The sequence below is a fragment of the Triticum aestivum genome, chromosome 2B (genome assembly GCF_018294505.1).
Source record: "Triticum aestivum cultivar Chinese Spring chromosome 2B, IWGSC CS RefSeq v2.1, whole genome shotgun sequence".
NCBI lineage: Eukaryota > Viridiplantae > Streptophyta > Magnoliopsida > Poales > Poaceae > Triticum > Triticum aestivum.
The window spans coordinates 672,289,097-672,361,185 of record NC_057798.1 but is presented as its reverse complement, the minus strand read 5'-3'; the positions used below and the strand labels follow the sequence as shown (position 1 = coordinate 672,361,185).

At 47.9% G+C, this 72,089-nt stretch overlaps 1 protein-coding gene across 1 annotated transcript; it reads left to right on the top strand.

Annotated features, from left to right (window-relative positions):
- Positions 1–28,100: 28,100 nt before the first annotated feature.
- Positions 28,101–29,020, top strand: LOC123042002 (uncharacterized). The gene has a single exon (XM_044464534.1). It carries the CDS (start codon positions 28,321–28,323, stop codon positions 28,849–28,851), a length of 531 nt encoding a protein of 176 aa, XP_044320469.1. The 5' UTR covers positions 28,101–28,320; the 3' UTR covers positions 28,852–29,020.
- Positions 29,021–72,089: the final 43,069 nt, after the last annotated feature.

The window sequence follows — 72,089 nt, the reverse complement described above, 5'->3', positions numbered from 1 at the left end:
AATCCCTTAAGATTTTTTCTGCTTAAGGCGAGGAATCGGCTTTGTCCGATTTAGGCGTGTATAACGCCCCAGTTCGGCTTTCGGATACTAGGGGCTTCGCCGAAATTTAAAATTGTAGACTTCTATGGTCAAGTGAGAGTTATAAAGCCGAATAGTCTGATTGCCTTGTTCGCTGCGCCAAACACCTCCTTAAAGGACCAAAACTTTGGATAAAGAGTGTTTGGGTCTCCACGAACACCCCAGTACTAGTTACAAGGGGGCGGAAGCCGACGACTGGCCTACTTTCAGATTTTGATAAACGACCGCAGAGAAGGTAATATTTTAAATCAAAAAAAGTGTTGCATAGCACAAATAAACCCGTTCTCATATTACACGGAAGACATGAGTACATTCACTCAAAAATTATGTTCTTAGGACATTCATTCGCCACAAGACAAGCGCCTTTCATAACGCCATCATAATATTTCTCGGGGCAGCAATGCTCCTTGCCCTCTGGGGGTCCATCCTTCACGAGCTTCTTAGCGTCCAGCTTGCCCCAATGCACCTTCGCGCAGGCAAAGGCCCGTCGGGCACCCTCAATGCATGCGAACTGCTTGATGACTTCTAGCCATGGACAGGCATGCACCATCCGCTTCACCAGGCCAAAGTAGCTGCCGGGCAGGGGCTCGCCAGGTGACATCCGGACTATAAGGTCCCCCATGGCCTGTTTGGCCGCATTGTGGAGTTCGACCAGCTGCTTCAGTTGGTCACTCAGAGGCATCGGGTGTTCGGCTCCAGTATATTGGGACTAGAATAGCTTCTCCGTAGAGCTCCCTTCTTCAGCGCGATAGAACTCCGCAGCATCCGAAATGCTGCGTGGCAGATCTGCAAATGCCCCTGGAGAGCTCCGGATTCGTGTAAGTAAAAGAAATGACTCCTCCACATGCTTGCTTTGCATAAAGAATCCCTTACCCTCCGCTATCTTCTTGGCCGCCCGGATTTCCTGAAGGGCCTTTTGGGCTTCATCCTTGGTGTCGGCCGCACTCTGGAGGGCCTTTGCAAGCTCAGACGCTTGCGTCTTGTAGTCATGCTCCAGGGAGCCGAACTTCTGGCTGAGCTCATGGAGCTCTTGCTGTACCTCTCCCACCCGAGCATCTTGCTTCTCTCGCTCGGTACACTCAGTATCCGCCTTGGCTTCGGCCGCGGACATCACTTCCTTCAGGGCCGCCACTTCGGTCGCGGTCCCTATAAAAAGCCATGATGCTTTTTCTTAGCATCACCAACTTTTTATCCTCTATACGACATATGGATGGGGTTTTCTCTTACCTTTGTTCGCCTCGAGCTGCTTCTTCACGAGGCCGAGCTCTTCTTCGGCCTGCCCCAGTTCGCGCTTGAGTCTGGCAACCTCGGCCGTGCACGCAGCGGCGGTCAGCAGCAGTGCCTGTTTGATTCACGCAAACAAATACTATTAGCCTCCTGCTGTTTTTAAGTTGACCCTCTGTTTGGCTTTTCTTTCCGAACACCAACTAGAGCATCAGGGGCTACTATCTATCGGATGATATTTCCTCACACTTTCTTTACCTCAAAGCCTGTTAGCAGGCTGGTGCAGGCTTCGGTCAATCCGCTCTTGGCGGACCGAACCTTCTCAATCACCGTACCCATAAGTGTACGGTGTTCATCCTCGATGGAAGCACCTCGAAGCACTTCCAACAAACTATCCGATGCCTCCGGCTGGGCGGAGGTCATCGGCACAGCTAGCTCGCCCTCCTTCGCGAGGGACTGCTTACCAGAATCCGGAACCTTTGTAGGCTCCGGTGTGGAAACAGGCCGAGAGCCAGACTTACTGTGGCTCCCGTCAGCATAATCCATGGGGTTCCCATCCCCCATGTGTTCGGCGCCCGAGATTTTACCTTGGGGCGTCTCCGGAACCGTCGCCTCCTCCTCTGGCATCCTCCGGGACAACACCTCGGTGTCATCCACGGGTCGTGGAGAGGTCGTCGTCGAGAGCGAATTCATCTCCGACTCATTCAGAGACTCCTCCGAAGAGGACTCCTCGAGATCGGACCCGGCCGGACTACATATGCGTGTTTGGCGTCATTACAAACTATGAGGTCGAAAGTCGTACGAAAAATATTATGGGATGCGGATACTTACGACCTCGCCCGGGGTTTTCCCCTGGGCAGCCACTCCTCGTTAATAAAAGCGGCGGTAGTGGATTGATCTGGAAGGAACGCCTTGCCCTTCTTCGGCGTCCCGGCCTCCCCCGATGGGGCGGCCTTCCTCTTCTTCTCCTCCCTAGCGCGGGGAGGAAGCATTTCTTCATGTTCTCCCCCGACTTCGGGGGGAGAATCTTCCGCATTGTCTTCAGATGACGACTCTATCATGGCCCTGCGCCGGTGACCTTTTCTGGTCCCCGTGGCCACCTTCTTGGACCCTTCGGGCCCTTTAGTTGAGGCGGCCTTCTTCTTCTTCCTCTCCTCCCCTTCATGGGAGGAGTGCGCCTCGTCCTCTTCTAGCGAGGCGTCGGGTGCAGCCTCGTGCCGAAGACCCCTTCAGGTCCCCGTGGCCTTCTTTTCGGCATTTTTCTCTGGCACCTTGTAAGGTTCCAGAACCAACATCTCCGCCAGGAGTGCGCTTACTGGGTCCTCTGGCAATGGAGTTGGACAGTCGATCTGCTCTGCCGTCTCCACCCACTCCTGTTCGGTCAGCAAGGTGACTTAAAAATCCTCCCCCGAAAGTACTAAGGGAACGTCTCGTAAATAGTCAAGGGACTTACCGGACTAGCGAGGCATGTTGCGCTGAGCCCCCGGTCCTCGGAAAGGGGAGGAGGGACTTCACCGGTCTTGAACAGAACCTTCCAGATTTCTTTGTGCGTTGTGCCAAAGAGCTCTAGCAGCATCTGGTGTTCGGTCGGGTCGAACTCCCACATATCAAAAGCCCGTCTTTGACACGGGAGAATCCGACGAATGAGCATGACCTGGACCACATTGACAAGCTTGATCTTCTTGTCCCTCATACTTCTGAGGCAGGTCTCGAGTCCGGTCAGCTCCGTGGGTTCGCCCCAGGCCAGGCCCTTCTTCTCCCAGGAGGTGAGCCGCGTGGGGATTCTGGATCTGAATTTGGGGGCCGCCACCCAGTTGGCGTCGCGTGGCTCGGTGATGTAGAACCACCCTGATTGCCACCCCTTTATGGACTCCACGAAGGAGCCCTCAAGCCATTTAACATTGGGCATTTTGGCTACCATGGCGCCTCCGCACTCCGCCTGTTGGTCACTCACGATCTTCGGCTTCACGCAGAAGATTTTCAGCCACGGGCCGAAGTGAGGCTTGATGCGGAGGAAGGTCTCGCACATGACGATGAACGCCGAGATGTTGAGGACGAAATTCGGGGCCAGATCGTGAAAATATAGCCCGTAGTAGTACATAAGCCCGCGAACGAAAGGGTGGAGTGGAAACCCTAGTCCACGGACGAAGTGAGGGAGAAATACCACTCTCTCCAGAGACTTCGGTGTAGGGGTTATCTGTCCCTCTGTTGGAAGCCTGTGCGCGATGTTTGCGGCCAAGTATCCGGCTTCCCGAAGCTTGGTAATATTCTCCTCTGTGACAGAGGAGGCCATCCACTTGCCTCCCGCTGCGGACATGTTGCGGTCTTACGAAGAAGGTGAGAACTTGGGCACTAGAGCTCGAGGGTGCGAGAACGAATGAGCAAAGGAAGAAGAAGGCGTGGGTGAAATGGGAGGATTCTGCCCCTTTATAAAGGCGATGCGAATGTGCGCCTCCCCACTTGCCTCTCAAAATCTCTTATTTTTTCAGGCGCCTCGATTACTGGCGCTGGTTGGGTTACCCATACCCGCATTGATGGAGATCCCGTGATAAGGGGACACGACCTCTGCTTTGACAAGACGTGCCAAAGAAACCGCCTCGCGATGTGTGCGGAAGCATGTTGTAGAAAACGGTTCGAATAAAAACCGGACCGTGGCGTGATGTCACTTTTTGAAGAATTGTCAGCAGATTAGATTCGTGGATTATTATTATTCTCTCTACGGTGGTATATGGAATGTTATCTTGCAGAGCCGGACACGGTCCTTGTGTTCGGAATTTATCTTGGAGTATTCGGAGATGGAACCCGCCTCGCAATGCCGAAGACAATCTACACGCCGGACTCATCGTCATTGAAGCCTGGTTCAAGGGCTACCGAGGGAGTCCTGGATAAGGGGGTATCCGGACAGCCGGACTATATACTTTGGCCGGACTGTTGGACTATGAAGATACAAGACAGAAGACTTTGTCCCATGTCCGGATGGGACTCTTCTTGGCGTGCAAGGCAAGCTTGGCGATTCAGATGTAGATCTCCTTCTCTGTAAACCGACTCTGTGTAACCCTAGCCCCCTTCGGTGTCTATATAAACCGGAGGGTTTAGTCCGTAGGACCCACGATCATACATCAACAATCATACCATAGGCTAGCTTCTAGGGTTTAGCCTCTCTGATCTCATGGTAGATCAACTCTTGTAATACTCATATCATCAAGATCAATCAAACATGAAGTAGGGTATTACCTCCATCGAGAGGGCCCGAACCTGGGTAAACATCGTGTCCCCAGTTTCCTGTTACCATTAGCCTTAGACGCACAGTTCGGGACCCCCTACCCGAGATCCGCCGGTTTTGACACCGACAATATGCTTACGGAGTGGGGGGATCAGGGTGGTCACTTTGTAATGTGGCATTGGAATTCTCCAGTTCTCTGCGTCATAACCCGCCTGGTACCTGTTGAGATCCACTTCATCGGCTATCAGGGTGGCCACGGGGCGTACCTCCTTCACACAAGTGGCAAAGTCTTTCTGTTCAAAGGGAGTTCCAGCCTCCTTCAGGCTTGGATAGCCAATAGAGATGTCGGTCGGGTCTAACTCCGGTAGCCAAGCTTTGGCCCGGCTTAAAGCATTCACCGCTCTAGCTCTTGTAGGTGACCACCTTAGCTCTTTGAACCGTTGGGGTAGCACAGAAAGCTTCCTTAGTACATTCGCCAGGAGGGCAGGCACTTCATTTGACAAAGCCACCATGGCCAAGGCACGCTGAGACTCGGTGTACAGTTGCTCCACCAGTGTATAAACCGCCTTCAGTTTGATCAGCATATCTTGGTTCAGATTTGAACTCCTAGGGCCTGTATAAACAATGTCAGGTGAGTTAACTACAATTTATATGATCAATTGAAAGGTTCAAATATTTAACACTTGCAGGGCGACTTACCAAAGATTGCAGAGACCATCTGAGAGACATGGCGTTTTGAGCCGTATAATTCATCGGTTGCTTCTTCAATAGCCACCTCTGCCTTCTCAGCTTGATTAGTCAATGCAATTTTTTCATTAGCCCAGGCCTTTTTCTCTGTTTCAAAGTTTTTCTTCAGCTTTTCTTGTTCAGAAACACTGAATTTAAACTTGGAGTCAGCTCTTTGGATTTCTGTCTCTTGGGCTTCAAGCCGGTTCTTCAGATCAGTCACTTCTGATTCAAGCTGACTAGTGGTGGCCTATACAGATACCGGGTCAAAATCAGGACAATCATGATGCAATATTAAGTCCCAAACCTTTTGCAAACAACAACACTTGGCACTTGGGGGCTAATGTCTGCTGAAGAATTTTACTTAAAGTGGCGGTTCATGATATTAAAGTCCCAAGCACTTTGCAAGCAAGAGTACTTGGCACTTGGGGGCTAATGCATATTGTTGTTCAAGGTTTTTAAGCACTTTATTCAATACAATCATATGAAGAACCGGTTCAACCATACTGGTTAAGCCGACCCTTGGGGACTATGGAGTAAGCCGGATTTCTTATATATGTTATCTAAATATGTTACTAATGTCACTAATTTTGTTTCTAAGTCTACAGCATATTGATCATAAGCAATAAACTTGGGGCCTGGCATAGTAAAGATGAATGAGTATAGCGAAAGGAGTGTGCCTCAAATTTTTGGTGCATCTGCTTCACCATGCCAATCTCGATGTCACGACTGTTGTGCACTTGGCTCATGTAGCCAGAAAAGACTTCTCCAATACTCATATGAATATAATTGGTGACATCAAGTTTGACCCGGAGGCGTTCCAGAAGATCCTCCTTAGCGGAACACTTAGCCAGTGCGGTTGGCCTCCCCGGTTCCACAAAGCCGGTTCTGGTGATCTCGACATCTCTGTCTTGAGGATCATCCGTCCTCACTGGGCTAGGAACTTCCGGGTTTTTTGAGCCATCACCATCTCGTTCTGTAGGCGGGTCAGCAGTTGGAGTTGGTGTGTCTTGAGCTGGTTTAGGTGGCGGCTCATGAGTTGAAGATTCCGGCACGGCTGTTCCAAGTTCCGGTTCTGTTAAGACCGTTTCTTTGGCCAGCTTGTTCTTCTTGACCCATTTACTGGGCTTTGCTTTTCCACTGCATAAAATCAAAAAGTTAAGGGCAAATACAACGAATTGAAATGAATACAGGATAAACAGGTTATCATTACCCTGGCACGGTCTTGAAAGCCGGCAGATTTGACTGCATTGAGTCGCCGGAGGAAGGGAAAGTTTCCTGATAATCCGAGTCAGAAGAATTGAGTGGTTGACGAGTGAGACCCGCCAAAGGATAAAAGAGATTTATATCAGAGGTGACCTTGTTCTGGCGCTTCCTTGGGGTGTTTGGCAAGCTGGAGGAGAGCTCCACATCCTTGCTGGTCCAGGTCTGCCTCCAACTTTCATGAATCTGTTGCTTCAAAAGAAAATGAGGATCATGATGAGCTAAAGGATGAAAAAAATCTCACTTTCCGGGTTACTCTTTGGATTCTCTGCCTTGGCAAGGGCTCGGAGTCGGATGAAATGATAGTTACCTCTTCAGTTCTTCCGTGGCTCGTTCTCGTGTCCTCCTGCTGATAATTAGTGTCAATAAGGTGGTTAAAAAAGGAGCCAAGAGAGTCAAGAACTACCTCCGACTCAGAAGAATCTTCTAGCCAAAGTAAGTTAGAGGCGGTGGCCTTCTTGCCCTTTTTCTTCGCAGCCTCTTTCCTCGTGGCTCTCTTGGCCTTCCTGGCCCTTTTCGCAACTTCGTGGTCATATTTTGCCTTCCAGAATTTTTCATTAGCCTATGAAAACTGGCAAAGGAATTAAGTACAGACGAAAATGTTAGTGACAGGGATGATTTATTTAGTATTAGTGACTTACCGCCGGAGGCGGGTTAGCTTCGCAGAAGGGGGCTAAGCCCACCTTACCGCAATCTACTAGGCTCTTGTTTAGAGCGACTTCGTCATGTCATTGATGATGTGATCGGGAAAATCATTAGCACTGTGTCGCAAAGGATCATCCTTCTTGCCTGTATAGGTGCACATCAAGCTGGGGCGACGGCTCAATGGGATGACCCGCCAGGCGAGCCAAACCCGAACTAAATCAATACCATTTAGCCCGTTCCCCAGAAGAGCTTTGATCTTGGCCAGAGTAGGGGCGAGCGTTTTGTGTTTGGCGACTGTTATCTTGTCCGGAAGTGGATGAGTGGACTCCAGGCGCAAAGCACGCAAGCCGGGCAGAGGGTTTTCGTCAGCCGGAGAAGTGTCTTGACAATAAAACCAGGTTTGGTTCTAGTCTTTGGGATGACTTGACGGGTTGGTGTAAGGAAAAATTACGTCTCTTCGACGTTGGATTGAGACGCCGCCAAGTTCCAAGCTCTGTCCGTTGGCACACTCATTCTGGCGGTTCAAGTAGAATAACTCTCTGAAGAGTAACAAGTTGGGTTCTTCTCCAAGGTATACTTCACTAAATACTTGAAAATTGCAAATATTTGACACAGAATTGGGTCCGATGTCTTGCGGACGGAGATCAAAGAAGTGCAGGATATCCCTAAAGAATTTTGAACCAGGTGGTGAGAAACCCGTATCATATGATCAGTGAAAACGATGACCCCCCCCCCTCTTTGGGGTGAGGCTTTTCCTCTTCCGGGTTTGGAGCACGATAGGACATGACTTCTTTCTTCGGTAGATAGCCGATCTTCACAAAGTCGTCAAGTGTGTTGTCCGTGACAATCCCCAGTTGCAGGAAGTAGGTGCTTTTGGTGCCATTGTGACAAAAGCCTAAGAAAGAGTAAAAATTTCTGGTTCAAATTTAAGCCAGACAGAAACGTTACAGTACATATTCAAGATGGCAGCTTACAAAGGGGCCTAATGGTATGTGGATAACTACGTCAGGTTCTGGTAAACGATGTGGGTTACACAGATTATTTAAGCCGCCATGAGTAATTGACGTTATCGATTAATCATTGCCTTTTAAGCTAGTGATGAGAGTCACCGTGGCTAGGTGGATTTAACAGATACATGTTTTTTGCCTAAGTGTTGCATAAACAGTTTTCACAAACTGCAGCTACTATTTTGGATCAAATGGTTGTTCAGAAAAGAAAAATTTCTAGACCTAAAAACATGGTATAGAGGAGTTCATGCATTCTAATGAGGCTTCTCTGCAAGGAAAAGGGATCTGCTAGTGCTAAAAATGGATGCGAAACAGCAACCGCATCAGTTCTATGCTACTGTTGGATCAAACCAGGTTACGACAGAAGAATCACGAAGAAACCTAGATGAACTATAGAGTGTACAGAGGAACTCGCAAACCCTAGCATGGATCTAAGATGCAGAAAGGGGAAAACTTACAGCGGCAGATCTGTTATGGAGGGGCGCCGCCGTTCTCTGGACGGATTCAGGTCGATGCAGCGGCCAAGGTCGACGGAGATGGGGTGTGCTGCGGTGGCGGCAGAGCTCGACCGACAGTTGGGGTGCGAGAGGAAGAAGAAGGAGAGAATGAAGAAACGACCTGGTCGGGTCTATTTATAAGGAAAGACCGCTAAAAGGGCATGAAAAACAAGGAGGCCGAAAACATAAGTTATCCAACTATAAGGACGCCTCGATTTTCAGGAAGGTCATTAAAGATAAAGATCCATTGAGATACATTGGACAAAACATGCATTTATAGCAGGTGATGTCATGGCGGGTTACCACAAATTTGAAGGATGATGTCATGGTGGGTTACAAAAATTTCATAAGGCAAAGACCAGAAGATTTTTTCTTAAGTATCAAAGATTGACATGAACTAGTACAAATCAATCTGGGGCCTAATGTTGGGGATATAACTATTTGGTATGACCCGCCCAGGAGGGGCCGGGTTATACTTATGAACATTCTTTAAAGCCCAAGACCGAGGTTGAAGATGGCGGTTCAGTAAGGGCCCAAAGCCCAAAGGCGACTTAAGGCGCGTAGAAGATAAACCGCCATATGTACATGACTTGTATTGTAAGGCAGGGATAGTTAAAGACCGAGCCGGACATTGTTTATGAGCCGGCCGGGACTCTGAGAGCCGCTTGGCGTCGACCTCTGTATATAAAGGAACGACCCGGCGGCGGTTCAGGGCAAGTAACATCAAATCAAGAGCTAGGTCAAGCAATTCGCTCCCTAGTTATCGAGATATAAGCAATCCCACTCAAAATTAGATCGAATGCTTTTACCTTCACCGTAAGGGGCCGAACCAGTATAAACCTCGTGTCCTTTGTCCCGCTTAACCCCTTTAAGCTTCCTAGTTGCGATGGCTCCATGACTAAGTCCTTTCACGAGGACATCTGCCGTGACAATTCCATGACAGTTAGTGTTGATCAGCACAAGGTTGAGCACAAGCGTGGCCACCATGAAATCAAAGGAGATCGATTGTGGGACAAGCTCGCCAAGTTCCTCGCTGAGTCAGAGTCCGAGCAGGAGGAGGAGGAGGTGCCATGACAATCCACCGCCTATGACAATGAGGCCTCCCCCTCACGCGCTCTGTGGATGATCACCCTGTCCACCTCATCCGACTCGGGCTCAGATGACGACTTCGACAACTTTTGTGCGCGCAACGACTAGCTATATTTATGTAGTTTCATATGTTTAATATCGATCTTTGGACTAGTTCACAATTATGCTATGTATGATGAAAATTTAGTAGGCATGAGCTGTTTAACTATGTTATGTATGGTGCTAATGTGGAAGTGTTGTCTAATTATGCAATTAAGTAGTTTGAATTAATGTTTGAAATGAGTTTGTGCACAAAAATGTCTGTTTGATTTTTTAGGGGGTTAAGTTTAGGGGATCTGCTGAAGGAAATATGCCCTAGAGGCAACAATAAAGTTATTATTTATTTCCTTATTTCATGATAAATGTTTATTATTCATGCTAGAATTGTATTAACCAAAAACTTAGTACATGTGTGAATACATAGACAAAACATAGTGTCCCTAGTATGCCTCTACTTGACTAGCTCGTTAATCAAAGATGGTTATGTTTCCTAACCATAGACATGTGTTGTCATTTGATGAACGGGATCACATCATTAGGAGAATGATGTGATGGACATGACCCATCCGTTAGCTTAGCATTATGATCGTTACGGTTTCATTGCTACTGCTTTCTTCATGACTTATACATGTTCCTCAGACTATGAGATTATGCAACTCCCGCATACTAGAGGAACACCTTCTGTGCTATCAAACGTCACAACATAAATGGGTGATTATAAAGATGCTCTACAGGTGTCTCCAAAGGTGTTATTTGGGTTGGCATAGATCGAGTTTAGGATTTGTCACTCCGAGTTGCGGAGAGGTATCTCTGGGCCCTCTCAATAATGATCATCACTATAAGCCTTGCAAGCAATGTGATTAATGAGTTAGTTGCGGGATGAAGCTTTACAAAACGAGTAAAGAGACTTGACGGTAACGAGATTGAACTAGGTATGATGATACCAATGATCGAATCTCGGGCAAGTAACATACCGATGACAAAGGGAACAACGTATGTTGTTATGCGGTTTGACCGATAAAGATCTTCATAGAATATATAGGAGCCAATATGAGCATCCAGGTTCTGCTATTGGTTATTGATTGGAGATGTGTCTCGATCATGTCTATATAGTTCTCGAACCCATAGGGTCCGCACGCTTAACGTTCGATGACGATTTGTTTTATGAGTTATGTGTTTTGATGACCGAAGTTTGTTTGGAGTCCCGGATGAGATCACGGACGTGACGAGGAGTCTCGAAATGGTTGAGACATAAAAATTGATATATTGGAAGGCTATATTCGGACATCGGAATGGTTTCGGAGAAGTTTGGGTGTTTTCCGGAGTACCAGAAGGTTAGTGGAACCCCCCGGGGAGTTGTTGGGCCTTAGTGGGCCTTAGTGGGAAGAGGAGGCAGCGACCAAGAGGTGCCCCCCCCCCCCCAAGCCCGGTCCAAATTGGACAAGGGATTGAGGGCGCGGGCCCCCTCTCCCTTCCTTTCCCCCTCTCCTCTAGGTGGAATCCTACTAGGACTTGGAGTCCTAGTAGGACTCCCCTCTCCCGGCGCGCCTAGCCTAGGCCGGTCGGCCTCCCCCTCGTTCCTTTATATACGGGGGCAGTGGGCACCCTAGAACACACCAAGTTTTTCCTTATCCGTGTGCGGTGCCCCCTCCACAGTTACACACCTCGATCATATTGTCATAGTGCTTACGCGAAGCCCTGCGCCGGTAAAATCATCATCACCGTCGCCATGCCGTCGTGCTGATGGAACTCACCCTCGTCCTCAACTGGATCAAGAGCACGAGGGACGTCATCAAGATGAACATGTGCGGAACGCGGAGGTACCATACATTCGGTACTTGGATCGGTTGAATCACGAAAACGTTCGACTACATCAACCGCGTTACTAAACGCTTCCGCTTTCGGTCTACGAGGGTACGTGGACACACTCTACCCTCTCGTTGATATGCATCTCCTAGATAGATCTTGCATGATTGTAGGAAAATTTTGAAATTACTATGTTCCCCAACATCTGCTAGTCAAAGAAAAGTTTCGTCCCTCAACTTTTTGGACTTTTTGAGATAGGGAGAAGTTTTTAGGGATTAAGTTGAGGGCATCAGCTAGAAATGCTTTAAGAGGGGGTGAGTGGATATTATCCCTAAATGGGCTGGATGAAATTTGTCCCTTCACCCAGTCCCCTCAACCCCGAAAAAATGCTAGGTCGGAATAGTGGATTGGACCACATAAGTTTTTCATGGTTTTGTGGGGATTATCAGGGTTCAACCACTCCAATGTTGGTCTGCCAAACAATCCATTTGGACTTTCTGGGACATTCGGGATTAGTCAGTATTAGCCCCCATAATCCCCGCCGACAGCTCTCTACGTAACGAGTCCTTAGTAAGTTTTGGGTCATTCTATGAAGGCAAGGTCCGATAACCCAAGATGACATGTTTGGATGTGCATTTCCTAGTTGGACGTTACGTGTTAAACAGAACTAGATTTCTTCGATGTTGACAAGCCAATGCTCAATTTTTGTGCAACCATGCAATACATGCACTGTAAAGATGTGAAACCATATATTTGATTGCCATTGAATGTACGATGACAATCTACGGTCAAGATGTACGACCTCACTCTGTTGTGCCACATGGAGCATCCTACACATCATTGTCTTCCCCTATCACGGTTGTTGGTAAGACGAATAATACACCCAAAATCGATGCGGTGCCCCTTGGATCTTCGACAACCGCACCAAAACCAAGGCACGACCAAGGCCACCGTTTCAGCTAGTGTTGGTTGGCTCGGGGATAGATTTGGTGTAGCTACTTATTGATGGAATGATTCGGCTTTTCATGCTGGTGGTTTGCCGTAGCTGCCATTCGAGCTCCATCTTGTGATCTTCTGAGTTTCCCCATGTCGTCTCCAGGCATTGCATTTGCCTTGGCAACATCCATCATTTGCTAGTGTTGTCTTCTATGTGCTTATCACATAACCGGTTTTGCATCATCCAACCATGTGCTTTATGTTTTGTGTTTTATGTGTTTCTTGCTTCCATGAGATGTATTGCCCCTCAAGTTGTTAATGATTTTAATCCGACTTCCCATATAAACTGGATCATGATTTTCAATAAGATTTCCGGCATAAGCCAACTCAATTTCGTCTGAATTGAGATCAATATACAGGTGCGGACCCCCTCGGGTGAGTGACTGAAAGAGTGAGTGAAGATGCGAAACCATATATCTGATCACCAACATTCGCACCAACTCCTATGAAGCAAAAGTCCATCCCGTGTGTGACGGTAGGTATCCTGCAGCGACGCCTGGGCGACTTGGTTTGCGCCGCCGTCTCGCTGCCATTTGGCTACCCTAGATTCGGTTCCCACCTGTCTCCCCCAGCGCGAGTGCGGCCAGCCTCAGCAGCCGCTTCTTGGGTGGGACGGGGGCTTTGTTTTGGCCGCGAGTAGTGAGGTTTGGGTGGAGTAGAGAGAGGGAGCCGCCCAGATCTGGTCAGGACCGGCAGTCCACCGATGAGAGGAAAGGTGAGAGCTTCTCCTACCACCAAAAGCCTTCCCTGGGACCCCAGGGCCCGGGGTCGTAATACACCCAACCGGAATGGCGTCGGCGTCAAGGAAGGGGAAGGGGAAGGAGGCGGGGGCGGAAGGAGTGGAAGCCCTGCTCAAGAACTTGAGGATTGCTAAGAAGAAGAAGTGTGTGGTGCTAGGGACGGCAAGCGCAAGGGCGAAGGTAAATCCAAACCAAGCTATTGGGAAAGTGTTGTCCGAAAAAGCGGTGTATGCGGATGGCATTGCTCAGACTCTGGGAAGGATTTGGTGCCCAAGGGAAGGTACCTTGTGCAAGGAGCTGAGGAGGAATTTGTTCCTGCTCACTTTCGGCCAGGCGTCGGGGAAGAGGAAAGCGCTCGAAGGGGGGCCATGGCTAGTGGGCAAAGATCTGCTGGTGCTGGAGGACTTCATTGCAAGCAAAACGTTGGATGATTATGAGTTCTGGTACTTCTCGATTTGGGTTAGGGTGTCAAACATCCCCCTGGGAATGATGAATAAAGAGACTGGAGAGCTGATTGGACAAGCAATGGGGGAATTCATGGAAGCGGAGGTAGATGCAGAGGACATGGCAGTGGGGGAGTTCATGAGAATAAAGGTCAAACTTGATGTCCATGAGCCACTCATGCGTGGTATTAAAATTCAAGTGATCCCTGGAGATGGGAAAGGGGAGGAGGAGGAGGAGGAGGAGGAGGAGGAGGAAGGGGACGAGAGTGAGGAGGAAAGCGATGAGGATCAGGGGAGCGAGCGAATGGATGTGGTCGGAAAGAAGAGAAAGAATAAAAAGTGGTGCCCTTTTGCTTGTGAGTTTTTACCTAATTTCTGCTGCACCTGTGGGATCATTGGCCATACGGATAAAGAGTGTGCCTATAAATTGAAAAGGGGGGAGGTGCAATTGTACAACAAAGAGCTGAAGGTGAACATGCTGGTCAGTTCAAGGAGGTTGGGTGGTGAGGAGGACACAGGACAGTGGAGTGGCGGAAGGGGGGGTTCTCTGCTAGAAGTAATAGCTCTGGGGGTAGGGGTAGTTGGACTAGGAGTGACTCGGAGTCATGGCGAAGGAAGGAGGTTGGGCAGGCCGGGGACATGAGGAAGAAGATAGGGGAGGAGAAGGAAGTCACCAGTCCTTTAAAGCTCCCTGACCCAAGAGTGACTTTGACAAACAACAAAAAGAAGCTTGAGCTCCCAGATGGGGAGATGGTGAGTGCTGACCACACAAAGGAAAGTACAGGAGAGGGTGAGGAGTTCAAGGAAGGAGGAAGGGAGGGAAAGAAGGATGACATGGGAGGAGTGGCGCAGGAGAAGGGAGTGGTGGGTGTCCTAGGAGACCCTGCCTCAAGCGAGCTGGGGGCTGGAAGTGCAGAGATATGTATGAAAAACAAAAAGGGGAACATCAAGAATGTAGGGGAAGGGACACATGCAAAAGGAAGAACATACAGAAGGGTGAACAGAAGCGGCAAGGGAGAGCGGTGTGAAGGGGGAGTGTTGGAAATATGCCCTAGAGGCAATAATAAAAGCATTATTATTATATTTCCTTGTTCATGATAATTGTCTTTTATTCATGCTATGATTGTATTATCCGGAAATCGTAATACACGTGTGAATACATAGACCAAAATACGTCCCTAGTAAGCCTCTAGTTGACTAGCTCGTTGGTCAACGGATAGTCATGGTTTCCTGACTATGGACATTAGATGTCATTGACAACGGGATCACGTCATTAGGAGAATGACGTGATGGACAATACCCAATCCTAAGCATAGCACAAGATCGTGTAGTTCGTTTTGCTAGAGCTTTTTCCAATGTCAAGTATCTCTTCCTTAGACCATGAGATCGTGTAACTCCCGGATACCGTAGGAGTGCTTTGGGTGTACCAAACGTCACAACATAACTGGGTGACTATAAAGGTGCACTACAGGTATCTCCGAAAGTGTCTGTTGGGTTGACACAGATCGAGACTGGGATTTGTCACTCCGTATGACGGAGAGGTATCACTGGGCCCACTCGGTAGTGCATCATCATAATGAGCTCAAAGTGACCAAGTGTTTGATCACGGGATCATGCATTACGGTACGAGTAAGTGACTTGCCGGTAACGAGACTGAATGAGGTATTGGGATACCGACTATCGAGTCTCGGGCAAGTAACATACCGATAGACAAAGGGAATTGCATACGGGGTTGATTGAATCCTCGACATCATGGTTCATCCGATGACATCATCGAGGAGCATGTGGGAGCCAACATGGGTATCCAGATCCCGCTGTTGGTTATTGACCGGAGAGCCGTCTCGGTCATGTCTGCGTGTCTCCCGAACCCGTAGGGTCTACACACTTAAGGTTCGGCGACGCTAGGGTTATTAGGAAGACTTGTATGTGATTACCGAAAGTTGTTCGGAGTCCTGGATGAGATCCCGGACGTCACGAGGAGTTCCGGAATTGTCCGGAGGTAAAGATTTATATATGGGAAGTTGTCATACGGACACCGGAAGGTTTCGGGGGCATATCGGTATTGTACCGGGGCCACTGGAAGGGTTCCGGGGGTCCACCGGGAGGGGCCACCCCTCCCGGGGGGGCCACATGGGCCGCATGGGGCAGGAGCCAGCCCCTGGAGGGCTGGGCGCCCCCCCCCCTTGGGCCCATGCGCCTAGAGTTGGGGGGGAACCCTAGAGGGGGCGCCCCCCTTGCTTGGGGGGCAAGCCCCCCTCCTTGGCCGCCACCCCCCTCTAGATCTCATCTAGAGGGGCCGGCCCCCTTCCTCCTTCCCCTATAAATAGAGGGGTGAGGGGAGGGCTGAACACCCAAGCCAAGGCGCAGCCCCTCCCCTCCCCAACACCTCTCCTCCTCCGTACGTGCTTGGCGAAGCCCTGTCGGAGTACTGCTGCACCAACAACATCACGCCGTCGTGATGCCGTTGGAGCTATCTTCCTCAACCTCTCCTTCTTCCTTGCTGGATCAAGACGGAGGAGACGTCGTCCATTCCGTACGTGTGTTGAACGCGGAGGTGCTGTCCTTTCGGCACTTGGTCATCGGTGATCTGAATCACGTCGAGTACGACTCCATCATCACCGTTCCCTCGAACGCTTCCGCACGCGATCTACAAGTGGTATGTAGATGCAAACTCACTCCCTTTGACTCGTTGCTTAGATGAACTCATAGATGGATCTTGGTGAAACCGTAGAAAAATTATAATTTTCTGCAACGTTCCCCAACAGTGGCATCATGAGCTAGGTCTATGTGTAGTTCTCTATTGCACGAGTAGAACACAATTTTGTTGTGGGCGTAGATCTTGTTAACTTGCTTGCCGCTACTAGTCTTATCTTGCTTCAGCGGTATTGTGGGATGAAGCGGCCCGGACCAACCTTACACGTACGCTTACGTGAGACCGGTTCCACCGACTAACATGCACTAGTTGCATAAGGTGGCTGGCGGGTGTCTGTCTCTCCCACTTTAGTTGAAGCGGATTCGATGAAAAGGGTCCTTACAAAGGGTAAATAGAGGTTGACAAAATCACGTTGTGGTTATTCGTAGGTAAGAAAACGTTCTTGCTAGAACCCAATTGCAGCCACGTAAAAGATGCAACAACAATTAGAGGACGTCTAACTTGTTTTTGCAGCAATTGTCATGTGATGTGATATGGCCAGAAGTTGTGATGAATGATGAATGATATATTGTGATGTATGAGATCATGTTCTTGTAATAGGAATCACGACTTGCATGTCGATGAGTATGACAACCGGCAGGAGCCATAGGAGTTGTCTTTATTTTTGTATGACCTGCGTGTCATTGAAGAACGCCATGTAAATTACTTTACTTTATTGCTAAACGCGTTAGCCATAGAAGTAGAAGTAGTCGTTGGCGTGACAACTTCATGAAGACACGATGATGGAGATCATGATGATGGAGATCATGGTGTCATGCCGGTGACAAGATGATCATGGAGCCCCGAAGATGAAGATCAAAGGAGCTATATGATATTGGCCATATCATGTCACTACTTTATATAATTGCATGTGATGTTTATTATGTTTATGCATCTTGTTTACTTAGAACGACAGTAGTAAATAAGATGATCCCTTATAATAATTTCAAGAAAGTGTTCCCCCTAACTGTGCACCATTGCTAAAGTTCGTCGTTTCGAAGCACCACGTGATGATCGGGTGTGATAGATTCTTACGTTCACATACAACGGGTGTAAGCCAGATTTACACACGCGAAACACTTAGGGTAAACTTGACGAGCCTAGCATGTACAGACATGGCCTCGGAACACAAGAGACCGAAAGGTCAAACATGAGTCGTATGGGAGATACGATCAACATAGAGATTTTCACCGATGGTGGCTAGTCCGTCTCACGTGATGATCGGACACGGCCTAGTCGACTCGGATCGTGTAACACTTAGATGACTAGAGGGATGTCTAATCTGAGTGGGAGTTCATTAAAATAATTTGATTAGATGAACTTAATTATCATGAACTTAGTCTAAAACTTTTTGCAAAATATGTCTTGTAGATCAAATGGCCAACGCTCATGTCAACATGAACTTCAACGCGTTCCTAGAGAAAACCAAGCTGAAAGATGATGGCAGCAACTATACGGACTGGGTCCGGAACCTGAGGATCATCCTCATAGCTGCCAAGAAAGCGTATGTCCTTGAAGCACCGTTAGGTGACCCACCTACTCTCCCAGCACTGCAAGACAATTTGAACGTTTGGCAGACACGTGCTGATGATTATTCCCTCGTTCAGTGCGGCATGCTTTATAGCTTAGAACCGGGGCTCCAAAAGCGTTTTGAGCAACACGGAGCATATGAGATGTTCGAGGAGCTGAAACTAGTTTTCCAAGCTCATGCCCGGGTCGAGAGATATGAAGTCTCCGACAAGTTCTATGGTTGTAAGATGGAGGAAAATAGTTCTGTCAGTGAGCATATACTCAAAATGTCTGGGTTGCACAACCGCCTATCCCAGCTGGACATTAACCTCCCGGACGAGGCGGTCATTGACAGAATCCTTCAGTCGCTCCCACCAAGCTACAAGAGCTTTGTGATGAACTACAATATGCAGGGGATGGTGAAGACCATTCCTGAAGTATTTTCAATGCTGAAGTCAGCAGAGGTTGAAATCAAGAAAGAACATCAAGTGTTGATGGTCAATAAGACCACTAAGTTCAAGAAGGGCAATGGTAAGAAGAACTTCAAGAAGGACGGCAAAGATGTTGCCGCGCCCGGTAAGCCAGTTGCCGGGAAGAAGTCAAAGAATGGACCCAAGCCTGAAACTGAGTGCTTTTATTGCAAAGGGAAGGGTCACTGGAAGCGGAATTGCCCCAAATACTTAGCGGACAAGAAGGCCGGCAACACTAAAGGTATATTTGTTATACATGTAATTGATGTGTACCTTACCAGTACTCGTAGTAACTCCTGGGTATTTGATACCGGTGTCGTTGCTCACATTTGTAACTCGCAGCAGGAGCTGCGGAATAAGCGAAGACTAGCGAAGGACGAGGTGACGATGCGCGTCGGGAATGGTTCCAAGGTCGATGTGATCGCCGTCGGCACGCTACCTCTACATTTAACTACGGGATTAGTTTTAAACCTCAATAATTGTTATTTAGTGCCAAGTTTGAGCATGAACATTGTATCTGGATCTCGTTTAATACGAGATGGCTACTCATTTAAATCCGAGAATAATGGTTGTTCTATTTATATGAGAGATATGTTTTATGGTCATGCCCCGATGGTCAATGGTTTATTCTTGATGAATCTCGAACGTAATGTTACACATATTCATAGCGTGAATACCAAAAGATGTAAAGTTGATAACGATAGTTCCACATACTTGTGGCACTGCCGCCTTGGTCACATTGGTGTCAAGCGCATGAAGAAGCTCCATGCCGATGGACTTTTAGAGTCTCTCGATTATGAATCATTTGACACATGCGAACCATGCCTCATGGGCAAAATGACCAAGACTCCGTTCTCCGGAACAATGGAGCGAGCAACCAACTTGTTGGAAATCATACATACCGATGTGTGCGGTCCAATGAGTGTTGAGGCTCGCGGAGGATATCGTTATGTTCTCACTCTCACTGGTGACTTGAGTAGATATGGGTATGTCTACTTGATGAAACACAAGTCTGAGACCTTTGAAAAGTTCAAGGAATTTCATAATGAAGTAGAGAATCAACGTGACCGAAAGATAAAATTCTTACGATTGGATCGTGGAGGAGAATATTTAAGTCACGAATTTGGTACACACTTAAGAAAATGTGGAATCGTTTCACAACTCACGCCGCCTGGAACACCTCAGCGAAACGGTGTATCCGAACGTTGTAATCGCACTATATTGGATATGGTGCGGTCTATGATGTCTCTTACCGATTTACCGCTATCATTTTGGGGATACGCTCTAGAGACAGCTACATTCACTTTCAATAGGGTACCGTCTAAATCCGTTGAGATGACACCGTATGAATTATGGTTTGGGAAGAAACCTAAGCTGTCGTTTCTAAAAGTTTGGGGATGCGATGCTTATGTCAAGAAACTTCAACCTGAAAAGCTCGAACCCAAGTCGGAAAAATGCGTCTTCATAGGATACCCTAAAGAAACCATTGGGTATACCTTCTACTTAAGATCCAAGGGCAAGATCTTTGTTGCCAAGAACGGATCCTTTCTGGAAAAAGAGTTTCTCTCGAAAGAACTAAGTGAGAGGAAAGTAGAACTCGATGAAGTACTACCTCTTGAACAAGATAGTAGTGCAGCTCAGGAAAATGTTCCTGTGATGCCTACACCAACTGAGGAGGAAAATAATGATGATGATCAAGGTACTTCGGATCAAGTTGCTACTGAACTTCATAGGTCCACAAGGACACGTTCCGCACCAGAGTGGTACGGCAACCCTGTCCTGGAAATCATGTTGTTGGACAACGGTGAACCTTCGAACTATGAAGAAGCAATGGCGGGCCCAGATTCCAACAAATGGCTAGAAGCCATGAAATCCGAGATAGAATCCATGTATGAAAACAAAGTATGGACTTTGACTGACTTGCCCGATGATCGGCGAGCGATAGAAAACAAATGGATCTTTAAGAAGAAGACGGACGCGGATGGTAATGTCACCATCTATAAAGCTCGACTTGTCGCTAAGGGTTATCGGCAAGTTCAAGGGATTGACTACGATGAGACTTTCTCTCCCGTAGCGAAGCTTAAGTCCGCCCGAATCATGTTAGCAATTGCCGCATACTATGATTATGAGATATGGCAGATGGACGTCAAAACGGCATTCCCTAACGGTTATCTTAAGGAAGAGCTGTATATGATGCAGCCGGAAGGTTTTGTCGATCCTGAGAACGCTAACAAAGTATGCAAGCTCCAGCGATCCATTTATGGGCTGGTGCAAGCATCTCGGAGTTGGAACATTCGCTTTGATGAGATGATCAAAGCGTTTGGGTTTATGCAGACTTATGGAGAAGCCTGCGTTTACAAGAAAGTGAGTGGGAGCTCTGTAGCATTTCTCATATTATATGTAGATGACATACTTTTGATGGGAAATGATATAGAATTCTTGGACAGCATTAAGGCCTACTTGAATAAGTGTTTTTCAATGAAGGACCTTGGAGAAGCTGCATATATATTAGGCATCAAGATCTATAGGGATAGATCGAGACGCCTCATAGGTCTTTCACAAAGCACATACCTTGATAAGATTTTGAAGAAGTTCAAAATGGATCAGTCCAAGAAAGGGTTCTTGCCTGTACTGCAAGGTGTGAGATTGAGCTCGGCTCAATGCCCGACCACGGCAAAAGATAAAGAAGAGATGAGTGTCATCCCCTATGCCTCAGCCATAGGATCTATTATGTATGCCATGCTGTGTACCAGACCTGATGTAAACCTTGCCGTAAGTTTGGTAGGAAGGTACCAAAGTAATCCCGGCAAGGAACACTGGACAGCGGTCAAGAATATCCTAAAGTACCTGAAAAGGACGAAGGACATGTTTCTCATTTATGGAGGTGACGAAGAGCTCGTCGTAAAGGGTTACGTCGATGCTAGCTTCGACACAGATCTGGATGACTCTAAGTCACAAACCGGATACGTTATATGTTGAATGGTGGAGCAGTAAGCTGGTGCAGCTGCAAGCACAGCGTCGTGGCGGGATCTACATGTGAAGCGGAGTACATGGCAGCCTCGGAGGCAGCGCATGAAGCTATTTGGGTGAAGGAGTTCATCACCGACCTAGGAGTCATACCCAATGCGCCGGGGCCGATCAAACTCTTCTGTGACAACACTGGAGCTATTGCCCTTGCCAAGGAGCCCAGGTTTCACAAGAAGACCAGGCACATCAAGCGTCGTTTCAACTCCATCCGTGAAAATGTTCAAGATGGAGACATAGATATTTGCAAAGTACATACGGATCTGAATGTCGCAGATCCATTGACTAAACATCTCTCGCGAGCAAAACATGATCAACACCAGAACTCTATGGGTGTTCGATTCATCACAATGTAACTAGATTATTGACTCTAGTGCAAATGGGAGACTGTTGGAAATATGCCCTAGAGGCAATAATAAAAGCATTATTATTATATTTCCTTGTTCATTATAATTGTCTTTTATTCATGCTATAATTGTATTATCCGGAAATCGTAATACACGTGTGAATACATAGACCAAAATACGTCCCTAGTAAGCCTCTAGTTGACTAGCTCGTTGGTCAACAGATAGTCATGGTTTCCTGACTATGGACATTAGATGTCATTGACAACGGGATCACGTCATTAGGAGAATGACGTGATGGACAAGACCCAATCCTAAGCATAGCACAAGATCGTGTAGTTCGTTTTGCTAGAGCTTTTTCCAATGTCAAGTATCTCTTGCTTAGACCATGAGATCGTGTAACTCCCGGATACCGTAGGAGTGCTTTGGGTGTACCAAACGTCACAACGTAACTGGGTGACTATAAAGGTGCACTACAGGTATCTCTGAAAGTGTCTGTTGGGTTGACACAGATCGAGACTGGGATTTGTCACTCTGTATGACGGAGAGGTATCACTGGGCCCACTCGGTAGTGCATCATCATAATGAGCTCAAAGTGACCAAGTGTTTGATCACGGGATCATGCATTACGGTATGAGTAAAGTGACTTGCCGGTAACGAGACTGAACAAGGTATTGGGATACCGACGATCGAGTCTCGGGCAAGTAACATACCGATAGACAAAGGGAATTGCATACGGGGTTGATTGAATCCTCGACATCGTGGTTCATCCGATGACATCATCGAGGAGCATGTGGGAGCCAACATGGGTATCCAGATCCCGCTGTTGGTTATTGACCGGAGAGCCGTCTCAGTCATGTCTGCGTGTCTCCCGAACCCGTAGGGTCTACACACTTAAGGTTCGGCGACGCTAGGGTTATTAGGAAGACTTGTATGTGATTACCGAAAGTTGTTCGGAGTCCTGGATGAGATCCCGGACGTCACGAGGAGTTTCAGAATGGTTCGGAGGTAAAGATTTATATATGGGAAGTTGTCATACGGACACCGGAAGGTTTCGGGGGCATATCGGTATTGTACCGGGGCCACCGGAAGGGTTCCGGAGGTCCACCGGGAGGGGCCACCCCTCCCGGGGGGGCTACATGGGCCGCATGGGGCAGGAGCCAGCCCTTGGAGGGCTGGGCGCCCCCCCCCCTTGGGCCCATGCGCCTAGGGTTGGGGAGGGAACCCTAGAGGGGGCGCCCCCTTGCTTGGGGGGCAAGCCCCCCTCCCTGGCCGCCGCCCCCCTCTAGATCTCATCTAGAGGGGCCGGCCCCTTCCCCCTTCCTCTATAAATAGAGGGGTGAGGGAATGGCTGAACACCCAAGCCAAGGCGCAGCCCCTCCCCTCCCCAACACCTCTCCTCCTCCGTACGTGCTTGGCGAAGCCCTGTCGGAGTACTGCTGCACCAACAACACCACGCCGTTGTGCTGCCGTTGGAGTTGTCTTCCTCAACCTCTCCTTCCTCCTTGCTGGATCAAGACGGAGGAGACATCGTCCGTTCCGTACGTGTGTTGAACACGGAGGTGCTGTCCATTCGGCACTTGGTCATCGGTGATCTGAATCACGTCGAGTACGACTCCATCATCACCATTCCCTCGAACGCTTCCGCACGCGATCTACAAGTGGTATGTAGATGCAAACTCACTCCCTTTGACTCGTTGCTTAGATGAACTCATAGATGGATCTTGGTGAAACCGTAGAAAAATTATAATTTTCTGCAACGTTCCCCAACAGGGAGTGCAGAGTTTGGTGGGCACAAAACGAGACCCAACAGCAATGGAGATCGAGACTGAACTGGAGGAGGAGATACAGGCGAAAAGGCAGAGGGGGTTGGAGATCAATGTGGAAACGGCTAGTGAACTACCAACAGAAGCGGGGCTGCAGTCACAGCCCTGCAAGAGCCAATGAAGATCGTGGCGTGGAACTGTCGGGGGTTGGGAAACGCCCCGACAGTTCATGGACTCATGGACTTCTGGATGTCCAGAGGTCCGAGCACCCAAACATTTTGTTCTTGTCTGAAACAAAGCTCAAGGTGAAGAAAATGGAGAGATTTAAGTGGTTTCTCGGGCTGCCATGCATGGTGTCACGAGATAGTGAGGGCAAAGGAGGTGGGGTGGCAGCTTTCTGGAGAAGAGGATTAAATGTGGAGTTGCGAAATTTCTCTAGGTTCCATATGGACCTGGAGATCAAGGAAGAGGACGGTTTCAAATGGAGGTTCACAGGCATGTATGGGGAGCCGAGGGCGGAGAAGAAGCATCTCACATGGAAGCTGATGAGGATCCTTCATAACCAAGTCTCACTCCCTTGGCTGTGCGCGGGAGACTTCAACGAGGTGTTGTTTGCTAACGAGAAGGAGGGCAGGAATGAAAAAACCCAGGCATGCATGGGCAGATTCAGGGAGGCCTTGGAGGTATGTGGTTTAGAGGACCTGGGGTTTGAGGGGGACAAATTTACCTGGCGGAATAACAACCACCGATGGGAGAACTACATCTAGCAAAGATTGGATAGGGCGGTCGCAAATGAGGGATGGAGGAAGCAGTTTGAGGGTTTCAAGGTAGTGAATGGTGATCCTAGACACTCGGACCATAGACCCATTGCCATCACAACAAAGAAAACTAAGGGGGAGGGAGCAACAAGAGAGGTAGGGAGAGGAGGTGGGAGTCACAAGTTTAAATTTGAGGCGTGTTGGCTGGAGGAGCAGCAGTGTGATCAACTAGTGAAGGAGGCATGGTGTCACACAATGGCAGAGGGTGGTCGGTGTGTGAGGGAGGGACTGAAGCAGGTGGCGGGGAAGCTTCAGACTTGGAGTGGAAACGTTTTGGGTGGACTGGAGAAAAGGCTGAAGAAAGCAAGGAAAGAAGTGGAGAGATGGAGACGTATGCCGGTGAGTAAGGAGAAGGTGGCAGGGGAGGAAGTGGCACGGTATAGAGTGGAGAGGCTAGAGGAGCAACTAAACACCTACTATGAGCAGCGTGCACACATGACCTGGTTGAGGAAGGGGGACAGAAACACCTCGTTTTTTCATGCGAGTGTTAAAGAGCGAAGGAGAACTAATAGGATAGGGAAGCTGAGGCGTGAAGATGGGAGCTGAGCGGTGAAGGAGGAGGAAAAGAAGGAGGTTATCACTAAATATTTTGCGCAGCTGTTCAGGTCAGAGGGCATAACACATCATGATGAGGTTCTGAATTCAGTTGAGAGCAGGGTAACGAGGGACATGAACTCGGGCCTAATGGCAGAGTTTAGTGCTGAGGAGGTCAAGGCGGCCCTGGGGGACATTAGGGATTTAAAGGCGCCTGGGGAGGATGGTATGCTAGCCATTTTTTACAAGCACTACTGGGTGGATGTGGGTGACAAAATCACACAGGAAGTGCTAGCTTTTTTAAATGGGGGGCCTATGCCAACTGACTGGAACAACACGTCCATCACGCTGATCCCCAAGGTGAAGAACCCGGACTGTATCAAGAATCTGAGACCAATAAGTCTTTGTAATGTGGTCTATAAGATCATATCAAAGATTCTCTCAAAAAGGTTGAAAGTGATATTGCCCGAGATCATCTCTCTGACTCAGAGTGCCTTTGTGCCAAGTAGGCTCCTAATTGACAATGTACTGCTCGCTTATGAGGTCATCCACTATATGCGCAACAAAAGAAGTGGGAAGGCCTATGCTGCGGTGAAATTGGATATGAGCAAGGCATATGACCGGGTTGAATGGCATTTCTTGGAAGCTATGATGGTCAAAATGGGTTTCCACCGGAGGTTTGTGGAGCTGATTATGAAGTGTGTGAGGACAGTAAAGTATCGCATCAAGATTAATGGTGATCTCACCGAGGAAGTGTTACCGGAGAGGGGGCTGAGACAGGGGGACCCGTTGTCCCCTTATCTCTTTTTGTTGTGCGCGGAAGCTTTTTCGTGTCTACTAACAAAAGCTGAGCAGAACAACTTGATCCAGGGGATTAAGGTGTGCCCGAATGCCCCTAGCATTTCCCATCTGCTGTTTGCAGATGATTCCCTCATCCTTTTCAAGGCAAATAAAGAGAGTTGGAGCAGATCCAACGTATTCTGTAGGTTTATGAGGCAAGCTCGGGCCAAACCGTAAACAAAGATAAATCTGCCGCTTTCTTTAGTGCCAATGTGCAGGCAAAGGATAAGAAGGATGTGATGTGCATTCTGGGGATTGAGAAGGAGGCACTGAATGAAAGATACCTGGGAATGCCAATTCATGTGGGCAAATCAAGAACCAAGACTTTCAGGCACATAGTTGAGAGGATTCTGCAAAGAATTAGTGGATGGCAGGAGAAGCTACTCTCTCGGATGGGAAAAGAACTCCTGATTAAGGCTGTGGCGCAGGCGATACCCACGTTTACTATGTCATGTTTTGACTTGATGAAGACCATCTGTGAGGAAATCAGCACCTTGGTGTGTAAATACTGGTGGAGCCAGCAGGATAAATCCAATAAGATTCATTGGCTGAGTTGGGAGAAGATGGTAAAGCCAAAGAGTGAGGGGGGCCTGGGGTTCTGCGACATCCACAGCTTCAACATGGCTATGCTTGCGAGACAAGGATGGAGAATGCTGCAACGGCCAGAGTCTTTATGCGCACGGGTCTTGGGGGCTAAATATTTCCCCGATGGGAATCTGCTGAGTGTGGAGGAAACGAACAATATGTCCTACACCTGGAGGAGTATTTTGCAAGGAATCAAAATCCTGAAGAAGGGGCTCATCTGGCGAGTTGGCGATGGACAGTCAATCAATATGTGGAAGGACCCATGGATACCTAGGGGAACAACTAGGCGACCGTCTACACCAAGGGGCACAAACATTATGTCAAAGGTCGGAGAGCTTATCAACCCGGCTGCTGGGTCATGGGATGAAGAACTGGTTCGGGCCACTTTCAATGAAGAAGATACCTCCTGGATATTGGCAATCCCCACAAATTGGGAGCTGGAAGATCTGCCGGCCTGGCACTTTGAAAGAAGGGGCAAGTTTTCTGTTAAATCTGCATATTGGGTGCATATGCATGATAAAAACATGGAGGAGCTGAGAGGTGTTGCTTCGAGGGCTGAGGAAGCGAACAAAGTGTCCCCTTGGAAGAAGATCTGGCGGATGACGGTCCCAGGTAAAATAAAACATTTTATGTGGAGGTTGGCTCACAACTCGATGGCTGTTTGCATGAACCTGCAAAGAAGAGGACTGGATATCTCCATGCGGTGCCTTGTTTGTCAAGCCAATGGGGAGGACGGGGGTCATCTGCTTTTCAAATGCAAACAAGTTAAGGAGATCTGGAGGCTGTGCGGGCTGGAGAAGGAGAGACTGCTGCTTATGGATCAGAGCACAGCTTTAACAATGATGGATAAATTGACAACTTTTGCTGGGGAGAAGCAAGCCATTATTGCCACTCTCATGTGGAACTGGTGGTGTGAGCGCAATAACCGCAGAGAAGGAGGAAAAGGAAGACGAATCGAAGAGCTTGCTTGGATTATTGAGCATCAGACGAACGAGTTTCGAGACATCTAGCTGGAACCAACGAATTATGGGCTGACTCCGCAGCAGCGATGGAATCCACCGCCGGCTGAGTGGATTAAAATTAACATTGATGACTCTTTCAAACCAAACGACTGCAATGGAGGCTGGGGGGCTGTGTTCAGGGATCATGTGGGTGAGGCGATGGCGTGTGCTGTTGGCTTCCTGCCAAACTTGCTGAACCCGCTACATTCTGAGATGCTAGCTGCTGAAGCTGCTCTTCACTTGACGTCAGACTTGGGAATGGGCAGAGTTTTCTTGGAAACTGATGCTCTGCTGCTGAAGGAAGCGTTGGATGATACTAGTGTTGATCTCTCTTGCCTAGGTGTTGTAGCTGACCGTTTAAAAACGTTCATCGTGTGTAATTTTATTGAGTGCAAGATTGTGCACTGCTCTAGAACCTGTAATCAAGTAGCGCACACCCTCGCGACGAAGGGCTCGCTGATGGCCGGGGTGCCAAACAGTGTAACTGATGGGTCTGACCCATGTGTATCAGTTTTAGTGGCGAGCGATTTTGCTTCGCTCACTGTTTAATGCAAATTGCATTGAATCTCAAAAAAAAAAACCTGATCACCATTTTACATAGCACGACAATACGAGCATATAGCGTCCAGCGCATCATCTTATCCCCCTGCGATGGTTGTTGGCAAGATGGAGAACACATCGAAAACCGGTGCGGTGCCCCTTGGATCTCCAAGAACCGCACCAAAACGCCGTTCACCGGAGGAAGTCCGTGGGCCCTGGGCCCGGCCCCGGCCCCGCTTATAAGAGAGACGGACCCTCTGCTTCCCCGCGTCCCTAGAGCCGAGCCAACGAACGAACGCCGCAACTCCCTCCACCCCCTAAAAAAACTCCCTCTCCCTCCGAAACCGCGAGCGCCAGCGGGATCCATCGCAGCCCAACGGACGGACGGACGGCGCGGAGGGATCGGTCCATCGGCGCACACATGGGCATGCCCGGCGACGACTCGCGCTGCCGGAAGCACCCGCCCGTGCCCTGCGGCGGCGTGTGCCCGCACTGCCTCTGCGACCGCCTCCTCCGCCTCTGCCCCGACTGCGCGCGCACGCGCCCCTGCGCCTGCGCCTCCCCCTCCTCCCCGTCCTCCTCGGCGTCCTCCGCCTCCGTCGGCCGGGTCTGCAGCCTCATCGAGCGGGAGCGCCGGATCGGGCGCTCGCGGTCCGTGGCCGGCGGCATCGGCGCCGACGAGAGGCGCCGGTCCAGGGTCTGGGGCTGGGCCTCGTTCCGGAAGCCTGCGGTCGGCAAGGGAATGGAGTTGGAGAGCGAGGAGGAGCGCCACGTCGCCGAGGACGCGGCGGCATTGGAGCGGTCGAGCTCCGCCTCCGCGGAGAAGTTGGCGCCCAAAACGGGAGGGTGGGGGCGGTTCCTCCCCGGCCCGATCAAGGCGCTGCGCCACCGCAAGTCGCGCGCTTCCGCCGGCGCCAGCGCCCGAGGCGATCGCCGGGAGGGCGTGAGGTGAGATCGCCGGCCGGCGCGCGGCTAGGTTGTTTTCTTTCCGTGCCTGTTGTGATGATCCATGGATCTCGTTGGTTGGTGATCCTGTAACCCTGAGTCGTCCCGGCCCCTTCGGGTCTCGCCCGTGATTATACATAATAAAGTTGTGAATAGAATGTGTTAGCTGATCCCAATCCCATTCCCCCCGAGCCTTGGAAATGGGGTTCCACATCCACAGTTCTTTCTGGTTCGGCAATGGTGATCGGTTTCTCGATTGATTTGTGCGACGTTTCAATCTGCATAGATGTATCCTGTAGAAGAGATACGCGCGGGCGCGGCGCGTGTGCCCTGTAGCCGGCGTCACCGCGCCAGCGTCTCTGAGCCGTCCTTTGCCAACAGTTTTGGCTGTTTGCGCGGGTTTCTGCATGCCGCCGTTCCGTCCGCACCATGGCGGCAGAGCACGGCGCGCACGCCACCGCCTCGTCATTTTCCGCTTGGGACGGGTCGAAGGCGCCAGCCGAATGTGCGTGCGTCCGTGGCGATGGAGACGTCTCGCGAAGCTCTCTCTGTCTTGTGCACGTCCGCCGCGCAAAGCCGCTGTCCCGTTCGATGCCGACATGCGCGCCATGCCGTCGCGTGTCGCCAGGGGCGCGAGCCGTCGTGGGCCGCTGGGACGGGTGGGCATGGCCGGCCGGTGCACGGTGATCTGATCTCTGCTGGCGTGGCAGTAGCGTCGATACGTTCGAAGACGACGAAGAGACGTGAGCAGCGCGCATGCGGCTGCTCTGTTTCGACCGCTTCCGTGTGTATGCGCTCGCGCGGACGGACTGCACGAGGCTGGGCCACACGTGCTGGCATGCAGCGAAAGTACTCCGTGGTGACGTCCGCTCTGCATGCGTTCATGGTGACCACTCGTGCGCAGCGGACGCATGGTGATGGCCGCTCGTACCACGTCGTGAGCAGGCGAGCAGGCACCCCACACGCATGTACAATTGCACGCTACACGGTGTTCCATTCCAGAGCGTCGATCAGCGTGTGAAAACAAGCAATCCTGCTGCATCGGTCGAGCCATCTGTGCGTGCGTGTGCATGTCGTCCTATGCCAGGGACGGTCGGATGGGCTCTGCATCTGCATCACTGAATGCGTCCCCTGTCCAAATTGGCGCGCGTACAGTAAGTGGGAACGCCGTAGAACAAAGTTTGCGTTTCTTCCGGCTAGGAATAGATGAGATTATTGTTAGAGCTTGTGAGGTTGATCGTGCTGGAGAGGCGATATTGGAATACCTTTTAGTTCTTTCAGATCAAGATTTGCGTGTTATGGGGTACCAAAATGTACGAGAAATGATAGCTATTTCAGCTTGGTATCTATGGTGGGAGAGAAAGAAATTAGTGCACAAGGAAACAACTCAGAATGCAACTCAGATATCAATGGGGATCCTAGCCCTTACATACAATTTTGTAAATGCATCATCTTCAAAGGCGTCCATGAAAAAGGGGTTGGCATTGTCCCCCTAGGGGTTTCGTGAAACTCAATGTTGACGCCTCGCCCAACAATCGCAGCCCCGGCCCGGATGGTTTCACGAATAAGTTCTACAAGGCTTTTCATAATGTGCTTAAGGAGGACTTACAGCTTTTTTACGAACAGTTATACCACAACCAGGTGGATCTCTCTGGCATCAATCAAGCTCATATTTCACTCCTACCCAAGAAGGACTCACCTCTGGAGCTGCGCGATTTCAGGCCAATTTCGATTGTTCATAGTGTCCCCAAGCTGGCTAGCAAGGTCCTTGCTCACAGACTACAGCTGCAAATCCCTTCCCTGGTTCACCCTCTACAATCTGGCTTCCTCAAGGGTCGTTCCATAATTGAGAACTTTGATATGGTTGCTGACATGGTTCAAACAACCCACAAAAGGAAACTGCCTATGGTGGTTCTCAAGCTGGATTTCCAAAAGGCGTTCGACACTGTCAGCTGGGCATGTCTCTTCAGCATTCTTCAAGCCCGCGGTTTCCCTTCAAAATGGATCAGCTAGATCTCGTCGCTCCTGACCACGGCTAGTTCAAGAATCATGCTTAATGGTAGGCTTGGCGAGTCTTTCGTTGCAAGGAGAGGTTTTCGCCAGGGCGACTCCATGTCGCCATACCTATTCATTTTAGTCGCTGATGTCCTACAGAGATTGTGTTGTTTGCGTTTTGAGGACGGCAGCCTGATACACCCGCTTGGTTCTGACAGACTGTACCCGGTGCTACAATACGCTGACGATACACTTATTTTGTTCCAAGGCAACACTCAACAGGCGGTCATCGTCAAACAGATTTTGTCTGATTTCTCACTTTTCACCGGCCTGCAAATCAACTACCATAAGAGTACTATGATCCCTATCTGCAACGACCCAAACAGCACACAGGAGATTGCTGGCATGTTTGGCTGCCCTGTTTCAAGCTTTCCCTGCACGTACCTAGGCATGCCGCTCTCTTTGCACAAGATTAAACATGGCCTTCTTCTGCCTATCATTCATCGGGTGGACAAGAGATTGTCAGGTTGGCTAGCCACCTTCCTGTCTTTTGGTGGTCGTTTGACTCTGGTTAATTCAGTCCTTGCTGGCATCCCTAGTTATTACATGTCATGTTTTCTTTGGCCCAAGGAATCCCTTAGTAAGTTGGAAAAGTTGTTGAGGGCCTTCTTTTGGCAAGGCAAGAACACAGTCAAGGGAGGCCAGTGCCTCGTTGCCTGGCGGTTCGTCACTCTCCCAAGATCTACAGGCGGTTTAGGCATCAGGGACCTTCCTGCTCATAACCAAGCTTTGCTCACCAAATTTGTTTCTAGAGTATTGCAGACCTCGGAAACCCCCTGCTTTCAATGGTTTGCTCAGCAGTACTGTAAACAAGCTACCCCTCTCAAGTTTTCAAACCGTGACACGGCCATATGGAAGAACTTCAAACCTTTCATTCCTACAATTTTGGCAGTATCTAGGTGTTCAACGGGCCCTGGCAAACTTATCTCTTTCTGGCATAATCACTGGTTGCCCGCGGGGCGGCTTCGGTTCTTGCTGCCCGCTCTCTTCTTGTATGCTAAGGATGGCGCTTGTACTGTGGCTTCCCAACTCTGCAACGACATCTGGTGCATTCAACTACACCCCAACCTGACTGCCACTGCTGCCCAGGAACTGCAGATGCTGCAATCTATTCTGCCCCCGCCTCCTTCAAATGATGCAGCTCTCGGCTCGGATGTCAGAATTTCTGCTATGCACCATAAGCCATTGACTACTTCTCAAGTTTATCAACTTGTTACCTTCAGAGGTGTGACTTGTGAGTTCAGCTCCTGGGTTTGGGACAAGATCATTCCTTTGAGATACCGCGTCTTCCTCTGGCTAGCTTTTCGGGGGCAACTAAACACAAAAGATAACATGGTTCGGAAGCATTGGACTCTACTCACCGAACACCAGGACTGCGACCTTTGCCCTGCTAGTGAGTCTGCCAGCCACATTGTTCTGCGCTGTTATCCAGCCTCTGTTATCTAGACCGCGTTCCATATGAACGACCTAGCTTCTACCTCCACGGACATCATTCATTTTATGCACAGAGCTCAGCGGGCTTGGTTTAACTCTAGAGGTGTGCACATTCTTTTCGCTGCGGCTGCGATTACTCTCTGGCACGCGAGGAATGATAGGATCTTCAACAACAACAGATGGCCCCCGTTCTATCTCAAAAGATATATGTCACAACTCCTTCAGGCATGGCAGCACCGGGCTAACAAGCAGGACGACAAGGATGCTATTACGAGCTGGATGTACCTCCTGAACTAAGTTAGTTCTAGCTTTGTAGTAATCTTCTTTTCTCCTCGTTTGCCCCATTCTTCACTCCTTCAAATGGCTGTTTAAAGCCATGGCACTACGGTGCTCAATGTAAGCTTCATGTAATCGACCTTTGGTCCCAGGCCCTGGCCTGTTTTGAAATATATAAGGTAGAATCTCATCTACCTTTTCATTTCAAAAAAAAATATTGACGCCTCTTTTGACCATGACATGCTGAAGGGTACGATGGGGGCAGTTTTGCGAGACGACAAAGGTAGGTTTATTGCAGGAGGAAATGGAAAGATTGACCATTGCGCGGATGTTCTGATGGCAGAAGCTTTAGCCCTCAAATTTGGACTAACACTAGCGCAAAGGACAGGGTGCAATCGCCTAATCATCAACTCAGATAATCTAGAGGTGATTGAGACCATTCAAGATGGAGGACAGTCAACAGGTGCGGCAGCGGCAATTTTCGATGACTGCTTCCACTACGCATGTGATTATATTATGACTAGATTCGAACATTGTAATAGAGAGGCAAATAGAGTAGCACATGAACTTGCTAGATTAGCTAGATTTTCTTCAACTTCAGATTGGTTTGAGGAGCCTATCAATGAAATTGTACTCATCCTCACAAACGATGTATTGGTTATTTCTAATGAATAAAGTTTCGTTTTATTTCAAAAATAAAAGTTTGCGTTTCTTCCTACACGCCACTGCGTGATATTCGTATTCATTGCTCCTAAACAGCCATATTGAACGCAAGAGAGCACCGTGTCGTGCTATCCGATCTGAGCGGCCCTGGTTTTCACATGAACATGCTAGAGGCCCTACAGGTAGGCATGTGCCAAGCATGGAACAGTCATCTCACAAAATGAGACAATGATGGCATGGTGCAGTTGATGCAAGTTCCCCCTACAATGATGGCATGGTGCAGTTGATGAGTATGGTTACTACGGATCTTCCACGGACCAAAACTACTACCTCCGTTTGAAAATACTTGTTAGAGAAATGAATAATCTTTTCCTCGTGTCCAAACTGTGAAGTCAAAATCGTCTTGCGGAGTAATAAGAGGAAACAACCGCAAATGCAAATTTTACCTACGAAACCGAGATTACCCCGCTTCTGCCCTGTAGGAAGAAAAAAACAGAGACACGAGAAGGCCATGAGCGAAGAAGCTGTACTTTGGTCGTTCAACTCAGTTTGACTCTAATTACCTTTTTTTTTGCGGGTAAAGAAATGTATTACTCAATGATCAAATTCTTATGATCATCACGGACAATCCTCACCACTTCCTCCAGGCCCGATCCAACCCAAGTAATGGTTTGGCCCTCGGATCTAGCGAAACTAGCAAGCTTATCACTAGCTTTATTTTGGCTACGAGGTACATGAGTAATACAAGACTTTCTAAGACTCAACATGTACTTGATCTCACCCACCAAAGGGGCATAAACTGAGCGGTCCATCTTCCTCACAAGAAATCATAGACACTGCATTGCTCGAATCCATCTCAACTTCAATTGGTAGCTCCGACCGCTGGATTACAAAGGACAAACCTTCTATGCATGCACATAGCTCTGCCTCCAATGCATCTCTACAAGAGAACAAGGTTCTGCATGATGAGAAAATTATCGCTCCAGCGTTATCCCGCAGGATCATCCCGGCTCCCGCTCCACCTGATTCAGCAAAGGAACCATCTGTATTTAATTTGACCCAGCCCCTCTTGGGGGGCTTCCACGGTGTATCTTGTACATGATTCTTCATATTGCTCTGCACCACCAATGATTATGCTTTCTTTCCCTTTTGCTGGATCCCAGCAGTCACCAACCCGAATCCCAATCAGTTCATCCAGGTACCTTTGGAGGAAACGTACTGAAACTGCCATAGGAGGGGCCGGTTTGGCATGTGTAACCTCATTGCGTATGAACCAGCATCTCCAGAAAATTAGCAATATCATGCATCGCTGAGTATCACCCAGTTGGTCAAGCGCGTTGAGGAGCCATTCCTTTCTCGAGTTTTGAAATGATAACAGGTCGGGGATCTGCCATATGGTGGACATCTGCTCATATAAGTCCAGCCTCAACTGACACCTTATAAAAGGGTGGAAATTATCTTCTTCCTCCATGCCACAGACAGGGCATGTACTACTCAACTCCAGACTAATCTTGTGTTTATGCTTCCAAGTGGGCAGTGAATCTATTGATAATCTCCATGCAAAGTTTTGAATTGTAGGGGTAATGTTGCACTTCCATATATATTGCCAACACGAATGATTACCGTCCGGTGATGTACTAGACGCCACAGTAGTAGCCCTGTTAGCCTCCTCGAACGCTAGATTATACGCCGACTTGACCGTAAACCTGCCATGCTTCTCTGGACCCCATGCAATAACTTCGTCCCCAAGCCTAGGGGACGCTCTAATTTTTAAAATTTCCTCCACATCCGCTAGTACAAAGAAACGTTGCAGCACCTCCAAGTTCCAGGATCCATTCTCATTCAGTAAACCAGCCACGAATCGAATACGACACCGGCCACGTTGCGATACTGGTTTGTAAGAGAATGGTATCGGGATCCAGTTATCTCTCCACACCCTAATATTGCGCCCATTCCCAACTCTCCATATCAAACCTTTCTTCAAAAGATCAAGACCATGAGATATTGCCAGCCATGAAGAGGAAGCATTGCCTGAAAATAATGTGTCCTCCAAACTGCCACTGGGGTAATATCTCGCCTTAAGAACTTGCACGCACAAGTTTTCAGGTTTCGTCAACAAACGCCACGCCTGCCGGGCCAGCAAAGCTTGATTGAACATCCGGAAGTCCCGGAAACCAGCCCCCCTTTGTTCTTAGGCTGTAACAGGTGATCCCATCCTCTCCAGTGGACTTTCCTCTTTCCTTTACAAGAACCCCAATAGAAATTCTGTACCATTCGAGTCAAATCATCACACACAGAAAAAGGTAGCTTGAAAACCCCCATGATGTATGTTGGCAATGCTTGTGCTACTGCTTTGATCAATACCTCTCTTCCTGGTTGCGCCAAAAGGCCATCACCCCACTGAATCAGACGCTTGGTTAAACTAGTTTGAAGATTCTGAAACTTCCCCTTGGACATGCGCCCCTCGGGGGTTGGGAGACCCAAATATTTTTCTTCAAACACCGTCGAAGTGACATTCAGAACATCTCGAACTTGCTCCTGTACCACCCCTGGACAAGCAGCACCAAAAAATATTGAACATTTATTAAAGTTCAAACTTTGCCCCGTTGCACTCTCATACACGATCAAAGCTGCCTTCACATTCTCTGCTTGTTCACTAGTAGCCTCAAAGAACAGCAAGGTATCATCAGCAAATAACAAATGTGATATACCCGGAGCCCTTCTTCAAACTCTCAATGGTGTTATACTACCAGCTGCAACCTTACTCTTTAAGATCTCTGATAACCCATCCGCAATAAAAAAAATAGGAATGGAGATAGAGGGTCGCCTTGCCGAAGCCCACGTGATGGTGCAAATGAATTCAAAGGGGTCCCGTTTAATTTAACACGATATCTCACTGATGTGACACAAGTCATAATCCAGTCAATCCATCGCTGAGTGAAACTCCACTTTTGCATCACCTGCTCCAAGAAAACCCAATCCACTCTGTCATAAGCTTTTGATAAATCCAGCTTGTATGCACAAAAACTCTTAGTAGGATCCTTCTCCTGTTTGATGTAATGTAAACATTCAAAGACCACAAGAGCATTATCTGTGATCATCCTGCCTGGCACAAAGGCACTCTGTTCCGGAGAAACCAAAGAGTCTAGGAGAGGCCTAAGCCTATTCATCAAACACTTCGAAATCACCTTATAGATTACATTACAGAGGCTAATAGGCCTATAATCAGAAATCTTTGCAGGGTTAGAAATCTTAGGAATCAGAGCAATGGATGTAGAGTTTACCCCTTCCGGCATAATTCCACTGACAAAAAAGTCCTTAACCGCTGCAGTCACGTTAACTCTGACAGTGCTCCAATTCTGCTGAAAAAATCTCGCAGGAAAGCCATCTGGCCCTGGTGCCTTAAGTGGCCCAATTTGGAACATTGCGTCTGATATCTCCTTATCAGAAAAGGCCGCACATAATTTTGCATTATCCTCCTCCGTCACTGTTTGCTTCAAAAGATCCAGAACCGGGGCGACATCAAGAGTTGTATCCGCTGTGAAGATCTCATGAAAATAATTATTTGCAATCTCGCTCATCGCTGCAAATTCTGAATGCACCACGCAAACACTATCTGTTAGTTGTCTGATTTTGTTTTTCTGTGCCCTCCAAACAGCCTTATTTTGGAAAAACTTCGTATTCCGATCCCCCTCTTTCAACCATGCGATCCTCGATCTTTGCAACCAAATCATCTCCTCTTGATACAGTAACTCATTCATTTTATCTGTCACCCTACGAATATCCTGCTGGTCCGCATTCATGTGCATAAGCTCCTCAAGTTGGGTTCTGGATTTAGCCAGTTCCCTTGTGACATTCCCAAATTTCCTGTCAGGACCCCGACTCAATGCCACATAGATCTAGCATGTAACCCTTCATATCGCTTTGCGGCCTCACGCACGGTATTCCCACGGGTGTCGCCTTACCTTTACCCGGGACCGTTTGCGCCTTTTGGCACACGTATATGACAGTGTCGCTAGCATCCATATGATAAGGAGCCCGGGCTGACATGGCTAGTCGTAAACCCAAAGTGGCACAGACTTACAGGGACAGGCATCCATGACCCAGCATCGAACGTGTCGGTCATCAACGAGTGAATCCAGGCTGTAGCACTGGGCTAGCAGGACTCCGGTGAACTGGGCTGTAGCGGGCTAACAGGACTCCGGTATTCATCGCGTGACATTTCCCCGAAGGGACAGACACATGAATGAAGAAGGACACATGCCGGCCAGCCTAAGTGTTCCGGAGCAGCAGCAAGCTACTATGGCTCAGTGGAAACACTAGGAGACATTTCCCGGTAAGAGAGGCTACTAAGGATAAACAACTAGATAGCCAGATCCCACACATACCAAGCATTTCAATAACATACACACAATATGCTCGATATGTGCAAATACAACATGGCATCACAACATGACTCTACGACACAAGTAAATATTCAATAGGCTCCGAGGAGCGAGATATTACAAACATGGGTCTTATGACCCAACAATCAGAGCATACAAGTCAAAGCACAAGCGGAAGCTATCATGTCTGAGTACAGACATCTATAAATGAAAAAGGCTGAGAAGCCTGACTATCTATCAGATCCTGCCGAGGGCACAAGATCGTAGCTGAGGTAACAAGCTAAACGTCGAAGTCCACGCGGAACTACTAGTGAGACCGAAGTCTCTCTGCAAAAACATAAAATAGGCAAACGTGAGTACAAATGTACCCAGCAAGACTTACATCAGAACTAACTACATATGCATCATTATCAACAAAGGGGATGGTGGGGTTTAACTGCAGCAAGCCAGCTTTGACTCGGTGGCTATCCTAAACTACGACTGCAATGTAACTCTTTTGAGGTGGCGCACACGAGTCCACATATTCACCATATCAATACACCACTATGGAACCGCTCCCGTCTCCCTACGAGAACGCCATCCATAGCACTCACGCTTATCTTGCGTATTTTAGAGTATCCACTTTCACTTGTCTATGAACTGATATAAGCAACCCAGAAGTCCTTTACCGCGGACACGGCTATTCGAATAGATGATGTTAACCCTGCAGGGGTGTACTTCTTCATACATGTTTCCACCACTTAGCGTTTGCACACGACATGTGCTCGGCAGACTTCAAGCGAAAGCCGACGTGGGTGTAGACCACGACCTACCTAAACACTCAAGTCTCTAGTCCAGGTTTATCGCCTATTCGGGTTCCATCCATGAGGAGATCCGGCCGGAGTTTCGCTCACAGCCCCAAACGATGTGAACAGGGTTCCGTGACACCAAACGGGCGCCCGGTATACCCGGCCACGTGCCTACCGCATCACAGCCCACCCCTACGGTCAGCGCTGTCCACGGCCTCCAGCATACTACAAACACCAGAAACTACTTGCAACTCCTGGATAGAGGACAAGGGTGAATAAGAAGTCGAGCGGGGTCATATTTCAGGGCCCAATGTATGGTAGTAGCTGAATCATGGATCACAAACACAGAACTCAGTTCCTGAGGACGGCTTCAATGAGACAACCCACCATGTACTCCTACATGGCCTCTCACCGACACCTTTTACCAAATCGTGTTCACACACTTAGCTCACACACAGTAGGACATGTTCACCCGCCTCTGATTCATCCCCGATGAATCAGACCTGACTCAACTCTAAGCAGTAGCAGGCATGACAAACAAGCATGAATGAATAGGCACATCAGGGCTCAAACAACTCCTACTCATGCTAGTGGGTTTCATCTATTTACTGTGGCAATGACAGGTCATGCAAAGGATAAAGGGGTTCAGCTACCGCAGCAAGTAACAAATATGTCGTTGTTGTCCTAATGCAGTAAAAGAGAGCAGGAGCGAGAGAGTGGGATTTTATCGGAATGAACAAAGGGGTTTTGCTTGCCTGGCACTTCTGAAGATAACATTGAGTCTTCATCAGTGTCAACGATCACATCATCGGTATCACGTCTATCGAGAGGGGACAAATATCGGCAACACAGAAGGGAACACAATCAATGCAATGTACAATATGATGCATGATCATGACATGGCAAAATGAATGTGTTTTGAGCTAATGCAACTAGCAACAGATTAAATGAAATTGGTTTGAATACAAGATTCAAATTCAAACTCCATATGTGATTATTTAAATGCCATTTAATTGATTTGTGCTAAACAGCAGCTATAAGTTGTTCTAACATGCATGAAAATGGTACAGATGGATTCCTTGAATTTTTCTGATAATTTTTCATATATAAATTATTTAATTTGGAGTTACGGTTAATTTTCTATGATTTTTAGAAGTTTTAGCTATTTCTGGAATTTCCTGAATAATAATAAATCCAGAAAATACTTATTGCGTCAGCCTGATGTCATGATGACGTCAGCAGGTCAACGTGGCACAGTCCGGTCAACCCCTGACCGGTGGGTCCCGAGTGTCAGCGTCTAACTAAACTAATCTAGCTTAGTTAAACTAACCTAACCTAATTAGCCGGGCGGGGCCCGCAGGTCAGTGAGAGAGAGGGGGTCAAACCCGGGTCAAACTCGCCGGAGTTGACCCGAGGCTCGTCACCGGCGAGGCCAGGGACGGCGGAGAGCGTCGGGATTCGCCCTCCGATGACCAAAAGAGCGGCGGAGGGGCTCTACGGGATGCACAGGCCCGCGCGCATCTAACAGGGCCAACGGAAGAAGCTAGGGTGGCCGGAGGCGACGGCAATCATGACGACGGCGGCGGCCGGAGTTCGGGTGGTGGCGGGTTTGGTGCTACGAGCGGTGGTTTGGCGCGCTGAGGGCACCGGGGAGAAGCTCTTGCTCCTACGCATCCAAAGGAACGGACGGGAGGCCGCGAGGTGGCCGGAGTTGAGCACGGCGTCGACCTCGGCGGCGGCCGGAGCTCGAGCGAGCTCGGGGTCGGGGTTAGGGAGCACGGCAGGAGGAGCTGGGGCGTGCTACGGACTCCTGAGATCGCGGTGAGCACGACAGTGGGCTCGGATACGAGCTGGGGTGGCTGTGGCCACGACCACGCCATGGCCGGCGGCGAGAAACTCTCGGCCGCGGTGGAGGAGGAGGCTAGGGGATGAGTGCGAGCTTGAGGGAAGGGGGAAGAGGAAGAGGGGCTCACAGGGGTTGCATCAGTGGCCTCGGGGAGCTCGGGGAGGCGTCGGAGGCGGCGAATCGACAGCGGTGAGCTTCGGTGGCCGGCGACGGAACGGCGATGGTGGCGGCGTTGCAGGGCTTCCGGAGGGCCGTGGGTCGGTGGGGAGGAAGGAGGGGGTCGAGGCGGGGCCTTTGAGCGCTTCGGCGAGGCTAGGGGTGGCCGGTGGCCACGAGGGAGCTCGTCGGCGGCGGCGAGCGTGTTCGGTGAGGTGGGAAACGGCGAGAGAGGGAGCAGGGGAGGAGTGAGAGAGGTCGGGCGGATCGGGACGTCACCGGGCATTCATCCACGCGGCCAGGGAAGCAGGAGGTGGCAAGGGGAAGCAGGAGGTGGCCGAGGCAGCGTCGGCGCGCGCCACGCCTCGCCTCTGTTCGTCCTCCTGGCAGAGGAGGAAGAGGACAAGGGGGAGGAGGTGGGCTGGGCCGGCTGGTGGGGGAGCTGGGCCAGGCTCTGGTGGGCTGCACGGGTAACTTCCTTCTCTCTCTCTGTCTTTTATTTTCTGTTCTGTTTTTCTTTTATTTAATTATTTTGCCACTGTTTTGAATTAAAAATAATAATTCAAACAATGCCAAAGCTCCTCTGAATATTTTATATTGCTAGATGGACTTTTCCAAAAGCTTATAAAATATTTCAGGGGTATTTGAAATTATATTCTAATTATATGAATATAATTCAAATTCAAATAGCTAATGAATTAAATCCAAAGTCCCAAAAATAATTCCTTAAAAATGTTCAATATTTTGGTTGGGACCAGAACCCTTACCAAAAATTATCAAACATTTAAGAAGAGCATTTTGGAGCAATGAATGAGATTTCTAGGGTTTTTGCCCCTCTTTTATTTAGGGTTTTGAGGCTTCCAAAATTCCTCAGTTCAAGTTTCGAAAATATAGACATGAAGCACACATGGAGCTAGCCTAGAGCACTATCAGCAGCTAGGGATGTGACAACTCACCCCCACTAAACAAGAATCTCGTCTCGAGATTCAAGCGTAGGGTAAGGTGAAGGGGAAACGCAACTAGTATAATCTTCACGATCCAGGGTGCACTTCAGTTGAACGTTGATTCATTCACCATCATTGTCTTGATGTCTTGCTCTGAGAAATCCTGCCAACATGACATGGAGGGAAGAAGGAGACTCTAGAAGGGTCGATCTTCTTGAAGATCGAACAACTCACGGAATGAGACATAGGACCATCTCTCGGGTTGAGACACGAGCACACATCCATAGGAATGGAGTGAAGCAGATGACGAAGGTTCACTAGGTAGACCACAATTTCACGCTTAAGAAGGTGGTAATCGATTGTCAACGTAGCGAGGAGTTGAGTTGCTATGATACCACGACGAAACATCCTGGAGGAGGGTGATTCGTAGATTATTTCCTTAAGTGGCAAAAAGAATTACCTTTGATATAGAGATCATTGAGACTCTCTATATCAGCCTAAGGCAAATCACAGCAATCGATTGGCGGGGGTCGGTAGAATGGCATACTCGGACTTGGATGATGTGGATTACCTTGTTGAAGACAACGCAATGGATAAATTTGCTTGTCACCGGAAATGGAGGAGACCCATGGTAGAATGGCACATTGGCGGTGCAAGCTGGAAACAAAATGCAAATGCTGGGAATGATTCTGGTAACTAGGGAAGAACCCAACAATAGAGAGTGATTTCACGGTTTGAGAAGGTCATAGCATTGCCGAGGAAAACTGAGAGGAATCCAAGGTAGTGCTGATGATAACACGTAGCGCTTGTGCGTGCTCTCAAGAACTTGAGCATTTCCATAATCATCAAGGTTTTACCAACATCCGTGTCAAGGATCCTGGCAACACAACATACTACCATGATGAATAGCGATGGACGATGCAGATGCAAAGGAGGATAATACTTTCTCAGATTTCACCTTAGCGAGCCAAGGAACAAAATCTGGACGATCGACCGAGAGACATTTAGCACTCCGCTTCTAATGTTCTCCTTGATGTGCTAGCGTATCCCATTCATAGATATGGTTTGATAACTAGAACATCAAGTAAAAGGTCGGACTTCGGGAACACAAAAATCCATAGGGGCAACTAGGGAGTAAACCCTACGAAATCCCTATGGGGAGGTGGCCAACTTCATCAATCAAGATATTATAATAACAGGTCTTCCGGCTGGGTGTGTTGGCCACGACATCCACTTTACCGGTTATCGAGGAACCAATATTATAGTTCTTGGGGAAATGTTCCAACCATCATATCTGCCTGAGATTCAGATCTGGTTGGTGTCAGAATATTCCAGACCCATCGAGTCTAGGAAGAAAAATGAAAGTTTGCAACACAAATCGACGAGATGACGTTGCGGGATTCTCGGGAGATGAACTACGATAGCAAGCTCCAAAACATGAGCTGGTTCTGCTACTAACATGTGAACACGTTGTCCCAGACAAGCATGACCACATAGTAGTCTTATAATAAAACACTACCGAGTTCAGGAGGGGGAACCATCAACGAGGGTATCGAAGTCCTTACATAAGTCCGGATTAGCTCTTATGAAGGAACTCCTTCTCCTTGAACAAATCAACCAGTGGCTTGGTGTGCTAGGGATACATATAGATTGAAGGTTGCAAGTCTTCAAACCACAACATTCTTCGCACGTGTGCATGACTGATTTGGAATGATTCCAAAGAAAGCAACATTGACTTTCTCGAATCCACGGCGGCAACTTGCATCAGATGCACATGAATTAAAGGAAGTCACTACCTTCATCCAAACATATGCTTCATGAGCTAGCATGAACAAATGCTTTCAAAAATTTCCAACACTAGCTTAATGCTCAACAAAATCATGGAGGAGATAAGGATGTTGTCAATGGGCTCAACAACAATTCATCCGTGTTTCCTTTTAAAAGGAATTCCATAGTTAAGTGAACACGGTGATAGCATTGGTCAGACCAAAGATGTAATGGTGTATGCTCGAGGGATCAACCACGAATAAGACAACATTACGAGCATCGTTGGTACTGAGTTGATTTGACGATGGCCCACACTCAAATCAAAGGATTGATAAGACAATAGGTCCAACAACTGATCACAGGGACCAATCGATGAAGATATCATCTTTCTTCAACACACACTACACAAGAATATCCCTTTGGAACAAACTAAGTCAGACAAGCTTTTATCTTCCAACTCTCCAAGTTGTTGTCCAGCTTAACCAACTAGCTCAGGGATATCTAACACCGATTCTTGGAAAGAAGGTGGTTCATAAGAAACCAACTTGATCACGGGCTCAACATAACGGTCAGGTGACGACCTGGTGATACTTCCGAGAAGACATTCAGAAAATCACGAACCACCGGTATGTTACTAAGCTCGAGAACAATCTCGCTTTTGAGGGCAAGACGATATAATCAAATGAGTGAGGACTTGACAAGATCCTAACTCATCAATCGAAGGGTGCACCGAAATAAGAACTAGGTAGCACGATAAGTCTTAGAAGGATGATTCAAAAACCAACATGCTAAGAATGAAATTATTATCCTTTAACTACCAAGCAACGAGGTTGCTGGGAGTATTGATTTCACACATCACAATTCATTTGTCGGTATTCCGGTTGCATCAACACGAGGGCCGAGGAATGAACAGTGATGGCAAGAAGTATCACTGTACCAAGAGTTCATGGGATGGTGTGCAATTCCTATAACAATCCCGATATAAAGATGGTAATACTCCAAGGTAGAACAGAACAAAAGCTGGATTAGCAATTTGATCTGCGGAGCACAACTTCTTTGACCCAATCCTGGATATGGAAGAGGTACTGGAGTTTGTTTCTCCTAGTCATTATGCGATAGAATGGCTTGACGGACCACAAGAGTAATAGGCATCGATAAACGAACGCACGCATACTCTTGACTATCAATTGATAGACGAAGGTCAGTAGACAACTAAAGAGAACAACTCAAAGGAACATATAATTTTCTGAGTTGTGGATGCATAGATTAGTATGTCGAACCAAGTTCAACATATTTCTTCCGGATAACCCATGCAGAAAGGTTGAGCTGGCAGAGTCACAATATATAATGGAGAACTCATCAAGAGCACTCTGGTTGTGATCGTTCAGTTCAACGAGGAACTTCTGCCATAAGTAGTTCATGGTATTTGGAAGAAGAAGATACCACGGACTTCAACGACTATCGCAAAGGTTACTAATAACCTAAGGGAGCTAGCAAACACTATCAACATGATGTCGGTAGGATGAATCTCGGGTTCAAAACCCAGGAATAGAATACCTACTAACTAAATGGCATCACGGGATGCTTTCGATAATGACGGCCAGAATCATCACACTGGAACACAATCATGGCTAAATTACTAGATGATCCCCTAAGACACCTAGGGTCATAATAATTATTCCAACATAAAGGTCGAGGCAGTAGAATACCTCAACTCAACAATTAGTGTGATTGAGCTGGCATAAAGGAGCATCGAAACCAGAGGGAAAGGATTTTGCAAATGCATCAGACTATTTAGAAACCTGGAATGACTCGGACAGCATAACGGTTGTAAATGCTCAGAAAAGACTTGAGACATTCACAAAAATGGTGGCATAACCACTCAGAAGCACAATATCAAGGTTTCGAGATCAACAATTAACATACGGAAGTAGTAGGAACTGAACTGAGACTTAAATCCAACAATCTTATAAGTCCACTGATTAGTAACACGTGATCCTAATAGAAAGAAGGGATAGCCTAGTTCTTAATCCCCGTAGAAGAGAAGATGATGACTCAGATCAGAAGGGCATGAGGTAAAGGAGTAAAAAGAGCCTTACGTTCCATCCCACAATCAATTCCCTTACATAACTAAAGAATTTCTAGACTCAACTTCGACCAGTTTGGCTTGGTAATCCTACAGGCAGTCAAGCTCTGATACCAACGCTGTCAGGACCCCGACTCAATGCCACATAGATCTAGCATGTAACCCTTCATATCGCTTTGCGGCCTCACGCACGGTATTCCCACGGGTGTCGCCTTACCTTTACCCGGGACCGTTTGCGCCTTTTGGCACACGTATATGACAGTGTCGCTAGCATCCATATGATAAGGAGCCCGGGCTGACATGGCTAGTCGTAAACCCAAAGTGGCACAGACTTACAGGGACAGGCATCCATGACCCAGCATCGAACGTGTCGGTCATCAACGAGTGAATCCAGGCTGTAGCACTGGGCTAGCAGGACTCCGGTGAACCGGGCTGTAGCGGGCTAACAGGACTCCGGTATTCATCGCGTGACATTTCCCCGAAGGGACAGACACAGGAACGAAGAAGGACACATGCCGGCCAGCCTAAGTGTTCCGGAGCAGCAGCAAGCTACTATGGCTCAGTGGAAACACTAGGAGACATTTCCCGGTAAGAGAGGCTACTAAGGATAAACAACTAGATAGCCAGATCCCACACATACCAAGCATTTCAATAACATACACACAATATGCTCGATATGTGCAAATACAACATGGCATCACAACATGACTCTACGACACAAGTAAATATTCAATAGGCTCCGAGGAGCGAGATATTACAAACATGGGTCTTATGACCCAACAATCAGAGCATACAAGTCAAAGCACAAGCGGAAGCTATCATGTCTGAGTACAGACATCTATAAATGAAAAAGGCTGAGAAGCCTGACTATCTATCAGATCCTGCCGAGGGCACAAGATCGTAGCTGAGGTAACAAGCTAAACGTCGAAGTCCACGCGGAACTACTAGTGAGACCGAAGTCTCTCTGCAAAAACATAAAATAGGCAAACGTGAGTACAAATGTACCCAGCAAGACTTACATCAGAACTAACTACATATGCATCATTATCAACAAAGGGGATGGTGGGGTTTAACTGCAGCAAGCCAGCTTTGACTCGGTGGCTATCCTAAACTACGACTGCAATGTAACTCTTTTGAGGTGGCGCACACGAGTCCACATATTCACCATATCAATACACCACTATGGAACCGCTCCCGTCTCCCTACGAGAACGCCATCCATAGCACTCACGCTTATCTTGCGTATTTTAGGGTATCCACTTTCACTTGTCTATGAACTGATATAAGCAACCCAGAAGTCCTTTTCCGCGGACACGGCTATTCGAATAGTTGATGTTAACCCTGCAGGGGTGTACTTCTTCATACATGTTTCCACCACTTAGCGTCTGCACACGTCATGTGCTCGGCAGACTTCAAGCGAAAGCCGACGTGGGTGTAGACCACGACCTACCTAAACACTCAAGTCTCTAGTCCAGGTTTATCGCCTATTCGGGTTCCATCCATGAGGAGATCCGGCCGGAGTTTCGCTCACAGCCCCAAACGATGTGAACAGGGTTCCCGAGATACCAAACGGGCATCCGGTACACCGTGCCACGTGCCTACCGCATCACAGCCCACCCCTACGGTCAGCGCTGTCCACGGCCTCCAGCATACTACAAACACCAGAAACTACTTGCAACTCCTGGACAAAGGACAAGGGTGAATAAGAAGTCGAGCGGGGTCATATTTCAGGGCCCAATGTATGGTAGTAGCTGAATCATGGATCACAAACACAGAACTCAGTTCCTGAGGACGGCTTCAATGAGACAACCCACCATGTACTCCTACATGGCCTCTCACCGACACCTTTTACCAAATCGTGTTCACACACTTAGCTCACACACAGTAGGACATGTTCACCCGCCTCTGATTCATCCCCGATGAATCAGACCTGACTCAACTCTAAGCAGTAGCAGGCATGACAAACAAGCATGAATGAATAGGCACATCAGGGCTCAAACAACTCCTACTCATGCTAGTGGGTTTCATCTATTTACTGTGGCAATGACAGGTCATGCAAAGGATAAAGGGGTTCAGCTACCGCAGCAAGTAACAAATATGTCGTTGTTGTCCTAATGCAGTAAAAGAGAGCAGGAGCGAGAGAGTGGGATTTTATCGGAATGAACAAGGGGGTTTTGCTTGCCTGGCACTTCTGAACATAACATTGAGTCTTCATCAGTGTCAACGATCACATCATCGGTATCACGTCTATCGAGAGGGGACAAATACCGGCAACACAGAAGGGAACACAATCAATGCAATGTACAATATGATGCATGATCATGACATGGCAAAATGAATGTGTTTTGAGCTAATGCAACTAGCAACAGATTAAATGAAATTGGTTTGAATACAAGATTCAAATTCAAACTCCATATGTGATTATTTAAATGCCATTTAATTGATTTGTGCTAAACAGCAGCTATAAGTTGTTCTAACATGCATGAAAATGGTACAGATGGATTCCTTGAATTTTTCTGATAATTTTTCATATATAAATTATTTAATTTGGAGTTACGGTTAATTTTCTATGATTTTTAGAAGTTTTAGCTATTTCTGGAATTTCCTGAATAATAATAAATCCAGAAAATACTTATTGCGTCAGCCTGATGTCATGATGACGTCAGCAGGTCAACGTGGCACAGTCCGGTCAACCCCTGACCGGTGGGTCCCGAGTGTCAGCGTCTAACTAAACTAATCTAGCTTAGTTAAACTAACCTAACCTAATTAGCCGGGCGGGGCCCGCAGGTCAGTGAGAGAGAGGGGGTCAAACCCGGGTCAAACTCGCCGGAGTTGACCCGAGGCTCGTCGCCGGCGAGGCCAGGGACGGCGGAGAGCGTCGGGATTCGCCCTCCGATGACCAAAAGAGCGGCGGAGGGGCTCTACGGGATGCACAGGCCCGCGCGCATCTAACAGGGCCAACGGAAGAAGCTAGGGTGGCCGGAGGCGACGGCAATCATGACGACGGCGGCGGCCGGAGTTCGGGTGGTGGCGGGTTTGGTGCTACGAGCGGTGGTTTGGCGCGCTGAGGGCACCGGGGAGAAGCTCTTGCTCCAACGCATCCAAAGGAACGGACGGGAGGCCGCGAGGTGGCCGGAGTTGAGCACGGCGTCGACCTCGGCGGCGGCCGGAGCTCGGGCGAGCTCGGGGTCGGGGTTAGGGAGCACGGCAGGAGGAGCTGGGGCGTGCTACGGACTCCTGAGATCGCGGTGAGCACGACAGTGGGCTCGGATACGAGCTGGGGTGGCTGTGGCCACGGCCACGCCATGGCCGGCGGCGAGAAACTCTCAGCCGCGGTGGAGGAGGAGGCTAGGGGATGAGTGCGAGCTTGAGGGAAGGGGGAAGAGGAAGAGGGGCTCACAGGGGTTGCATCGGTGGCCTCGGGGAGCTCGGGGAGGCGTCGGAGGCGGCGAATCGACAGTGGTGAGCTTCGGTGGCCGGCGACGGAACGGCGATGGTGGCGGCGTTGCAGGGCTTCCGGAGGGCCGTGGGTCGGTGGGGAGGAAGGAGGGGGTCGAGGCGGGGCCTTTGAGCGCTTCGGCGAGGCTAGGGGTGGCCGGTGGCCATGAGGGAGCTCGTTGGCGGTGGCGAGCGTGTTCGGTGAGGTGGGAAACGGCGAGAGGGGGAGCAGGTGAGGAGTGAGAGAGGTCGGGCGGATCGGGACGTCACCGGGCATTCATCCACGCGGCCAGGGAAGCAGGAGGTGGCCAGGGGAAGCAGGAGGTGGCCGAGGCAGCGTCGGCGCGCGCCACGCCTCGCCTCTGTTCGTCCTCCTGGCAGAGGAGGAAGAGGACAAGGGGGAGGAGGTGGGCTAGGCCGGCTGGTGGGGGAGCTGGGCCAGGCTCTGGTGGGCTGCACGGGTAACTTCCTTCTCTCTCTCTGTCTTTTATTTTCTGTTCTGTTTTTCTTTTATTTAATTATTTTGCCACTGTTTTGAATTAAAAATAATAATTCAAACAATGCCAAAGCTCCTCTGAATATTTTATATTGCTAGATGGACTTTTCCAAAAGCTTATAAAATATTTCAGGGGTATTTGAAATTATATTCTAATTATATGAATATAATTCAAATTCAAATAGCTAATGAATTAAATCCAAAGTCCCAAAAATAATTCCTTAAAAATGTTCAATATTTTGGTTGGGACCAGAACCCTTACCAAAAATTATCAAACATTTAAGAAGAGCATTTTGGAGCAATGAATGAGATTTCTAGGGTTTTTGCCCCTCTTTTATTTAGGGTTTTGAGGCTTCCAAAATTCCTCAGTTCAAGTTTCGAAAATATAGACATGAAGCACACATGGAGCTAGCCTAGAGCACTATCAGCAGCTAGGGATGTGACATTTCCTTCCCCAAGTGTCGAGTGAGATCATGGTCTTTGTTAGGGCGTCACGCAACTGGGCAAGGTTGCGTACACCCCCCACCGCATCCCATGCTTCCTTAATCACCTCCGGCAATGTACCATCTATCTCCCAGAATAACTCATACCTCCTTGGCTTTCCACCCGTCGGCCCTGGGTCGGCCGAGGCCTTGAGAAAAAGAACTATATGATCTAAACATGGTGATGCAATATGAGAGACAAGCGTGAAGGCAAACATGTTCCTCCACAAATTTGTAGCCACCGCTCTATCAAGCCGAACCCGAACATTATTTGCGCCAGCTCGTTTGTTGTCGTAGGTGAAAGGCACCCCTCCGAATCCAAGATCTACCAAGCCACATACTTCCAAGCAATCCCGAAAAGCACCCATTTGAGATTCAGCTCTCGGAGTCGCCGACAAATGTTCAAAATCCCACATAGCCTCATTAAAGTCACCCAGCACCAACCAAGGTAAATCACTCACGGTTTTAAGGTTCTGCATTGTTGCCCACATAAGATGTCTATTCTCAACTCTCGGCTCACCATAAACGCAAGTGATCCTCCACTTTTCTGCATTTTGATCTATCTGTACATGAGCATCAATATATCGTTCTGTTTTATTCAGAATCTCCACTACATACGACTCGTGCCAAAACAGGGCCAAACCACCACTCATCCCTTCACTATCCACACCACAAAACCCCTTGAGGCCGAGACGACCCCGAATCCTCCTCATCTTTTCCGCCTTTTGCCTAGTTTCACATAGGAATACCAAATTGGGGGAATGCGACTGGCAAATCGTCGCAAGCTCACGAACTGTGCAGGAATTCCCCCCTCCCCGACAGTTCCAACTGAGTATACTCATTGGGCTCGGCGACCCTCCAACTCGGAGGCCGCCTCAACATGCATTAGTGAATCAACTCCATCTTCCTCACCTCCCTGCTTCCTCCTCTTTACTATCGGCTTCTTCCCAGGAGTTGCATTGCTTACACCACCGCTTGATGAAGTTTCAGCTGCTGTTACATATTCTATCTGTAGCACTGTATTCGATACTTTACCCTTCAGGTTTGGAACCTCATGGCCTCTCACATTAATAGACCCATCTGAACTGATGAAACGTTTTTTGACATCCCCCCATCCTCGCCTAACACAAGATTGACACCAGGAGCCACTTGCCCCGCAACATGCTCGCTTACTGGAACATGTCCCTGTCCACCTCTTCCTCCACCACCAAAAACATCTCCTAACCCTCCTCTCCCTCTTCCACCCATAGATCCACCACCGCGCCTCGAACCCATCCCGCCCCCTCCTCTATCACCACCACCAAGACTAGTCGGTTCATTTGTCCAGTGAAGCCAATCTCCCCACTCACATGATGCAGGATCATGTATGCCATCACCGCATTCCTCCACTACATGCCCCATGCGTCCACAGAAAAAACAGAAATCTGAGAGCTTCTCATATCTAACTGGATACTTCTTCCTCTCCTTCAAAGTAATCGGCACAAATCTCACCAAAGGATCCACATTCACGAAAACTCTTACTCGAAGATGATTTGAAGGGTTTATCCTCCCCTCATTAACAATCACTGTAAAAGGTGGCTTCCCCACCTTCTTTACCACCTTCTCCGCTAACTCTTTCTTCCTTGTGAGGCCGTCCGGGAGGCCCTTAATACGCGCCCATAATGGATACATGTCCAGTGCATACTCTTCCACATCCGTGAAGCCATCATATTCAACAAGAATCACTGGATCCCTTCGAAACTGCCATGGGCCTCCCTCCATTACCCTCTTCCAATCTCCAAGACAGTCACATTGAGCCAAGAACAAATTCGGCCCCTTGATGTTGAACGTAACCCCTTGCGCGCATGTCCACGCGTTCCTCATCGAATTTAGCAACGCTGCATGGCTAAACGGTCTCATCGTGTGAACCCTAAACAGAGCCAACCAACGCACGTCCCTTATCAGATCATCCACTTCTCCAGACAGGTCTAGGTCTTCTTCTTCCTCCCCACGCAGGTTCATGCCTTCGAACGCATCATCTAGGTTTGGATCTGGACCCAGGTGGCCGAAATCCTCATCCGATTCCTCTTCCCGATCTTCCCCCATCGCCCTCTCCTTACTTCCATCATCCTCCCCATCGGTCACCTCCCTCTCCTGGCCGGCCCCCGACTCTCTACTTCCTGCTAACCCGCCCTCAAACTGTGTCTCCATCAGCACTTCCTTCGATGCACCATCGTTCCCATCACCTAGATCCTCCATGCCTCCCTGAACGCGAGCTACGGAGCAGGCGGCCGCGAGAGACGGCCCGATCGGTGTAGAAACCCTAGGTAGACTCCGCCGTCGTCGTTGGAGGAAAGGTTGGACCCAAGGGAAACCCTAGGGGAAACTGACTCTAATTACCTTACAACGCATGGCTCTGGACATCATACCAGGTCCATGATCTCCAACCAACAGAGTTGTTGCACGGCAAATCTTGCCATTGCAAGAGTTTTAAGATATACTACTTAATACAAAGTCAAGTCACTTATTTTAGGATGGGGGTAGTACATTATTTTTCACGGTCATGTGTTGACATAAACCATGCTTTAAAGTCGGCTGAACCCACCTCACTCATAACTATGAATAAGACTTTCTATGTCACAACCGAGAATCGCTTGATGCTACTTAAAGATTTGTGCAGTTGCAAAATGAGAAAATATTGATCATATGGCTATAACTATTTCTAAGTTGACTCAGACATGATCATTGCATGGCTCTGCTATTTCCAAGGCGAAAATAATATTTTTATTTCAATTTATATTCTAAAGTTTCTTTCTACTTCCAAAAGCTTCCTTTACACGTCAATTCTTTTTAAAGCAAATGAAAAATAGATTCTGATGAAGCAGTTAACCTATTTAAAGAACATTCCTTTTTGCGGAATAAACTAATTCAAATAAGGGTACGAGGTTCAATATCATAGCAGTTTCCGTGTTGTACGGCCAAGGATCTGATTAAGAACTCTTTGTGCTCTGAAAACAAAGCAAAACTATTTGATAAAGAAGTTGGTTATGATCATGACTTTTGTAATCATTTGTAGGGGTTTAGTTTCGTTGATCTGATGTTTTAAATATTGTTGATGGAGAAAACTTTTCATAGAAAAAAGAGTAAAATAAGCCACTCCTCACTTCATTTAAAAATAATTGAAGTTCTAGTTTTTCATAAGTCAGAATAAATTAAGTTAGATCAACTATACAAAAGACATGCTAAGGTCTACAAACCAAATACACATAGTATGAAAATATATCTCATAAAGAATCTCGTAAGACTAAATTTGTCGTCCTTTATGTTAATATATATTTCTATAGACTTGATCAAACTTAAATAAGTTTGACTTAGATAAATCCAGAAAATTGAATTATGTTGGAACAGAGGAGAAAAGGGCAAACCCTAGTAGGCTCCTGCGGCCGTCAACCAGTGGGGGCTCCGCCCGCACGAGTAAAAGTAGGCTGGCCCAGTTCGGGGCTTCGTTGTCCGCTACTGTTTTCTCGTTCATTTTTTTATTGTGGCTTTTGTGTTTCTGCTTTTATCGGTTTTTTGTTTTGTTTATCTTATTTCTAGTTTTACTTATTTATTTTTATTATTGTTTCATTTTCCTTTTTTTTCGTGGGAAAAACTTTCTACATATTCATCAACTGTCAAGGTAGTATAAAAAACGCCGGAAGTAAAAATTACATCCAGATCCATAGACCATGTAGCGACAACTATAAGCACTGGAGCGAGCTGAAGGCACATCGCTGTCATTGCCCCTCCATCACCGGAGCCGGGCAAACCGCTTTGTGGATGACAGTTGGAAAGTCGTCGTGCTAAGCCCCCAAAGGACCAACGCACCAGAACATCAACCGCCGCCGATGAAGAGAATCATAGAACGGAATGATCCAACTTATAGACACACAAACATCGACGAACAAAGATCGGATCCAACCGGACCCATCGAAGGCAAACGCCAACCGAATCCCAGGAGACCAGCGGAGACAATCCTCCACACGCCCTTTGACGATGCTAGAAGCATCATCAGAACGGGGCTAGGCAGGGAGAAACCTATTCCATCTTCAAGGAGTTGCCGCCGCCTCGTCTTCCTGAGCAGGACACAAACGCTACCAAAACTCAAAACAAACTTAAAAAATGGAGCTCTCCCGCCGGCAAGGAGCAGGATCCACCGCACCTCCATGACCCTAAGGCCATGGGAGACGAGACAGCCCAGCGGGAGGAACCAAAGCCCTAATCGCTTGCCCATGAGAGCCGCTCAGGCATACACATATGGGAGTCTTCCCTTGTTTATTTTTTTTCTTTTTCTTCTGACTTTTTTTTCTGGATTCAATTTTTCTCTTTATTTATTTTTTGCACTTTTCTTAGTTTTGGTAATAAAAGTTTCTCTAATATATGGTGAACTTTTTCAAATGCACACTGGGCAGTTATATAATATGCATTGAACTTTTTAAAATACAGTGAAAATTTTGTAATACTGATCGAACTTTTTTATATATATGTTGAAGTTTTTTTAATGTATGGTGAACATTTTTCTAATACAGACTGTTTTTTAACACATAATAAGCATTTTCAATATATTTTTCTTTTATGCAAATAGTTTTTCTAATTATTTAGCTATGTAAAAAACATTTAGTTTTATGAAGAAAAAAAAAGAAAGTTTGTTTCATGAAAACCCCCAACATTAAAACCACAGAAAACTGTTTAAGTGAGACTCGCCTGAATGGGCCGGTCAGTTTGTGCCTGGTTCAGGCGAAGCCCTCGAGAGGGAGCTGCACTATGGGTTGCTTATATTGTAGCAAGCAGTACGTACGTGTGCTTTTTTCGTTTTTTATTCCGGTTGGTTTAAGTTTAATTAGAACAAACAACGAATAATAAATAAAATCATGAATTAGAAAAAATGTTGTATATTTAATGAAGTAGTTCTTGAAATTTGGAAAGTTTCACAAATCATAGAAAAATTTCATGAATTGAAATTTTTTCGCGTATTACAAAATAATTGTTCACGAATTTGTAAATTCTTTAGTGAATGATATTTGAAAATTGCTCATGTTTTTTAAAATACTGTTCATGAATTCGAATAAAACTAATAAATAATATATAAAATTCCCATGAATTCAATTTTTTGCGTATTTGACAAAATATTAAATTTGTATAAAAATTTCATGAATTACAAAATTACGTATTTGGAAAAAGGAAAACAATACAAAAGAAAAAAGGGTGCGGAAAAAATTCACAATCCTTGCTGAAATTAAACATAAGGTTTAAGAAACTTCCTAAAACCAGCCACTTGTTTACGCCCCGTGCGGCCGAATGTAGTGCTGTAGCGAGCGATGGCGCTGGTATTGCTCGCAAAGAACGACCTATAGTCTTTGCGTCTATTTGATGTAAACGAGTGTCAAGCAGGAGGTCTCTAAGAAGAACTGCCGTGAATCAGAGAAAAACTTGCCATTGTATGGGTGATTGGGCAGCATGAAGTGAAAATGTCCCCCGAAAAAAAAGACCCCTCAGATAAAAAAAATCGAAGTGAAAAGATATATCCGCTGATTCCTGTGAGCGGGCTTGTTTCAAACTTCTTTAACGTCCACTGTTCAAGTTATTGAAATTGCGTTTTTCTATTTCGTGTTGCCAGCCCAAGATTCTTTAGTTTTCCCTCTGCGCTTCGAATGCGCCGTGATCTTGTAGCTTTTTGTTTACTGAAAAAATGCAAACCAAGTATAAAATTACATTGGTTTTTTCCTTTTGCTCCCCACTTTGTAACATACTTTGTAAGGAATAAAAATTACGGTAGAACTATTGTTCCACGGTTCATAGCTTCAAAAAATCTTAGATTGTTCGGTTTATCTTGCGGTGGAAACAATCAAAAGGTTGCGGCACCACACATTTCATAAGCTAATGACGTCAGCACGCAGTTCATCAAATTGCACATCTGTACATCCAAAGCCAAAGAGGGACGCCGAGATCAAACGCCGAAGGGAGACACAGCTTAACTTACTAAGTGGACCGCAAATGTTACGCGGTACGAATTCTCCAAGTAACTGGCATTGACACGAGCAGTGGAGTACATAAATCACATAGGTACAGAAAATCGGATGCGGAAATGTGCAAGTCGTGCGCGCTGCCAGTGCCACGACCACCTGACAACGACTGCGAATTACGGAGCATCACACCTTGGCATGCATCAAAGGCGATCAAACATCAGGTCGGTGCAGCTATCGCAGCACGGCGAAGCCTCCGAGCGCGGTGACGAGCACGAGCGGCACGACGGAGGCCCAGAGCACCACCTTCCCCTTGCCGCGCCGGCCGTGCGGGTCGCCGGCGACCCAGAAGCCCATGGTCACCTCCACCGCGCTGAAGACGACGACGGCTGCGAGGATCACGTAGTAGGCGGCCACGAGCAGCCCGTCGAGCAGGAAGACGCCGGACGGGGCCCTGAAGAAGGCGAGGAACAGAGCCGCCGAGGACTTGGCGATGCCGCCGCCGACCAGGGCGCGCTGCAGCTTCGCGTCGTCGTGCAGGGCGTCGACCACGCCCCCGGCGGGTGGGTGTGGCAGCGGGTCTGGCATCTCGATGCTGACACAGTCCATTGCTTGCTTATCAGTGTGTTCTCTCAGGTCGCTCTGAATTTTGGGAGAAGGTGAGCTAGCATTTGAGCTCGTATAGTCGTATATATAGGCGATGCGCGGCCGCAGGGGAAGCCCGATGCTGAGCCTGAGCCCGGCAGTCGGGTGCGCATGTTGACTTTTGGTCAATCTTATAGTATAAGCATTTTTTTTTTGTGTGTGTGAGAGAGAAAGAAAGCAGAGGACTGATTGATCGGGGGTGCCCGTGGCCGTGGGTGCCAGTGGCCGAGCCCGACGCTCCCACTAGGCACCAGAATAGTAAATAGTTTCTGATGATTACACGAGCCGAGCAAAGGCAGTGTCATGTGAAGGTACTGGCTGGAATGCCAAGTCGGCGATGCTGCCGATGCCCGATGCGGAAGTGCGGCATTCCGCGCAGCACACCTGCAAGGACCCACGGCACGCACTAGGCCCCGGTGCGGGATCCGGACGGAGCTCCAATGGAGTACTAGTAGAACTACTCGAAATAGCAAACCAATCTATGATTGAGATGATTAGGTGGACAGTGGTATTTTCAACCCACCAGGGTTTAAATTCTGGTGCTCAGAAAAAAAAGAACTACTCAAAATATACCCAGCCCCTGCCCAGACCGATCGGTGGCTGCTTGGTAAAAGAGTGAAAAGCTATAAACAAGGCGACGACGATTCATTTATAGACTTTATTAATTTAAAATGAAACATCAAAGGGATACAAACACAATAAACAGCTTCTAAATAAAAAAAGATGCAAACTCAATAAACACAAATCTGACCTCTGCATCCTCTAAAACACCAAACTCCCTAGTTTTAGAGAGATGACAATCGTTGAGGGCAACATTTGGCTTCTGATTTTGACTGGGTCGCCTCCCCGGGCTTATACAGTTTTGTGGGCCCTATATGTAAGTGTCCCATTGTTGTGGGCTTTCTGGTCTTTTCGGATGAAAGCGGCGTGGCGGCTGGGGGCTTCCTTGGTGGCCGGGTGTCCATCGATCGTCGGTTACTGCATCGGGAAGGAGAGGGGCTGAGGTGATTTGCGGCGTGTTGGGCGGCATTTGTGTCCTCCCTTCAGCGACGCTGTTTACCCCTCCATGGCCCTCCCCATTCCTTGCGGCAACGAACTCCATATTCACTCATATGGCCCAAATCAGATCCCTTTTTTCTACTTCATGTGTGTTTGACCAATCTTTTTTAATTCTTTGATTTATATTTGAGGGAGTAAATCTAGCTGTGTCAACGGTAGTCCATTTGAAAACTGGAAATCAAAATCATTGTATTGCAGGTCTGTTGCCCGTTAGTTTGTTCTTGCTACATAATAAGATCCTTCAAAAAACATACTAAGCATTTTTTCTAATATGATTTTTATTTTGTATAAGTAGTCTCTAATTATTTAGATCTGTACAAAAGACAACAGTCGTTTTTCTAAAAAAACAGTTTGTATCTTTTTTAGTCTATAATTAGTTTGTTTCATGAAAAAACACGACATGAAAACCAAAGAAAACTGTTTACGTGAGACTCTCCTGAATGAGACGGCCAATTCTACTCGAGGGAGCTGCTACGGGCGTGTTTTGTTTTCGTTTTTTATTCTGGTTGGTTTAATTTTAATTTAAACCATGAATAACAAATGAAGTCATGAATTTGAAAAATGTTTGCGCCTTAAGAAAAATATTCTTGAAATTTGAAAAGTTTCACCAATCATATAAAAGTTCATGAATTGAAAATTCTTCATGTATTACAAAAGAAATGATCACGAATTTGCAAATTCTTTAGTGAATGATATTTGAATTTTTTTCATGTTTTTTATAAAAATATTGTTAAAGAATTGGAAGAAAAATAGAAAATAATATATAAAATTTCCATGAATTCATTTTTTGCGTATTTGACAAAATATTCAAAATTTTACAAAAATGTTTGTGAATTAAAAAATGACGTACTTTATAAAAAATAGAAAATAAAAAAAAGTGCAAAACCTCAAACCTTGCTGAAACTAAACATATGGTTTAAGAAACTTCCTAGAACCAGCACTCATTTCCGCCCCGCACCTATACTAGGGTGGCTTAATGGGCCAGGCAAATATAGCGGCTCTGGTATTGATTGCAAAGAGCGATGCATAGTCTTTGCGTCTACTTGATGCAAACAAGCCAAGCAGGAGGTCTCGAAGAAGAACTACCGTGAATCAGAGAAAAGCTTGCCATTGTAGGGTGGTTGGGCTGCTTCAAGTGGAAATATCCCCTGAAAAAACAGACCCCTCAGAAAGAAAAAAAGTGAAAATATATGGCCGTCGATTTCTGCAAGTGGGCTTGTTCCGAACTTCTTTAACGTCGATTGTTCAAGTTATTTAAATTGAATTTTTCTATCTCGTGTTGCCAGCCCAAGATTATTTAGTTTTCCCTCTGCGCTTCGAATGCGCCGTGATCTTGTAGCTTTTTGTTTACTAAAAAAATGCAAACTAAGTATAAAAATACATTTGGTTTTTTCCTTTTGCTCCCCGCTTTGTAACATACTTTGTAAGGAATAAAAATTATGGTAGAACTATTGTTCTACGGTTCATAGCTTCAGAAAATCTCAGATTGTTCGTTTTTTCTTGCGGTGGAAACAATCAACAAGTGACTGCAGCACACATTTCATAAGCTAATGACTTCAGCACGCAGGTTATCAAGTTGCACATGTTTACATCCAAAGACAAGGAGAGACACCGAGATCAAACGCCAAAGGCACACACAGCTTAACTTAACTAAGTGGACTGCAAATGTTCAGCGGTACGCATTCGTTGAAGAAACTGGCATTGGCACGAGCAGTGAACCGATAGGAGTACATAAATCACAGACGTGCAGAAAAATCGGACGGCTAAATGTGCAAGTCGTGCGCTCTGCCACGACCACCTGACAACGACTGCGAATTACGGACTGTCACACCTTGGCATGCATCAAAGGCGATCAAACATCAGGTCGGTGCAGCTATCTCAGCACGGCGAAGCCTCCGAGCGCGGTGACGAGCACGAGCGGGACGACGGAGGCCCAGAGCACCACCTTCCCCTTGCCACGCCGGCCGTGCGGGTCGCCGGCGACCCAGAAGCCCGTGGCCACCTCCACCGCGCCGAAGACGACGACGGCGGCGAGGATCACGTAGTAGGCGGCGACGAGCAGCCCGTCGAGTAGGAAGACGCCGCCCGGGGCCCTGAAGAAGGCGAGGAACAGAGCCGCCGAGGACTTGGCGATGCCGCCGCCGACCAGGGCGCGCTGCAGCTTGGTGTCGTCGTGCACGGCGTCGACCATGCCCGCGGCGGGCGCGTGCGGCAGCGGGTCTGGCATCTCGATGCTCACACAGTCCATTGCTTGCTTGTCAGTGTGTTCTCTCAGCTCGCTCTGAATTTTGGGAGAGGGTGAGGTAGCATGTGAGCTCGTATATATAGGCGAGGCGTGAGCGCAGGGGAAGCCCGATGCCGAGCCCGAGCCCGGCAGTCGGATGCGCATGTTGACTTTTGGTCAATCTTATACTATAAGCATTTTTCTTTGGTGTATGTGTGTGAGTGAGAGAGAGAAAGCAGAGGAGTGATTGATCGGGCTGGCCCGAAGTTGAGCGGCCGTGCCCGTGGCGTTCCCGTGGCCGAGCCCGAGGCTACCACTACCACTACCACTACCACTACCACTAGGCAACAAAATTAGGAAGTAATGTATGATGGTTAGACGAGCCGAGACAAGCAAACGCTGCCGTGTTGTCAGAGAGAAGGGAAAGGTTTCCGGGCAGCGTATGTGAAGGCGCTGGCTGGAATTGGAATGCCGAGTCGGCGATGGTGCCGATGCCTGATACGGAAGTGCGGGCCTCCGCGCAGCAGACCTGCAAGGACCCTCGCCACGCCCACGGCACGACCACGGCACGCACCAGACAACCACCCGTCGGCCCCGCCCCGGTGCGGGATCCCGTTGATCCAATTGCCTATCGGAAACCCGCTTCTGGATCGGCTCCGTGTCCGGGCCCCAATGGAGTACTAGTACTCGAAATATACCCTGCCCGATCGGTGGCTGCTTCCTTGGTAAAAGAGTGAATGAAAAGTTATAAAATAAGGTAGCGACGATTCTTTTATTGATTTTATCAATGCCAAATGAAACATCAAAAAAATGCAAACGCAATAAGCACACACCCGACCTCTGCACATAGACATCATAGACGCAGCCAACACCAAAGCTCACAAACATGCCCTGGCAAACAACAGTCATATAAGAGCATCTCCAACAAAGACGCTATGACGCAGTGCGCTAAAATAATTATACAGCGCGGAAAATGTGTTTTTTGCGCACAGGAGGGCGTTTGGTTCAACAGGCGCTGCAAAATATGTCGCGCCGCTATAGCTCCAGTAGATGCTGCAAAATCCAGCACGCGCGAGCGGCCGGTACTACGATGCAATACTTACGAAAAGTATGGAACAACAAATAGATTTAAATTCATAGCATAGTTCAAGCCCAACACCGCATGTAGTCCATACGATACAAATAAAAACGATAGTACGATGCAAATATAGTAGATAAAACACGTCGACAACAAACTACATAAAAGTACTACTCCTCTTCCTTCTCGATGGTGTCGTCCGACAACAGAAACACGTCTTCCCAACGAGGATCATTGTTATCAAAGGTCGACGCAGATCCCAGTTCGCTGGGCACCTTCAAAAAAAAGGAGCGACGCTCAAGCACCTTTGTCACAGGATCCAATCACCAAAAAATAGATTATAGGTTTTCACCATGAATAACCGGTCCAAGCATATCCCGGCAATGCCTTCAACAAGGTAATGACACGAAAACATCGCCATTGCTAGGTAGTATACCAACTCGAGTAAGACCTAGGTTTTCGTCCCGAAGCTCGAGACTGGATACGCGAGAAGCACCAACATCGAAGTTAATCATGTGTTGTCGCCATCATTTTTTCGTGATCCCAGTGCCTCCATATGTTGGGCTAGAAAATGACCCGACGCCACTACACAACCATACCCTCTGCATCAAGTTGTTGTTCATAATTTACGTCTCACCGCCGAAGGCAACCACCAGATTTGGAGAGAGAAATCCCCTCAAAGCACTAGTAGAAAACATGGCATTTGTCCCGGTTCGTAAGGGACTTTAGTCCCGGTTCATGAACCGGGACTAAAGGGTCGTTACTAATGCCTCCCCCCTTTAGTCCCGGTTCTAACACGAACCGGGACTAAAGGTCGCGGCCACGTGGAGCTCCACCTTTAGTCCCGGTTGGTAACAATTTATCCTCGAATCTCTAATCACCCCTCATCATTTCAAACCATCTAACTTCCCGAACGGTCACCCATCCTCCCACTCCCCAGCCTGAGCACGCTTAACTTCCGGGTTCTATTCACCCTCGTTTACAAGTCTGCACTTGTTGTTTTCCTGACAATAGTAAGATGTCAATCCTATTAACCCTCAGGAATTTTGCTTGAGCATGAAGTGACACATTTCACTGTTTGAGTTTGAAACTATTGTTTAAAAAAATATTTAGTAATACTAATATTTCTTGAATAATTAGTTTGACCATTGTTTGACCACAGTTTGACCACAGCTTGACCACAGCTTGACCAGATTTGACCAAAATTCAAAATAACTGAAACAAGTATTTAGTAACATTAATATTCTAGAATAATTAGTTTGACCATTGTTTGACCACAATTTGAAATTTTTTCGATTTTTTCCACTCTAGATCTTAAAAGCCCCGTAACTTTTTTCTGTTAGGTTTTTGAGGATTTTGAAAATGCTTAACGGAGTTCCCCCGTTAAATTTGGATGTAACTTTTCGAGTAGATGATTTTTCATATAAAAAACTTTTTCATCCGAGTTAGTATGCAAAAGTTATGCCCATTTTACTAAATTCTAGAGAGATTTTGCAAATAAAGTCGAAATTCACATTTGCAAATTTTCCCAACAACTATACCACATATCACATGGGAAACTTATTTTTTTTTTGACATTTTCATCATTTTCTTTTATTTTTTTAAACTGAAAAGGCGATCCAGGGGGGTGGAGTTTGAAAATGGAACCTTTAGTACCGGTTCGTGCCATGAACCGGTACTAATGCCTCCAACCCCATTAGTACCGGTTGGTGGCTCGAACCGGGACTAAAGGTCTAACCTTTAGTACCGGTTGGTGCCACGAACCGGTACTAATGGGCATCGCACGCTTTAGTCCCGGTTCGTGGCACCAACCGGGACTAAAGGTCCAGACGAACCGGGACAAATGGCCCACGTGGCCCCTGGGCGCACGAACCGGGACTAATGCCCCATTAGTCCCGGTTCTAACCCAGCCTGGACCAAAGCCCTCTTTTCTACTTGTGAAGATTTCTCGATGGCCATCGTAATCCGTACTGAGGCCGCCACTGCAGGTCAGAGTAGTCACCACATGGACCATCACCTACTGCCACCTCGTCGGAGAGACCCCTGCCAAGGCCCGTCAGCCCAGGTTCTGATATGGACAAATTGAGGGACGAAAGACAGATTTTTTTCAGCAGCCAAGAGCCAGGGTGTCGTAGCCCACGTGGCCGTTCAATACGCACATTGTCGGATCAATGCGTGAATTTTGGAGCGCGGCAGCATGGCAGATCGCATGGTGCAGCTTGTTCGCTTCATCGTGTGTGATCTGATCTGTTCGCCCCAGCATGAATCTTTCAATGGGTTGCCTTTATTAGCACTTTCTTCCGAAGTTTTGTTGCCATTTCTCTCCTCCACTGGACATGGAGTTTTCGAACCCGAGCTCTCATGCTCTCTCATAGAAAAAGAAAAAATATAGTAATAATAAAAAAACAGAAATTTCTTCATGATAATTATTGATGAATGTTTCAACAGTGTGCAAACTTTTGTGATGAAATGGCATTCGTTGAGGTCGGGCAGTATTAACTTGAAGTTGGTCTTTTTTTTTTGCGGGTAACTTGAAGTTGGTCTATTTTGCCTTTTCTCTAAAAGTTAAGCGTTCGAAAGCAGTATTCACATGTATATGTAAAACTTGAACGAAATTTCACTACCTACCAACGAATTCAAAACTTATCACTTCAAAAGTTGTTGCACGGAATGATTTTAATTCGTACCGACACACACGCACGCTTGCATACAAATCTGAAATGAAAATATACAATACGCAAACTGGATATGCAAGACGAGCATTACCAATAACTAGTAGACTGCCCGTGCGTTGTCACGGGCTCTTAAAATAGTTTGCAAGAGTTACATGTTAACTTTCTAAGGCCTCGCCCCGCCATAGATCCAGACCCCGCCACTGAGTCCACCCCGCCTAGGCCGCCGCCTGCCGCCGTGCTGTCCCATCGCGTTCGCCTCCGCTCCGGCCACCCCGACCCCGCCTGCCTCCTCTCCGGCCGCCTCCACCTCCGGTCCATCCTCCGCCCGGCCCCGCTCCGTCCGCCTCCTCTCCGGCCCTGCTCCGTCCGCCTGTCTCTCCGGTCCGCCCGCCGCCCCGCTCTGTCCCCTTCCGCCCCGCACCGCACGCCGCCGCCCCGCGCCGCACGTCGCCGCCCCGCTCCCCGCTCGGCCGCCGCCCACTCCCCGATGGCGTCGAAGAAGACGCCGAAGGGAAAGTCCGGTTTCTTCGGCATGAGGGCGAAGCCCTCCGGGAACTTCGGACTGGAGTTCTCCGACTCCGGGAAGCGTTGGTGGCTCGACATGTATCCCACCGCCGATGAGGCTGCTTGTTCCTATGGTGGCGGTGTGGCGTGCCAGACGGCCGAAGACGGACCTAAACTTCCCGGAGGTCGAGTCCCAGCCGGTGGCGGAGTGGCTTGTGCCGCAGGGCATCCGGATGGAGGAGATGCCGGCTAAGAATGCGAAGAAGAGACAGGCGGTGTCGCTCCCGGCGAGAGCGACGAGGCGGCGATGGCTTGGTTTGCGCGATTTGCAATTTGCTGCAAAGCCATCTCTAATGAAATGCTATTTGCTACATTTTTAAATAGGAAAATTATTCCAATCAGCCAGCCTTAACTCAACAGACCAATCTATAATGAAATGCTATTTGCTATATTTTTTAAATAGAAAAATTATTCCGATCAGCCAGCCATAACTCAACAGACCAATCCGAACCCATATTTTCTAAAGTAAAGAAATTATTTTCCTTGATAGATCAAGATGCCAAAGTGTCATTTGCCTGACTGCTATGTTCCTACACACGCAGAGCAAATTATTTTTGAAATCAAGGAATTAAGAAAAGGAAGAATATCATGATGTTCGTGGCACTTGCCAGGTCTACCATGCTACCATGGCATCGCCTTTTTAGTCTCTACCCACATGCCGAGTTGAGAAATAATCTTCAGATATACCCACTGCTAACACACTCACGTACATAATGGCCCTTGGCTGATTGATTTGGCTGGCTGTTAACCCAAGCACACAACATACAAAATCAGTTAATGGCCACATGTATGCATTGTTTACTTTATTCCAATTGTGATGCAATCGTGACACCTACTCGTCCCGTCCGCTCGCCCATCACGGTAATTGCCTACTCGCCGCTGGTGCCAACCGCTCGCCCTCGCCACAGCCGCTCGCCACTCAGTCTCCACCGACTGCCCATTGCCTCTTACGCCACCCGGTGGCAAAGAGTGTAATGCGGCGATGAGTGTACGGCGTGTCCACGGTGGGCGGCGAGGCGGCGCTGCCGGAGTAGGTGCTGGAGATTGTTCATGTGCGTGCAATAGAGAACCTGATCGGGACCTGAATAATACGGCAAAGGATACACTCTCGCCGGTGAGTGTGGTGCAAGTCAGCTTGTACCAATGCCTACCTGCTCTGTATTTAGCCATCCGTCACAATTTTTTTTTTGCATGGTAATACGTCTCATTCATATCATAAAGATTAAAGTACAAGTCATGTAAGGATCACGTAAGGACCGACATGACAAAACTAAAAAGATAGCAGAACATCTCTGAGCTGACACCAACGTCCATCACCTGTCTCCGGCACCACAACAGCAGCCACCGAAGAAAAGAATGATGGATCACCTCCTTACCCGAGCTCGACGCGGCTCCATCGCTGATATGCAGCTTTGCGGACCTCCAAGGTGGCTCACCAAAAGTGAATCCCTTACCATTGAACGAATCAGACCGGGGCAACACCCCGGACACGCCATCGAACTCCAGATCTGGCACCCCACCGCGACTAAGACGTCGCGGAAGGAAACCATACCTGCCATCCACGAACCACGAACCCAGCACATGTTCAATCTTCCAGATGTCGTCGATGCAGACCACAATCTGCATCCGCTCCTGGACTACCTCCCAAGCTCCGCGCCGACGCTGGAGCAAACACCGTCGCAACGGCGGAGCCCGAGGACACAGGTCCACCACGAGGATGTCGCCGCCGCCACGCTATCCTTGCTTGAACAGACTGGTTTCCAAATCCATCCTCAACCATAGGACCAATGGCCTTGTCAAGGAAGGATCCGAAGAATCTTTATTCAGCGCTGTCATCGTCGCCGCCGAAACAAAGACGATGAACAGCCTAAAAATCTAAAACTATGAGGGAGTAAAAACGATCCACATGCGTGGATCCGGTGACCCCCCCCCCCCCTCACTACCGACAACCGAGGTCGCCGGCGGAGGGGAGCCGCCGGAGGACGGCGCTGAAAGATTGGGTCTCCTGGCGACGGCTAGGGTTTCCAGCCGCCAGGGCCAGGAGGAAAATGATTCACGCGCTGGATGTTCACGGTTACTGCCATCCATCGCAGTTGCATGGCGCATCTTGTGTAGGTTAGCTATAAGATGTAGGAGTACTCCGTAGGACTATGAACACCCGCGTTAGCCAGTGCGGGCTGGTCGCTGCTCGCTCCGCTTGCATCCAGAGTCAGGGGTAGGGACTGAAGGGAGAAACAGTTGGGAGAAAGCCACCGCCGCTGGCAGAGCGCCACCATCAGGAGGACGCGCAATCGCCGGGTGCGCACCACCATCAGGAAAAATGAGCCTCTACTCAGACCGGCGAGGGCAGGGACCGCCGCGTGCAACTACTGGGAGGATGAACGAATCAATGTGGCAGCCATCGGCGACCGGCTCGTGGGGCGAACGAAGGACGGCAGATCTACGTTGTGTGGGCTGCTACCACTCGTTGGCGGCGGAGAAGATCTACAGGGGCGAGGGGAGCGGGCCATCAAGTGGGGGCGAATCGAGATCTGAAGGGAGGGGTACTCACCTACATGGCCAGAGTCGCGAGATCGCCAAGACAGGGGCTGCCGAGTTCGATTGGCCGGAGTCTCGGGCTTGGGCTTTGGCGATGCCTTGGCGCGCCTTTCCTACCCTATGATTGATGCTGTTTACTGGACACAAAACAAAAGCAAAAGTGAAAAAATATATGGATGCAAGCAATAATCAAATGTATAGTCAAATTATTATTTTGGTAGTATAATGTTGCATGCTTATGGTTCCCCAAAAAAAGTAATGACAGATTATATGGTTGTACAATGTTGCATGCTTACATTATCATGACACATTCTGGTTTATATGAGTAAAACAAATGTTAATGATTCATATCTTAAATTATACAGTATTCAGTGCCATTAGAAAACATCACATGTCACAGACTAAGTTCTTCCAATTTGAAATATCTTGAGCTATTTGCTTCATAACTAAAACTATGTACGGAACATATGAGCTTCAGAACTTGGCATGTACAGTTGCACATGCATCATATCTGTTTTAACTAAAAAATAGAAAAACCAATAACGAATATCCTGATTTTACAGAAGTATTTAGAGCTACATTCCAGGCAGTGTATTATACATAAAAGATTTATTGATAGTTAGCCTACTGTATTTAGGAATCAAGATTTTCCTCCGCTAATATGACAATAACCTAAGTTTAACTATATCTCGCCAATTTGAAATCAACAGCAGAAACCACATCGTACATTTGAGAAATGGTAGGTATGCAGCAATCAGTAAGCTAACAGATTGAATTGAATTGAACACTGAAGTCTGGTAAATGAGAACATATATATCTCACTGAATTACATTCGATGGATTGAGGTTGCAGTATGGTATCCTGGACTGCAATCATGTTCCTGGTGTCCTAACGGAGTCACCTGCACGTTAAGTTGAGGCGCAGCTAAATAAAAAATCATTCTTTACCGAAGAGAACGGGGCAGCGATTTTTGATTATGTGATTTCTCAATACATTATACAATGCCATGAAGCAAGTTTTTACCGAAGAGGGTAGCCCATCAGGTTCCCTACTGGATTTTTCTGGTGTCCTATTTTATTCTGTTGTTCTTTTCTGGAAATACTCACTCTGTTCCAAAATAGATGACTCAACTTTGTACTAACTTTAGTACAAAGTTGAGTCATCTATTTTGGAACGGAGGGAGTACCATACATCTAGTTAGCTACTCTATGTGTCCCGATGTCTTGGTATATCTTAATTTTGGTTTCAGTTCAAAGGTCTTGATCTTCCAAGTTCTCATTTTGACACCTCAAACTGAAAACAACTTAACAAATCAATTGTTTGAATTGAAGAGAAGAATTGCTTATTTCTTCTCCATTAGAAGCTTGCTTGATATATGCCTCAGAGAACAGGCCTCTGGATTATTTGTACATGAAAGTATAGTGTGTGCACAATGAAAGACCAGATTACCTGTAGTAGATGAAGCAAATCATGCCAAATATTGTCTTCTTTCTCCAGGCAGAGTGGTTCTGGGTGGCTGGTTTTAAGCTTTCCAATACTTAATTTATCTCCTCTTTGTCCTATACACACACGAATCAAGAAATGAAAATCAATTGAAATTGGAGGAAGCAATGATATTGGTATGTAAAATAACGACAGTGAAGTTTCACGTGCCTTAGATTGATAAACAACATAAAGCCTCGAGTAGTCCATATGTTCGCATATTGTGAAAAGAAGCACCCTCATGCTTGCATTACCTCATAGCATTGTTTTTATACTCATTCAGACAGATGGTTGCAATAACTGTCCAAAAAGATCCAAATTTCTCCTAAAACATAATAGAAACGTTGTCGGCTTTCTGATCTTTACTTGGAAAACAAATCTGAAACGTCATTTTAAATAGGGTCACCTCCATCATTTTCTAATGAATATATGGGCGGCTCGTCCGCTTAAAATGTAAAGAAATCGTAGAGAAAAAACCAAGCATCTGTACCTGAAGGTGTGTACGAATCTTAGAAAGTTTTCAAGTTTGTGTACTTGGAGATGGTTGTTGGTATGGTAGACTGTCAGGCCATCCAAGTTCATCAGCTTCAGAACCTCCTTTTGAGTCACATCTGCAAGTGTTGGATGCCATGAATAAAAGCAATGACATTCAATGGGACATGCCAGCGGAAAATTGCATCGGAAGGTTCTTCGACGACGAAGCAGCCACGCCGCCAAAATACTACATTACTATGCCATTTCAGTGCAAACACTCCAGAACAAAACACCACACAGTCTGTTTTAGAAACAAAATTCCATAATACCCCAGGCAGTAAAATAATTTGGCTAAGTAAAAAGAGAGCAATTTGCGACATACCTGACATTGACAACGCTATGAAATATCACGTCATTGTCAGTATTGTCAATTCTCTTACTGGAAACGTTATCTTCACTCAGGGATAGTACTAATTTAGTGCAAAGCTGGAGGAAAACAAACAAACGCCTAAACATAGTTTATGAACAAGCAACTGCATGTAGTCTGCAAATGTAAATGAACCTGGGATATAACTACAATTACTAAACTGACATGAGAATCAACACACTTGCAGGGGCATGTAGTCAGCACACATATATGTTTGACACGTGAAATTCCATTACAAGTGACGTTGTATTTTCCTCTACTAAACTACTCCCTCCATCCGTATGTAATCCGTATTGAAATATCTAAAAAGACTTATATTTAAAAACGGAGGGAGTATGATTTGAAGGCCTTAGTAAGGTAAATAAACCTATTCTCATTCAGATCTCTAGCTATTGGTTGATCCAGGGTGAGATCTCAGAGGGAAACAAAACATACTTGGCTTCGGGATCGAGATATTTATTGTATTTTTTATGATTGTTCAGTTTTTGTGCCTGTAACTGGGCTTTGTACACCACCTGGATTTGGCACGAGTTATTTATTGTATTTTTTATGATTGTTCAGTTTTTGTGCTTGTAATAGATATACAACGCACCACATGTAAAAGATTTGTGGCCAGAAAAGAGAAAATACCAAGAAAATAGAAATAAGCTAGCAAGCCAAACGACGAAGTACCTGTTACAGCGAGCGAGCAAAGGGAAGTGTTTCTCCATGATTATTAACTGAAGATGAAGACACACATGGTTACCTGCAATTGCAACTCCGACGACTGGTGCTGTAAATACAAGAGAAAGTATTCCCTTTTCCAATAAATTTGTAGCAAGCCCACAGCCCACAACAACAACAACAACAAAGCCTTTAGTCCCAAACAAGTTGGGGTAGGCTAGAGGTGAAACCCATAAGATCTCGCAACCAACTCATGGCTCTGGCACATGGATAGCAAGCTTCCACGCACCCCTGTCCATAGCTAGCTCTTTGTCGATACTCCAATCCTTCAGGTCTTACTTTTGGGTTTCATCTCCATAAGAGTGGCTGAGTTTTTACGTTGGCTCTCCAAGCCTATCACAACTCTCCTCCTTTACCCGGGCTTGGGACCGGCTATGTTGAGACAACATAGGCGGAGTTGCCCACAGCGCACAAAAAGTGATAAAATATACCAAACCTGCAACTATCTCGAACAGACCATTGAGCAAGCACCTCTGGCCAATAATCTAAGAAACATGGATTATATGTGGGATATATTCCAATTAATCGGAATGCATAATTTATAAATCCTTGCCACCGCTTGTGAGAATGTCCAGTGGAAGAATCCTCACAAGCAATAAGTACCAATGTAGATGGTACGTGAATGCAAACTAATGCTAGAAAGGGTAGCCACGGCCGCGTGCTCCATAATGTAAGACTTGCTGTTGCTTCGGGGTGAGATCTCAGAGGAAAAGAAAACATACTTGGCTTCGGGATCGAGATGTCACTACACGAATCCATCAAAACTCGTCGTGTATGAGGCGCTCACCCATGGCGACGGCTGCATCTGGAGCGGCAGCGAGGGAGACTTTGAGCCGCCCCCTCCTTCCTTGGTGGAACATGGCGGCGGAAGTGATCCTGGACAAGGTGGGGGCTTGGTCTTCGGCGGCGGTGGCGGCCACCTCGATCCCCTCCGTCACGGCCGCGCGAGCGCAAGATCCGGGAGCCGCTTCCTTGATGAGCACGCGTGCGCCACGGACATGGAGCTACGTCGCCTAACCTTGACGATTTGTAATCGGATCCGGCGATGGAGAGGAAGGGTGGGTGGGGGGGAGGAGGGGGCTGAGCTGGAGATAGGGGAAGCCAGGGGGAGGGGGCGGCGGCGGCGGAGCGGCTGATGGGGGCGGCGCCGCATCACGATAAGAGGGAGAGAGAGAGGTCGCATCGCCAGGGGTGGATCGAGAGAGGAGCGGGTGCTGCGATGCGAGGTGAAACGAAAAAAACCCTACGAAGGTTAACATACGAAAAAAACGGACGAAAGTGGTGGGACGAAAATTGACCGGCGGAGACTACCAACTACTCCATTAGGAGTAGAGATGCTGGTTGGCAACTTAGCAAGACGCGCGCGAGATCAACACAATGCACTGTCACTTGAGGATCGCATGGCCTCCAACACCCGCCAAGAGGAGCAGCGAAAGAACCGACGCCCAGAGCACTGTCATCCCGACGGCACGCCGGCGTAGCGGGTCGTGCGAGACCCAGAGCCCCGTCCACGCCCCCGCCAAGCCGAAGAGGATGATGGCGACGAGGACGCCGTAGTAGGAGTTTGACCTGACGAACAGGCCCGCCGGATTCCTGAACAGCGCCAGGTATAGCGCTGTTGTAGCTTCGGCAACCCCGGCGGTGACCAAGGCTCGGGGTCGTGGCTCGCCGCCGTCGATCCCGGTGTCAGAGGCAATGGCCGCGTCCATTGGGCGATCGATAGTAGTTTCAGAGATTGCTCATGGGCCGTGTGCGTGCGCTGAGCTGGTCGGCAAGTGGTACTTGTTGCATTGTGCTTGTTTTCAGCCTTAGAGCATCTCCAACAGGCGCCGAACGTGCGCACGCTAAAAACTGCTTAGGCGCGCGCCCATCGCCTGGTTTAGCGCGGCGCGCAGCGTTTGCTCCAGCAGCCGCGCTAAAAAACAGCGCGCGCACGCAGCTCCAGCAGGTGCGGTAAAAATGCAGCGCGCGCACTCATTCTACAACATTTTTTAAAATTATATTGCATAGATCGAAAAACTATACAAATATATTTTACATCGGTGCAACTAGATAGATAGTCCGACATACATAGATAGATAGATACTACTACGGCATACATAGATAGATAGAAACTACTACGGCATACATAGATAGAAACTACTCCAAGTCGCTACCATCATCACCATCATCATCCTCGTCGGTGTCGTCCGAGGTTGAGAGTCATATGTCGTCCCAACGTTCATCGTTGGCCGTGAAGAACGACCTCCCACCCGCTTGAACGATATCGCACTGCTCATTCACCAATGCCTTCCGCTGATGCCGGTCAGCCCGCTCCGCGCGGCGCCTTGCCGTCCTCTTCGCCCAGTAGGCATGCTCGTCGGCGACGTCCTCCGGGTGGCGATGGCGCCACTCCGCTATGGCTCGCTCGTCCTCCTCGGCGACAAGGTGGCGGCGCTGCCGCCGAGCGTGGTCGGCACGGTCCATGTCGGTGATGAGACGCGGCGGAGGGGCGACGCACTGCGCCTGCTCGCGCGTGAAGACGTCCCGGAAATTCAACTGCGACCGGGGCCTCTCCAAG

Coding starts and splice junctions, on each gene's coding strand:
- LOC123042002 (XM_044464534.1), top strand. CDS start 28,321: ATGGGCATGCCCGGCGACGACTCGCGCTGCCGGAAGCACCCGCCCGTG.